Below are 72,089 nucleotides of genomic sequence, written 5' to 3'. Positions count from 1 at the left end.
ACTCCGTTTTGTTGTGGTAGCCCTCGAACCATCTTGTTCTGAGACATAGTTTTTAAGGTTCTAAAGATTATGTGTCCTAACCTTGCGTGCCACTTCCATGTATGATCTTCCAGTCTCATATTCAGACACAATGACCTTCCAATCATGAGACTTATCTTGTAGAGTCTATTCTGTGAGCGTGAGACTCTAACTAAAAGTCTTCCACTTGGGTCATGAACTGTTAGATAATCTTGTCGCATTCTAACATCACATCCAACTTCTGTAGCTTGTCCTAAACTTAGAATGTTGCTTTGTAAGTTTGGGATGAAGTAGATGTTTGTGACAAGCTTCTATTCTCCGGTCTTGCTCTAAAATAGAATTGATCCTTTCCCTTCAATTTCTACAGAAGATCCATCCCCAAACTTCACTTGTCCTTTGATTTTCTCATTGAGTTCAGAAAAGTAGTGTCTCTTACCAGTCATGTGATTGCTGGCTCCATTATCTAAATACCAGATTCCTTCTTCTCCATCCTTTGATTCGTAGTTCTTTGGTATTAGTTTCCCTTCGTTTAAGAATACAACTTCGTGCATGAAAAGAGTTGTATCTGCTTCCCTTGTTTCATTCTTGTTTGCTTCTTCCATCTTTTGTATTCTTTCAGGGCATACAGAGGAGAAGTGTCCTGGTTTATCACATCTGTAACAAATAATGTTTGATCTATCCTTCTTTTCTTTCCCTTGGTTTTGATCATTCTGACTTGTTGTTCTATCTTGTGAGTTAAACCTTCCTCCCCTTCCTCGGCCTCTGTTTACTCTACCACCTCTTCCACGACCTCTTCCTCTTGTCGCAGAGTTTTGTTGGTAAGAGTTTGTGTACAAGAGTTTTCCTGAGTTCGTCCATTGTTTTCTTCATCAAGGATTCTCTTCATATGCTTTCAATCTTCCAATTATATCTTCATAGCTAGTCTTCTTTAAATCTAAGACTTGTTCGAGAGAGCTATGATATGAATATACTTGGATCTTGGTAAACTATTGAGAAACTTCTTTACCAGTTTATCTTCATCAATGGATTGTCCAAGTGACGCAGCTTTTGAGGCTATCTCTGATAGCTTTCCTGCAAAGCTATCAATAGTATCAGTGTCTTTCATCTTCACTCTTTCAAATTCAGACATTAAGGTTTGCAGACGGGCTTCTTTAACTCGATCAGCTCCGAGATTACGTGCCTTTATTGCATCCCAAATTTTCTTTGAAGTTTCCTGTTCACCAACTTGTAGAACAAGACATTCTGGTATTGCTTGAAAGAGTAATCCAATGGCAACATTGTTTTTGTCTGGGTCCAATGTACCAGGATCAATTGTTTCCCAAACTTTGTAGATTTTCATCAGTACCTTCATTCTCATGGCCCATACTGTGTAGTTTGTGGCGTTGAGGATTGGAACTTGTATTGATGGTGGCGTGAACTGTTTTGCACCCACGATGGTGGTTTCGTTTTCCATGGCTCAGAAACAAGCTCTGATACCAATTAATGGCAACTGCAAGATGAAACTTAGCTTATATAAAGACAACTCTCTTTATTGATGTTTAGAAAATATCTCAAAACTAAACACAAGCTCTAATCTTGCTCATATGATCAACCACAACTTTGGTGATCATATATATATAGAACTATGAATTCCTTTTCCTAGTCCTATTACCTTATTACATGTCTTTCCTTTTCTTAGAACTAGATGACTTCTACTTCCCTTAGGATTACATCAATTTCCTAATCTTGTCCTAACCAACTTGTTAGTGACTTCTATGTTCAAGTTTAACCAACACTCTAGTCCTCAAGCATCTCACTGTCCTTAATGGGGATGTTAGGATTATATCCGATCATCTAAAAGATCTAGAAATCGTGAACCAGAGGGGTTATCCGGTCATTATTCGCCAAATGGATAGTCGTATCAACATGTTAACCCCAAATTTGGTGAGTGTCAAATGTAGAGATTATATGTCTCAAGTGTACTCAATTGGAAGCGATCTTTCTTTTCTAGAAAGCGTGGACATCGATATAATCAAAGAGGAGTTTCTGAAATGATACAAGTTTCAGAAGAAGAGATCGAAGACGTATATGGGTCGCGGTTGAGAAACTTCTTCACTGCATTTAAGCATGTCAGAGGTCTGAGGATTTCCTCCCCTGAATTCCTTAAGGTATGTTGTTTTTTCTTAAAACTTATAATGGAGTTCTCATGCCACTACTTCTATCTAGGTGATTTAGAGTTTGGACTTTAGAGTCTGAACTTGTTGTCAAAATCTATTCCTATTGCAGCTAACTCTAATGCTTTAGTGTCTGTCATGAAGATTTTAAAACCATGTCTGCTTTCACTGTGCTTGACCCATTTTGGGAATTGCTTAATTTAGGTGCTGGACAAGTATTCAAACTGTCTAGAGTTTGCAAGATTGCAACTTCTTGAGCTCAAAGTTTGGTTCTCTCACCGCTCCTTAATTGCACTGTCAAACATACTTGAGAACTGTCATGCTACTGAATTGAGTTTGAAGATTGAGGACAAGGAAGACTAGGAATTAGAAGCTGATAGTGCAGTTAATGAAGACTTGTTGGATCTGACACCTTGGAATTTGCCGCAGCTGAAGCCGGTAAAGATTAAAGATGCCAGAGGCACTCAGGGTGAATTGGAAGTTTTAAAACATCTCCTTGAGCAGAGTTCAGCTCTGAATGAGATACAAGTGCACTGGGAGAGGGAAGTTGATACTGATGCAGTGAGGCAGCAGTTCCAGGGGCTATCGGCATATCGTGACAGAGCTTCACCATTGCCATTGGCAATTCAGTTCTATTAGTGTGATTTACATCTGACAGAACATCAATACTTAATCACTCTTTTTGGTTGTGCTGTTTTTGTAATCTTTACACTTACTGTATCACCTGGTTTGGATGAGTACGGTATCAGTAGTAGATCGTTTTAAAACTGGTTATTTAGCTGGTTTTTATGTACAACCTTACTTTCAGTACTCAGTTTATTCCTTTTCTTCGATTATATCCAGCTTTCTTGTACTTCTTCGTTTTGTTCTAATATGTTATCAGTTTGATACTTAGATTTGCTTCCATTTATGTTTTCATAGAATTTGCATTTATGTGGTGATGAGCTTAAATGTGAAAATCTGTTAACAACTGAAACCCAGATTATGTACCATTTGGTGATGAACTGGATCCAACTTCGCGGAATTTTAATTCGTTGAGTATTATCTTTCTATTTTAAAAAACCTGAAGGACTACGGTGGTACTGGGGTTCGGACGCAAGACCTCGTTATATGCTGATAGGGTCAAGGTTGGTTAGCTGATGCGTCGGACCACCTTGATGATCTATATGCCAAGGATCTTAATGCAGCTGTGATGGGTTCACAACCAATTGTGATGCTCTAGTATTTTGCTACATCAATCTAGTCCTAGCGTTAGATGATAGGACTTTGAAGAGAGTAAAAAATATCTACTCCTAGCATCAATTGTACTTATTTATTTGTATATTTTTTTTGACCCAAAAGTTAGAAAATGTATACAGAAAAAAAGAGAGGGAGAAACCATATAAGTTATAACCACCTCCCTGCGGTCCTAGTTAGGAATTCGGCGATCAACAATAATTTGGGTTGGCAAGTAGAATCTCTCGAAAACATGTGGAAAATTTGTGTTTCTCTTTTTACAAAACCAGCCATTTTAATAGTTCAAGAAAACCAATTAATTTCTTTCCTTTTTCTTCCATTCTAAAAAAATCCAAAAATCTTTTCATCTTTCTTGCTCAGATTTAGTCCCCTTTTAACCAGGTCTGAGCAAGGATTATTATTTTTCTTTTAATTTAGTAGATTTTTTGATTGAATAAGATGTTGTTTTTTAATTTGTGGTGTCTTTTGACACATTTCATCATCGATTTGGTGATTTTATCTTTGTTTCTTGGGCGATTCTTTTTTCGCTTTGAGAGCGATTATTTCTCCACCTTGATGGTGATTTGTTCAAACTTTGTTGCTTGGTTCATGACATGTTATTCTAGATCTGAGAACATCGACGATTCAACACGACATCGCTTTGAGTTCATCTTCTGATTAAGGGCTAAGCACTCCTTTCTTTTTGGAACATCTTTTGTTATAGAAGACAAACATCCAAATGGTCGGAATTGATTCCGGATTATACCATCTTTTCTCTCTATTTTTCATACAAAAATTGGGTACCTTTGCGGTATTTTGCTCTTTCTCTTCGCGAATTACCTGTAATTGGTATCTTTATTTGTATTTGGGTTTTAATCTTATTGTATTTTCATGTAATCACCTTTTTGGATTGAATGAAATGTGGTCTGATTGTTTATAAAAAAAAAAACAATTAATCTCAAATAACAATCAGAAAATATAAACTTAAAGACGGTTAATTACCTTAAAAATGAATCATCACCGGATCTTCAAAGACCCCACTTCTGGACTAATGTAATTATTCAGGGACTTTAACCCATGCATATATAATAAGTTCTCGAATTATAAGCAAACTATCCAAACACGTACTTCTACGAGCATTTTAGACGCATTTTTACACCCGAATCATATTCACGGTATTTTTTAACATTCCCGAATATTTCGCAAAATATATGAATTCACAAATTATTTGCCGCATTGATACCACCCTATTCGTCGTATCCTTTTATACATACATATTTGTTTGTGATTATGTATACCAATTGAAGTATACAATAAAAAATTATAAATAATAGCACTCAGATGAACCTTAATACATGGTGATACTTAAAAATATATTTTATAGTAAAATCTATGCCGAATTTTATGAACCGAATTGAGATATGTTAAACGCATTAAACACGAATATATGCATTTTCGCATTTTTTCCGAACCACGCATAATTGCATATTTGACCGGGCTAATATTTCGTACAATCAATTGATGAGCGTGATTTATCAATCCGAATTTTTGCCTCTCGCCGAATTGCTAACTAGGACATATAGTGTGGGAGCTCAATATAAAGTTGCCCCACTATCTCTCTAACATTGGCATAATAATATAAAATTATGATTTTAAACATATATCCCAACACATTATGTGATCTCTATCCTTTTTTTTTCTATCGGCTTTTTGTTTGACTTTTTTTCGCTATGATGTCAGGTGTGGTTATCCTTCTACGTTGCAAGTACTTTAGAATAGGTAATGAATTATGAGAAGCGCACAAACAGGGGAGAAGCTAGGAATCCGTCAATGGAGGAGCAAAATATTTTTAGGGGTACCAAGTATGCTTAAATGGGTTTGCAATTCCAATTCTCTAAAAAGTATAGGCTTGAAAGTGAGCTGGACACCCTTGCTTCCAAGTTCCAGCTGCCTCTGCGACTGCGCACAAAAGTAGGATTGGAACTTCTTTCATCCATATGTATTTTGAGAAGTCCAACTCTTGACGGTAACCTTCGTAGCACTTTTTAATTCCAAATTTTTGTTCCTAGCATCAAAAAATTTGCGGTAGAATCGAATAGATGGGTTCTTAAGCTTCATGAGTAACTGGTTACCCTGGGGGCAGAGTCGGAGTTTAAAAATGAGGGGACTAAAAACAATTATTGAGCAGTTGTGGACTAAACATAAAAATCAGGTGAATTAAATCTAAATACTTGATAAAACTAAGGATATTTTTATGGTTTTACCGATTTTAGGGGGCTAGACCTAGGGTTAGTTAACCCTTAGCTCCACCCCTGGGTTACCCCAATCTTACTACATGGAAGCTAAGTAACAACGGATTAACAACAAAGATGATGTGGTGATGACACGGTGAGGAGAGATATACATTTTCCTCAACAAGTCATCAATAGAAAAAAAAAAGGAAAAACAAAAACCAAATATCTAAAATAACATCTAGTTCTTTTGGCTGGGAAAGTGTTTCAAATCAAAGTTCTGCTACTGCTTTGATCTCTTTTTTTTCCTCAACTTGTGATATCGATGAATCGCTTCAAATTTCATTTCTTCAAAATATTTAAGCATGCAATATCTTATATTAAGATTGAAAAAAATCCAAATTCTAGAAATTCTTAGGCTGGAAAAAGAACGAATGATCATTACCCCATTTGCAAGCCAAGAACAATAATAATGTAGAAAATATGATATCAAAGACTTAATGAAAACATAACAAGATACTCGAAAATACTTCTCTTAATTGATGTGTTTCAAACTCATGGCTTAACATCCTATTTATATGTTTACAAACTTGACTCTCAAGTAATAACCACTTTCCTAACATAATCAAACTCTAACAAGGACTCTTCTAGAAAATTCTCACGTAAACAAAGTCTAAAACCAGTAATACTTGCAACCTAAGTTTACTTCTGAATACCGTACCATCATATCAACTAAACTAGTTGATTCACGCACTGTGTCAACAACACTTGTTGACCCACTCAAACTCTGTTAACTCTCATAGTTGATCCTTAGTGTAATCTTCACATTATCTTGGTTTAACCTTCAACATCCTCCCTTAAACCAAGATACTCTTTACCAATCATTCCTAGGTTTCCACGCAAGTAAATGAAATTATTAGACTTCAAAGACTTGGTGAAAATATCAGCCACTTGTTCTTCACTTTTACAAAACTCCACAACTATTTCTTTGTTACTGACAAGCTCTCTGATGTAATAAAACTTAATATCAATGTGCTTACTTCTTCCATTAAGCACAAGATTTTTAGTTAGTGAAACTGTAGACTTATTATCACAAACTATTGTTGTAGGTGTATTCTGTTCTTGAAACAATGACTTCAGCATCATTCTCAACCACACAACTTTTGTAGCATAGTTGCTAGCAGCTATATATTCATCTTATGTTGTAGATAATGCAACAACTTGTTGCTTCTTAGATGACTAAGAGTAAAAACCAGTTCCCAACTGAAATCCATAACCTGATGTACTCTTTCTTCCTTCTGTATCTCCAGCCCAATCACTATCAGTAAAACCAACCAACTTTGGATTTTTTGAAATAGTATAAAAGATTCCTAAAGTAGTTATTTCTTTAACATATCTCAGAATACGTTTTGCAGCTTGCAAATGTGATTGTCTAGGTGATTCCATGAATGTACTAACCAATGTAACTGCATACATAATGTCAGGTCTTGTAGCCGTTAGATATCTGAGACATCCAACAAGACATTTAAATTCCGTTGAATTCACTAGCTCTCATGTTCCATCTTTTGTCAACTTCAACCCCTCTTCTACTGGTGTTAAAATTGGATTACAATTATCCATCTTGAAACACTTTAATATTCCTTCTGTTGATTAATAAAAATTCCTATTTCCGTTTGTTGTACTTCAATATCAAGAAAATATGACATTAAACTAAGATCTGTCATTTCAAACTCTTTCACCATATCCTCCCTGAATTCCTTAATCATCTCAGAACTATTTCCTGTAAAATTAAGATCATCCACATACAAACATACTATAATATGATTGCCAAGACTATCAGCTTTTGAATATAGAGTATGCTCATGTGGACATCTTGTAAACCCTTTCTTAATGAAATAAGAGTTTATTCGTGTATACCAAGCACGTGGTTCTTGTTTCAAACCATACAAAGCTTTGTTTAGCTTGTATACTTCATTCTCCTTCCCCTACATAATGTAGCACGCTGGTTGTTCAACATAAACTTCTTCTTCCAATACTCCATTCTAGAATGCTGATTTCACATCCATCTGAAATATCTTCCATTGCTTCTGTGCAACTAAGGCAATTATCATCATTATTGTATCAAGTCTTGCAACTGGTGAAAATACTTCTTCATAATCTACTCCTTGTTTTTGTCTATATCCTTTAGCAACTATCTTGCTTTCAGATTATCTACTTCACCATTCAACATGTATTTTGTTTTGTATACCTACTTAACACCAATATGTTTCTTTCCTGGTGGAAGTACAGTTAGAAGCTTCTTCAGAAGCTACAGGATCACAATCTCCAAATAATGCAAAATTCACCACATCATCATCAACATCTTCATTATCTTTTGATAAAACATAATCATTCAACCTAGCAGGTATAATAAATTTTCTTCTTGGTCTTGTAGTTTCTTGTTGTGTTGTTGATTCTGTTCTTGCTTCTTCATGTTGTTCTTCATCATTGTCTTGAGTTTGCACTTCTTCTTCAACTACAATTGGAACTGATCTGACAGTAGTAGGTGGATCAATATTCCTTGTTGATCCAGTATGTGAATCAACATTCCTTGTTGACCCAAAATTTGGATCAACATTGTTTGTTGACCCAATATTCCAGTTCCACTTTGAATCTTCATCAAAGATCACATCTCTGCTTGTAATATTTTTCCTGTCTCTGGATTAAAAAACTTATATCCTTTGGTTACTGAGCTATAACCAACAAGAATAAACTTTTCACTCTTGTCGTCCAACTTGTATCTAAGTTCTTTACGTACATGTGCATATGCAATATACCCAAAAATTCTCAGATGTCTTACACTTGGTTTTACACCTCTCCAAGCTTCTTCTGGTGTCATATTATTCAAAATATTTGTAGGACATCTGTTAAGTAAGTATACTGCCGTGTCTACTGCATAACCAAAAAATTCTTTGGTAAATCTTTTGTTCTTCTTATAGTTCTTGCCATATCCATTATTGTTCTATTCTTTCTCTCAGCAACACTATTCTGTTGTGGTGTATATCTAGCTGTTAACTGATGTTGAATACCATGTTCATCCATGAAATTTTCAACCACAGTATACTCTTTTACTCTATTAGTTCTTAATATCTTGATGCTCTTACCAATTTGTTTCTCAGCATAATCTTTGAAACTTCTAAAAGCTTGAAAAGAATCACTCTTTTGTCTAAGCAAATAAACCCATGTCTTTCTACTAAAATCATAAATGAAAGTTATAAAATAATTATTACCTCCATGTGAAGTTACTTCAATAGGTCCAGATAAGTCACTATGAACAATCTTCAGCTGTTGTTCTGCTCTTCTAGCTTTATTTACCGGGAATGGGTCTCTGTGTTGCTTATCAAAGATATAATTCTCACATCTTGATTCAGGAATCTCAATGAAAGGTAACCTAGACACCATCTCCTTTTTTGCTAAAGTTTGTAAACTGTTGAAGTTCACATGCCCCATTCTCTTGTGCCATAACCAAGAATCGTTATGAACATAACTATTATAAGACCTTTCCTTTTGATACTGAATGTTCAAAGGAAATAATATATTCTTAGTCATCTGTACTCTTCTAATAAGTCTTCTAAAACGATCACGAATTGTACAAACACCATTGAAGATGTTCATAGATAACCTCTTTCTAATAATTGACCCATGCTCAAAAGATTTTGATGTAAACCTGGTACATTAAACACATCCGTGATATATGTTTTAGCACCATTCTTCAAAACTATTCCAATTCTTCCTTTCCCATAACTGGAATTGTTAAGTTATTTTCAAACTTCACAGTTGACCGTACTGATTCATCTAGGTTGTCAAACAACTCTCTTCTTCCACTCATATGATTACTGCAACCTGTATCCAAATACCACTTATGTTGAGGTTGTTCTTCAGGTGTATGACAAGCCAACAACATATTTTCAGTCTTCTTTTCTTCTTCTTGACTTTCTGCAATATTAGCTTTGAAGTTTTGCTTGTAGTTATTAGCTGTTGTATTTCTAGGTTTTGTACACTCAACAAAAAAGTGTCCAAAATCTCCACAGTTGTAACATTGAATCTTTTATCTATCAACTTGTTTTCTACCTTGATATCCTCCAGCATTTGATCTTTCCTCCAGTGTTGTACATTCCTTGAAAACATCCAGCATTAGGTCTTCCTAGGTTGTTTCTCTAACTTACTTGACTCTGAAGTGCCTCTTCAAATTGTTTTACAACAACTGTCTTCTCTAGTAATCTTTTTTCATAGGCTTGTAATGAACCCAACAACTCATCAAGAGTCATAGTTGCAACTGTGTTGCATTCCTCTATAGCTGTAACCTTTGATTCAAACTTCTCAGGCAAACTTCTTAATATCTTCTCTACAATGGGTGAATCTTCTATAGTATCACCATTAACTTTCATCTCATTGACAAGATTCAGTGTTTTTTAGAAAAATTAGGATATTGTTTCAGTAGCCTCCATCTGCAGTTCATATTTTCTTTTCAAGGTTTGTAATCTAACCTTCTTGACCTTATCAGATCCTTTATAGTAACTTATCAATCCATCTCATGCTCTTTTAATTTCTTTAATGTAGATAACTCTATCCATGAGAGATTCATGAATACCTTGATGAAGAATATATGTAACTTTAGAATTCATCTTTCTGTTTTCAGTCAATAGAGTTTGCGCAACTCCTTCAAGTACTACTCCTTCTGCTGGTTCTACATAACTATCTTTCAAAATATCCCATACCTCTTGGTATATGAAAATATTCTCCATCTGAACCCTGAACCGGTACCTTAATTGGACTTAAACTCGTCATCTTTTTCAACTTAACAACTCATACCCATAGCCTTAGAATCTGATACCATTGCTCTGATACCAGATGTAGAAAACTGATATCAAAGACTTAATGAAAACAGAACAAGATACGCGAAAATACTTCTCTTAATTGATGTGTTTCTAACTCATGGCTTAACAGCCTATTTATATGTTTACAAAAATGACTCTAAAGTAATAACACTTTCCTAACATAATTAAACTCTAACAAAGAATCTTCTAGAAAATTCTCACGTAAACAAACTCTAAAACCAGTAATACTTGCAACCCAAGTTTACTTCTAAATATCGTACCATCGTATCAACCGAACTAGTTGATTCACGCACTGTGTCAACAACACTTATTGACCCACTCAAACTCTGTCAACTCTCGTAGTTGATCCTTAGTGTAATCTTCATATTATCTTGGTTTAACCTTCAACAAATAAGAAGAGAAATCTGTTCAGATGATATTAATCGAGGTGGGTGATCAATTTGCGAATCCTAGATAGGGAAATTAAAAAAAAAACTAGGGGATGGAAATGGTGGAGGAGATTAGAGAAGAACGGGGGTAAGTCATTATTTAGACAATGTGGTAATAGTTTTGGTGAGAGTTTATTGTCTGGTGATTATTTCTGACCAAATAGATATATCTAATTTAAGAGATTATTTGCAAAATGATGTATTGAGATTGAAAAACAAATTTCAACATGATAATTGTAGATTTTATCACTTTTGATTTAATCCTAAATCTCGACGTAAAATATGATGATGCCAAAATTGAAGTGATTTAAGGAGGATGTTAATCACCTTCACCATCTCTTCTGGTTGCACTAGAAGATAAAAGAAGAAGAAAAATTAAAAGAACTTAAAATCTTAAGGTTTTGTTTTTTTTTCTTCTTCATTGTTTACTACTAGAACACCGCTTCCAAGGGGGGACAGTCGACCGAAGAAAATGAAATATCGCTGCAGTGAGGCTATAAAAGAATGTATATTATCCCGACATTTTCTAAAAATAGGCCAAATTAAAAAAATATAAGTATCAGTTTTCCTGAAAAGGAGGGAGTACATCGTTTTATTATTTTATTAGTTGCAACGGAAAATTAGTTGATGCATAAACAAAAATATGGCTGCATAATCTGTTATCTGTTGTTCGTAGTGGTTTGCATAATGGCTATCCGTTCAATTCGAAACTTGTTCTTAAAAGAATAAACACCTCCAAATTTTTCATAAAAACTCTAAACTGGATGCTGTTGTTTATACTCATTGTGTAGACCTCTTGAAAATCTCTCCAACGAGATAAAATCTGTAAAATTCCAAGACACTGATTTTTATATATGTTATATTCTAATATGCTTGCTTATTATACTCTAAAAAGAATATGATACATCAGGAGTTATAATAATTGAACTAAAAAGGAGGTTAGGAATCGAAAGATACCACACATTTGCGTTAGTCTACATTTTAGAAAAGGTGATCATAAAACGGGACTTCCTCCCTTCGAGCCTTCCGGTCAGTCGGTCGGCCCAATTAAAATGGTGACATGGTAAAGAAAGTAAAAACTTCCCTCGGCCACATCAAATTAAAATGGTGACATGGTAAAGAAAATAAAAAATCCCTTTTTGTTTTGTTTTTTTCTTTTTTTCAAAATCACATTTTAATTCATTCAAACCAAAATAGTGATTACATGATTGCTTACAAGATTATCAAAAACACCAAAATGCAAGATAATCAAAATCAAAATACAAATATATGATGACACCAATTGCAAATACATCGCGAAGAGAAAGAGCCATGCACCACAAAGATGTCCAATTTTTGTACCAGTAGTATTGACGAATGATGGTGTGAACCGGAATCAACTCCGACCATTTTAAATAATTATCTTCTTCAATAAGAGATGCTCCAAATAAAATGGAGTAATTTGCCCAAAATCTTGTAGATCCAAACGAATCCGGATGTCCTAAATCCCTCTTGTTGAAGATGAATCCAAAGCGAATCCGAGCAGAATCATTGATATTCTTGATAAATCGAGAATAGCAAGCCAAGAAGCACCATGGAAATTTGAGAGAATCGCTATTAGAACGAATAGAAAATCGTCCTAAAGACGAAGAAAAATCGCCCCGATAGCGAAGAAATGTGTCATAGACACTAAAAACAAAATTCCCTTTTTGTTGTTATTCCGCTATGACAGGTCGGGTCATATATTTAAATTGCTGGTTACCATTCCTTTAATGTTTTATTTAAATTTTTCGTTGATAAACATGCATGAGCTTGCTTGTAAAAACAACTAACAAGTCTGCAATATTCTGGAAAACAATGATTCCCACAACTGGGCTGAGTTCGTTAATATAAAGGGCAAAAGAAAAATTAGAAAGAAAAAACTCTAATCCAAGAGGGATGATGTTGGAATTAATGTTGGCCACAACTTGAGCGTTACTGGACTGGCAATTATATCAACTGCATCTCTTTCACATGTGAATGAATTATGGCGCTCCCACAAGTTTTTTATGTTTCCGGTTTGAGTGTTGTATGCCAAAATATGGTTTCCAATACCGATCATCAGAACATTTTTGTCAAGCGGATCAAAACATAAAGCACCTGAAAAATGCCACGGTTTCATCACCTTTACAAAGAAATCACTTATAACTGTATATCTTTCTGCAACAATTGCCAGCTCTCCTTAAGCACCCAAGCACTTAAACTGAAACTCATTACTCTGTACCGAACTCTAGCATAACAGATGAAACCTTCAGATACGTTAAGACATTCACTGAGAAGTGAATATGAATAACGGCCAGCTACCTCTTCGGCAGGCAAGTTAATCAACCTACATTTGTTTTTGTTAAGATCGTAAGCCACTATTCTGTTTCTCTTTTCAATCCAAAGCAAATTTCCATAATGGCTTGCTATCTCGTTACATTGGCATAACCTCCAAGTGACAGTTTCAGGGCACGAAACTTCACAGATTGTCCATTCATTCCTATCGGAACAAAATATATCAAGGCTGAACTTTCTCGTGTTCACTCCAAAGTTAGGGATGCGCACAACTTTATAACATGTAGATGGAAAGCACTCAGATACCAGAGCAGACATAGTCAAACCAGACACGACAGATTGGGGTGGTGGTGGAAGTGCTACCCATTTTTCAGTGAGGGGATTATATACAACATATTTAATCTGATTAATCTGTAAGGTTGGTGTTAGCAGAACCAAACCATTACCTGAACCCACAACATGCAATTGCTCATCCCTTTCATGTAAGGGTGGTGCTAAAAACTTAAAAGATAACCCATTATGTGGTGAAATGATTTCCGAATTTGCCCCTAGAGATGTGATTGGATACGATGTTGTGATAGTAGTGATACCATCCACATGAGTTTTGACTTGACGAATTATTTCGTAAAATAGAGCCCATGGGACAGATTTTAACGAAGTGTGGTGTTTAATCCACTTGCTGATGAAATATGGGTTAGATAGAAGTGAAAACCATACTTTTGAAACGCACTTGAATTTGAAAATCGAAGTTAGAGGGAGATGAAGAAAGATTTCTAACCATATATCCTCTGCTATATTTGTAGTTTTGCAACCTTGATCAGTGGTGGAAAATTCATCAAATCTCCAAAGCAATGAACTAGGGAAAGAAGAAGAAGAACGAGCGCCCATCTGCATCTTCATCATCAAATCTCCAAAGCAAAGAAAAATCCGAAAAAAAACGAAGGTGCGGTTAGGTAGGGTTTACATGAAATACGAAAACCGCAACATAAAGATAGGCAGTCTCTTATGGGGTCTCCGAGGTTTAAAACTGCTAGGTTGACGCCTAACCAGGCCCAATCGAAACCAGGCCTGAACGCGTCCCGAATACATATAAACATTTTCGAAAAAAAAAAGAACAAACTCAAAATACCATATTTACAAAGAGAAACAACAGTCTCTTTGCTGCTGAAAGTCAAAAGTTTTTTGAACCTCTAAAAACAAATTATCCCGCAACAGGATGCTAGGTGTTCTTATGTCTATACATGTTGACATCCACCCGAGATTGCTAATTTTATCTTCCATGCATCTTATGTCTAGTAAACTAGCTAGCTAGTTTCTGTCAAACCTCACTTCAAAACTAGCGAAGAGGACAATCTTGCCTCGGCTAACAGAGGGCTTGGTTGTATGATGATTGTGGATTCAGCTTTTTTAGAAGCCCTTGACTGGCCCTTGGCATCCAGCTGCATACAGCGTTGTTGTACAAGACCTGTTCATATCTCCATCCACACGGCATTTAGTGCCTAGTGGCAGGAACGGAGCCAGAAATTTCATACTGGAAGGGCTAATAGACAAAACAAATTATTTAGGGGGCTTATTAAGAGATTTTATTTTTAATTAATAAGAATTTTGAAGGATCACTAATGAATTAAGCAAAAACAAGGGGGGCGGGAGCCATCCCTGAGCTCTACATAGCTCCCTCCCTGCCTAGTGGTTACTAGTTATGGAAGTAATGAGAGGAGTATTGCAACATGTAACAAAAATGTATATTATAGTCACATGCATGATTCTGCTAAATGTTGTTTTCTATCCTATTTAGCAGAAATTAGCTAGCTAGCTAGTTTCTGCTAAATGCATGATCAGGAAGCTTTCATGCTGAAATTTCTGAGGATAAGAGAGCATAATATTTTGGGATTAACATAAAGTATTACACTAGTAGTAGTAGATATATCAGATTAAGAAAAGATTACAATCATCTATGAATTGATTTCGTATACGAAATTAAAGACTGCTCAGATGATGTTCCTTCCAAGAAACGTCCTCAGCCGCACTCAACATATACAAGTTGCCAATTTGGTTTTGATTAGAAAACATAGGCCACTTGATTTATTAGTTGGCGTTTTATTCATATGTCAACTGTGTCTAGTGCACATATCAAATTGGGTTTATCACAGACGACTTAGTGCACCTAGTAGGAATACAAAATGTGATGATGTTGTTTCCATAAGATTGAACACAATAAAGTATATTTCGTCTCATTATTGCCGAAGTTTTATTCTCTATAAATCCAAGCTTAGAGACTCAACAAATACAAAGAAAACAAACTTCTATCAAAGAACAGAATTTATAAGCTTGTACTTAGTAGCAAATAGTATTACTAAAGATGGCGAAGAATTATCATCTCGTTGCACTGATAATGTGCATGTCTCTTTGTACTAGGTAGTTTGTCGGGTCATTTTAGTTTGTCGTCAGATTATGTGTACTTCAAGCCAAGTTATGGTATTTCCCTAACTAAGTGTTGTATGTTTTTGCAGACATGGCATCAGCATGGTGGGCTAATATATGTACCCTTGGTGATACATATATAGAGAGGAATTATCGCGATGTTTCGGATTGTACCCTTTGCACAAATTGGTGCTCAATTCAATGTTCGACTGCTGGAGGCTCAGTAGTCAAGAATCCGTGCGGACATGATAATACCTGGTTGCTTTGCCAGTGTTGCTGCAGCAAACCACCTCCATCCTCTCCCAATCACCATCCCTTCCAGCAGATCCTTCATCTGCACCTAATTTCACCGCCCGAACAATGGGGGATATATGCAAGGTTAAACAACCATATATACCAATTGAATATACACAAAGCTCACCTTGTGCTCTCAACCCTCAATGTGAGAACAAATGCAAGGAAAAAAGATTTGTTAGTGCAGGGTCACAGTGCATGGGAACTAGTGGAGATGGTTATGGACAAAGCTATACTTGGATGGAGCAGTGTTGTGGTGCCATCCCTCCACAAAATTGTATCGTGGACACCACTGTATACATCACGAAAACAGCAGGATATGGTTGTAATGTCACAGTATCAATGCCCGATATCTCATCGCCAACACCAGGTTGTAATGAAACGCTCATTAGAGGAAAGAAAACAGGAGTATGGTCGTATACTCCTGCTACTGCTAGTACGTAATCCTTTTTTATCTGCAATATGATAGCTGGTACGTTAAACACTAAAAGATGTGTTTGTTAAATTCTAGCATATGTATTTTCATTCCAAGAAATTGTAATCTATTTTCAGTCAACCTTAATATTTTGATCTTATCTGTTGATCTTTTATGTTTACCTGATCCATGAAATTGAAAGTGCAAACAAGTTCAGTTTGCTGTTGGTAGGTCGGTCAAGGACTAGATTAGGAAATCTAGTTGGTTAAGGAAACCAAGTACTTGTGTCCTAAGTATAGAAGCTTAAGAGGTTTGTCTTTTAGAGATAAGTTAGGAAACCATATACTTGTAGGAAAGTAATAATTGTTAAGGAATGTGTCCACTCATATTGATGTGTATAAATAGCCATAGAGAGAACTAGAGAAAACACACCAGAACTAGTAAGAGTTCTCTTCTTCTCTGCTTGAGCTTTGTATATTCCAACCTATACGGTGATATATAAAATTGCTATTCCTTCCCGAGGATTCAACCTCGTTAAATACTTGTTCTTCTTGTGTGTGTGATTGTGTTCTTGGCGATATTGAGCTACCTCGTAGTAGTGCAAACCTAAACGCTTCCACAGTCTTTGGTGCAACAATTGGTATCAGAGCAAGGAGACGCTCTTGGATACGGGTACTCGAATTGCAGTTGAAGTAAAAGTACTTTTATGAAGATTGCTTGAGGTAATACAAATCTCAAAGTTTCTGTTTTTATCTATATTTGGTTGTTTGTGAACAATGGTTGACGGGGACGAAGATCCGAAAAATCCTTTAGGAGAACATTCAGATTCCACAAATAAAGATAAAGAAACAAAAGAAGAAATACTTCATTCACATAAATCACAACTCAAGGTAGAAAAGTTTACAGGAACCAATAACTTTGGTTTATGGAGAACGGACGTAAGGATGCTATTGTTCATGTTGACCTAGAAGAAGTTCTAGAAGGTCAGCCAGTGGAGATGTCTGAAAAGCAGTGAAACAAGATGAATAAATTATGTCTTGCTTCGATACGAGGGTGTTTAACAACTACAATAAGAGTTAATTATCAGCACGAGACTTCAGCTAAGGATCACTGGGAAAAGGTAGAGAAGGAATACCTTGTGAAGAACGTGGACAATAGGATACATCTTAAAAGGAATTTGTATCGCTGTAACATGAAGAGAGGTGCAATCCTAACCGAGCACCTAGATTCATATAATAAACTTCTTGCTGAGTTGGTTAACTAAGATGAGATAATCGACGACGAGGAACAAGCTTTGTGCCTGATAAACTCTCTTCCTAAAAAGTATGAACCCGTGATTAAAGCATTAATGCACGACAAGGATAAGATAACATACGCTGAGGTCACTACAACATAGCGTAGTGAGGAGTTCAGGAAGATGGACCGTTAAGACCTTTCAAGTGAATCTAATAATGATGTGCTTCTTGCAAGAGGTCGTTCAACAGACAGGAGAAGGAAGGCTGGTGGTTATGGTAAAGGTAGAGGACGTTCTAAGAGTAGAACGCGACTGCGGAAAGATGAGTGTGCTTGGTGCCATGACTTTGGTCATTGGGCTAAGGATTGTAGCAAGGTAATACCGAGGTGAACATTGCTAAAGGTAATGAAGAATCAAATGATGCTTCTGATTTCTCGCTAACTGTGACACCATCAGCTTGTGCTATTACAGATGGTACATGGATATTAGATACTGGAGAAACATATCATATATGTACATATCGGGACTGGTTATCAAGTTTTGAAGAGCTTGATGGAGAAGTACGTATGGGAAACAATCATACCTGCAGGGTGATTGGGATTGGTAGTGTTCGTATCAATATGCATGATGGTTAGGCCTGTCAATGGATACCGATTTTTCGTTAGCCGATACCGGTAATCCGTTAGCCGTTACCGCTACCGTCCGACATAGCGGTAAACGGATATCCGATACCGATAAGTTAACGGATAATTCCTTCTTAACGTAACGGTAGTGGAACCGTGCATTTCCGTTAGGTTTAGTTCCGTTATCCGCTAACGTGCGTATTGCACGTGTAAAATTTTTCACTTGTGTTGTGTTTGTGTATCGTCGAAAATAGAGATGGAGTCATGGAGATGTCTTTTTCTTTTCAAAAAATATGATTTTTCTTTTGCTAGAAGCCTAGAACATCTGAATATTTGTATGTCTGTTTTTGTGTGTGTGTGGCATGGATTTAGAACCTGTTTTGTTGGATTTAATAGCTGATATGTGTTTTTAGCCTATTTTCTGTTTGTACCGGATGGTAACGGATAAATATCCGTTATCCGGTAAATCCAACGTAACGGCAACGTTTTTGATTTTCCTATTTCCGCCGGAACTTAACGGATAACGGATATCCGCTAATTTTTAATGGCAGCGGCAGCGGAAGAGACAATATCCGTTACGTTAACATCCATTGACATCCCTAATGATGGTATGGTTAGAGAGCTGAAGGAGGTAAGATTTGTACCTGCCATAAAGAAGAATCTGATTTCACTCAGAACTTTAGAAGCTAAGGGCTGTAAGATAGTTGTTGAAAATGGTGTTCTAAAGGTAATATCTGGATCTATGGTAATCATGAAGGGCACACGTCATCATAACTTGTATTACTTGATTGGGAGTACAACAACAGGGGATGTGTCTATTTCTGAACACATCGAGAGAGAAGCTACCGAGAAGACGAAGCTATGGCACATGAGACTTGCACATCCAGGTGAGAAGTCGTTGCATAGGTTGATTCAACAAGACTTGTTGAAAGGTGCTATTGCCTGCAAGTTAGCATTTTGTGAACATTGTGTTAAGGGAAATAAAACAAGAACAAGCTTTGGCACAACAATCCACAATACTAGTGGAGTTCTTGACTATGTTCACTCAGATGTTTGGGGTCCATCCAAGAATGCATCATTGGGAGGGAAACATTGGTTTGTTTCATTCATTGATGATTATTCTAGGCGTGTATGGGTGTACACCATGAGGCATAAGAATGAAGTCCTAAAAATCTTTGTGAAGTGGAAAAAGGCAACTGAGACTCAAACTAGCAGAAAGATCAAAGTAATGCGTTCGGACAATGGTGGAGAGTACAATAGTGATCCGTTCTTGCAATTATGTCAGGATGAGGGGATAAAAAGGCACTTCACAGTTAAGAAGACACCTCAACAGAATGGGGTAGCTGAACGCATGAATCGTACTTTACTGGAGAAGATACGATGTATGTTATCTAATGCTGGATTAGGTAAGGCGTTTTGGGCTGAGGAAGTTGCGTATGCGTGCTTCCTCATTAATAGGTTTCCATCAGCTGCATTAGAAGGTAAAACTCCTATGGAGAAGTGGTTTGGTAAACCAGCTTATGATTATGACTCAATTCATATCTTTGGTTGTCCTGCGTGGTATCATGTTAGTGAAAACAAGCTTGATAGCCGTGCCGTAAAAGGAATCTTTATGGGTATGAAGAGTGGAGTAAAAGGGTTCAAGATTTGGAATCCAGTTGAGAAGAAGATAGTCATGAGTAGAGCTGTCACATTTTATGAGATGTCTATGGTAAAGTCTTGGGGTTCTCGGCAGGTGGAGGATATAAGCACCAGTGCTAGTGAGCCTTTGCAGCAGGTGGAGATTGATGCAACTCCACAAATTCCAGTTAAGTTTGTATCTGTTCAGAATACTTATGAAGATATTGGATCTGCAATAGAGGTAACTACTGAAGTTCCAAATGATAGTGACACCATTGACGAAGAGGGACAAGAGTCAGTAGAAGATATATAAGCTACGGTCACGGAGACCATATCAACCAGCAAACCGAGAAGATCAACCAGGAAGCCTGGTGGGTTGAATGATTACATTGCTTATTCATTACCAGTTGTTGAAGATGGTACTCCTACTTACTATTTAGAAGCTGTACGTAGTGTAGAGTGTAAATAATGGGAAGGTGCAATGCAGGACGAGATGGAGTCTCTTTACAAGAATGGCACATGGATTCTTATGAATCTTCCGAACGGTAAGAAGGCCATAGGGTGTAAGTGGGTATATGCTAAGAAAGAAGGATCTTCGGTGAATCAAGTACGCTACAAGGTAAGGTTAGTTGCAAAAGGTTATGCCCAAAGAGAAGGGATTGACTACAATGAGGTGTTCTCTCCGATAGTAAAACACTTATCAATCCGTATTTTTTTGGCCTTGGTAGCACAATATGACTTAGACCTAGTTCAGATAGATGTTAAGACGAAGTTCTTACATGGGGATCTATAAGAGGAGATCTATATGACTCATCCGAGTGGGTTCAAGGTTGCTGGAAAAGAAGATTGTGTATGCAAGCTGAAAAAATCGTTGTATGGGGTGAAGAAGTCTCCAAGACAGTGGTACAAGCGATTTGATCAGTTTATGATTGGCCAGACATACACAAGAAGTCACTATGACCATTGTGTATACTTCAAGAAGCTACGTGATGGATATTTCATATATTTTCTCTTGTATGTCGATGATATGTTGATTGCATCGAATAACAAGAAAAAGATCGATAATTTGATGTGCAAGTTGTCATCTGAGTTTGAGATGAAAGATCTGGGAGAGTCTAAGAAGATTCTTGGTATGGAGATTCAACGTGAAAGAGAGAAGGGTAAGGTTTGTTTGTCTCAGAAGGAATATTTGAAGAAAGTGTTACAGAAGTTTGGTGTCTACGAAGGAACTAAATCTGTAAATACTCCCCTTGCTGCTCATGTTAAGTTGAATGCTCCTATGTATCCCACTACTGAAGAAGAGCGAAAGTGTATGGCCCAAGTCCCATATGCTGAGGCTGTTGGTAGCTTGATGTATACGATAGTATATACAAGGCTGTACATTTCACATGCAGTTAGTATGGTCAGCCATTATATGCATTGTCCTGGTAAGGGACATTGGCATGCTGTAAAATGGATTTTGGGGTATCTTTATGGTACAGTTGATGTTGGCTTGAAGTTTGTGAAGGATAGCAGTAACAATCAGTTGTGTGTTGGGTATGTGGATTCTGACTATGCCGGTGATTTGGAAAAGAGACGTTCAACTACAGGGTATGTATTTACTGTAGCAGGGGCACCAGTAAGTTGGAGATCAATCTTGCAGTCTAGTGTGGCGCTTTCAACTACGGAAGAGGAGTATATGGCAGTGACTGAGGCATTTAAGGAGGCTATATGGTTACAAGGTTTGCTAGATGACTTAGGAGTTGTGCAAGACCAACTTCCTGTGCATTGTGATAGTCTAAGTGCAATTTATTTGGCTAAAAATCAAGTGCATCATGATAGAACCAAACATATAGACGTACGATTTCATTTTGTGAGAGAAATTATTGAAGAAGAAGACATTCTACTTGTGAAGATCGATACCAAAAACAATCCAGTTGATATGTTGACTAAAGTAGTATCTGGGATCAAATTTCGACATTGTTCGAAATTGATCCACATCCTTCCGGTTTGGTGAAAGGCCCTTTTTGGGTAGAGGTTCTTAGGAACCTGGTGGAGGTCTTCTAGCAAGGCCATTTGAGAGAACTACGGTCGGGTTTGATTCCTATTGAGGATACGTAGGCATCCAGTGATGGTTCAATCGACGTTGGAAGATGGAGGTGATTTTATCTATTGATCGTCTCATGCATGAATGCATGATCCGAGGTGGAAAATTGTTGGTAGGTCGGTCAAGGACTAGATTAGGAAATCTAGTTGGTTAAGGAAACCAAGTACTTGTGTCCTAAGTATAAAAGCTTAAGAGGTTTGTCTCTTAGAGCTAAGTTAGGAAACCATATACTTGTAGGAAAGTAATCCTTGTTAAGGAATGTATCCACTCCTATTGATGTGTATAAATAGCCATAGAGAGAACTAGAGAAAACACACCAGAACTAGTAAGAGTTCTCTTCTTCTTTGCTTGAGTTTTGTATATTCCATCCTATACGGTGATATATAAGATTGTTATTCCTTCCCGAGGATTCAACCTCGTTAAATATTTGTTCTTCTTGTGTGTGTGATTGTGTTCTTGGCGATATTGAGCTACCTCGTAGTAGTGCAAACCTAAACTCTTCCGCAGGCTTTGACGCAACATTTGCTTGATTCTTAAAACTACAAATTGAAAGACCAAATGGAACTCCTGCTTACAAGGAATATACCTGCATCTAAAAATTATGGGTTTCTTCAAATGGAGATCACATTCGGAGAAAATAATAGTACGTTGCTTGACACGACACTGGATTCACATTCGGAGAAAACCATATATGTGACAATAAAATGTTGCTCGTCTTGACACCGGAATCAAATTGGAGCAACAAATTGCGTATACATTGTGAGAGAGTAATGTGGAACAAGGTAAAAGAAAGCAATACTAGATTGCTATAAGCAAAAAGAGAAGAGAATTCAAGCAAGAAGAGAAAGATAAGTTTTGTGTTTAATAATTTGATTGAGTAATAGATAGCTCTTACAAGACTTAATCTAGCCTTTATATAGGCTTGAAGAATAACTAAACTAGGAAACAGAAAACTAAAAGGAAATCTAAAAGAATCCTAAAAATAAGAATGACTGAAACTAGGAAACCATGGAAGCCAAACCTCTAAGCGGAATCTTATGGAATTGTAGTATGCCCTGCATCAGTCCCCCCTTCTAGAGTAAAGCTCGTCCTCGAGTTGTCCAAACAAACCAGAAGTTCATTGTCACCATGAAACGTAAAAATCTCTTGAACATTAAATGTGTTGGAGATATTCCAATCATTTGGTAGATCAATAACATAAGCATTATCATTTATCTTCTTTAAAACCTTGAAAGGACCATATTTCTTCATCTTGGTTTTGTTATAAGTACCCACTGGAAATCTCTCTTTTATTAGATGTATCATCACGAGCTCCCTTCCTTGAAGGTTTTAAACCTCTTGTGTTTATCAGCATCCTCTTTATATTTAGAATTGGACTACTCCAGTTTAGATTTAACTTCATTATGTAATTCAGTTGCTTTGTCTACAAAAGAGTCGGTTGCAGTGTTTGTACTCTGTGTGGTGGGTAAGGCTACCAAATCAAGAGTATGATTAGGTACTTTAGAGTACACAATCTCAAATAAAGTTTTCCCAGTAGAACGATTCACAGAAGTGTTGAAAGCGAATTCCATATGTGGCAATAACACATCCCACTGCTTACTATTATCCAGGCACTTAGCTCTAATCAAATTCCCAAGTGATCTATTAACAACCTCAGTCTGTCCATCAGTTTGTGGATTTGAAGTTGTGCTGAATTGTAAAACTGTGCCTAAGCGCATCCATAAAATTTTCCAGAAATAACTCAAAAATTTTGTATCTCTGTCAGAAGTGATAGACTTTGGAACCCCATGCAATCTTACTACTTCTTTAAAGAACAAAGAAGCAACATTAGAAGCGTCAGTTGATTTCTTACAAGCTACGAAGTGAGCCATTTTAGAGTAACGATCAACTACGACCATAACAGAATCATTACCTCTAGCAGTACGAGGTAAACCAAGTATAAAATCCATACTTATATCAACCAAAGGTGCATCAGGAACTAGTAAAGGAGTATACAACCCGGTATTTTGAATTGTACCCTTTGCTCTCTGACAGACCATGCATTTTTGTACGAACTTTTGTACATCACGTTTCAAAGATGGCCAGAAATATCTTTCTTCAATCAGGGCAATGGTTTTATCTCTCCCAAAATGAACACCAAGACCACTGCCATGTAATTCTCGCATAAGATGTAAACGTAAAGACCCTTGAGGAATACATAATCGATTTCCTTTAAAAATAAAACCTTCTTGTATAAGAAAATCATCAACCCCATGAGTTTGAGAACTGCATTGATCCCATAGTTTGCCAAAATCTTCATCTTCTGGATAAATGTCTTTGATATAGTCAAATGCATATCTCTCATTACGAATTGTTGTTAATAGATGACTTCTTCTACTTAAGGCATCATCAACTTGATTCAATTTGCCACTTTTATGTCTCACGGAGAAAGTGTATTTGTTGAGTGTGGAAAGCCATCGATCATGCATTCTGTTAACTTTAGCAGAAGTGTTCAAAAACTTCAAAGCATGGTTGTCAGTGTTGACAACAAATTCCCTATGTACAAGATAAGTATGCCACTGCTTAAGAGATTGAACAAGAGCCAATAACTCTAATTCATATGTAGACCATTTCTTTTGTGCATCTGAATTCTTCTCACTGTAATATGCAATTGGATGACCCTCCTGTGATAATACTGCACCAATACCAACAACAGATGCATCACAATCTATTTCAAAAGGCTTGTTGAAATTCGGAAGTGCAAGAATTGGTGCCGTACAACGCTTTTCTTTAAGAAGAATAAAGCTTTTATCCATTGCTTCCGTCCACTCAAACTTCTCCTTCTTGAGACAATCAGTCAAAGGTGCAGAAATAGAGCTAAAGTTCTTCACAAATCTTCGATAGAAAGAAGCCAAACCATGAAAACTACGAACATCACGAATAGAAGTAGGAACTGGCCAATCTTCAGTTGCTTGAACTTTAGAAGGATCGACATGAATACCATCAGTAGAAATCACATATCCCAAAAATGTTACTGAAGAAGCCATGAAGGTACACTTCTTCAAATTAACATATAAAGAGTTGTTAGCAAGAACTTGAAACACTTGTGAAAGATGTTGGAGGTGTTCTGGCTCACTGCGACTAAAAATTAGTATGTCATCAAAATAGAAAATAACAAATTTACTGAGAAAGGGTTGGAGAACCTGATTCATAAGTCGCATAAAAGTACTAGGTGCATTAGATAACCCAAATAGCATGACCAGCCATTCATATAAACCTTCACGTGTCTTGAATGCTGTTTTCCACTCATCTTCACCTCGAATGCGTATTTGGTGGTAACCACTGCGTAAATCCAACTTAGTAAAAATAATAGTGCCCGACAGTAAATCAATCATATCATCAATACGCGGGATCGGAAATCTATAAGGAATGGTGATGCGATTTAATGCTCTGCAATCGATACACATCCTCCATCCATTGTCTTTTTTACTAACCAAGAAGGAAGGACTGGCACAAGGACTGTTGCTAGGTCGTATCAAACCCTTTGTAAGCAAATCATTTACCTGTCCCTGTAATATCTCATGCTCAGCAGGACTCAAGCGATAGTGTGCTTGGTTTGGTAAAGAGGCTCCAGGAATAAAATCGATGCAGTGTTGAATATTCCGTAAAGGAGGTAATGCAGTTGGTAGTTCATCTGGAAATAAAACATTATATTGAAATAATAAGGGCTTCACCTTTGCAGGCAACTCAATCATAGGCTTAGAATCTTCATGGGAATGTAAGAATTTGTGGGTGCAAAGAACGAATAACAGTGGCTACGACAGTCTGCGCACAAGAGTTTGAAGTGGAATTGGATGGACTAAGAACCTTGGTTTTCCCATTATGAACAAAAGTGTAAGTATTCTCGAATCCATTGTGAACCGCGTGAAGATCGTATTGCCAAGGTCTGCCAAGAAGAAGATGGGTTGCCGTCATATTAATGACATCACATAGAACTGTGTCTTCATAACCCTCAAAAGAGAATGACACATAACACTGAAGAGTAATCTTCTGTGTGCTAGAGGCATTAACCCATCCTACAGTGTAAGGTTCTGGATGAGAAGTTACTGGTAGTTCAAGCTTCTTAACTACGTGATCAGCAATATAATTATCCACACTGCCACTATCAATTATCATCTTGCAGATTTTACCCCCAATATAACATCTGGATTTAAAGATACTGTGTCTCTGAGACTTGCATTGTTGAGTAAGAAATAATGGACGAATCATCCCAACAAACTCGTCATCACCAGGTGAGTCTTCATCTTCGAACTCATTAAGCGCACCAGTGACTTCATTAATGAACTGAGGTTCACCAATCAAAGCATTGAATTTCCGACAATCACTAGACGTGTGCCCCGATTGCTGGCATTTATTGCACTTATCTCCACGAAATTTTGCATAAGTATTAGTAGTTCGCTGTTGCGGTGGAAATTGTTGTTGCCTGTTATGAAACCGATTCCCTGTAGTAGAAGGAGTTGGTTGCAGAGAGTGAGACTGCTGACCTGGCTGAAGATCAACTGGATTGGCTAAGATAGGTGTAGCCATAGGTGGAGTATAAGGCACAATATGGCTAGGTTGTCGATGTGAATGGCTAACATCATCATAAGGAGGCCTGGGCATAGTCAAAACAGTATCTGGAGAGAAGTTTTGAGATGAATTGGTACCCCTGGAATTATTTTGATAACGCCCTTGTCTGGATGGATAAGTCCTAGAATAACGAAGAAGGCGATTTTCTATCTTAATAGCTTGCTGCACCGCTTCGACCATAGTAAAAACTGAATGAGTCATACCATTTTGTATTAATCTATTCAGCCCCTCAATGAATCTTGCAACTAACTGTTCTTCAGATTCTTTGAGTTGATTTCGTGCCACCAAATTATAAAAATCGGACACATATTCTTCAACAGTGCGTTCCCCCTGCTGAATGTTCTGCAATTTGATGAAAAGTTGCTGCATAAAGTCTCTAGGTAAGAACTTATCCCTGATCAAAGTTTTCATACGTGTCCAAGTACGTGTTTTCGGTTTGTTAGCGTTTCTATGATCATCACAGATCTTATCCCACCAGGCTGCAGCTCCTCCTTTGAGCTTGTAAGTCACAAGTTTGACCTTAGAATCTTCAGGGACTTCCATAAATTCAAAAAAATCTTCTACCTCAAAGAACCAATCAGTTAGTTCTTCAATACGAAAATTTCCAGAGAAGTTGGGAATATCAGCTTTTAGCTTATATTTGGGTAAAGAACTGTAAGGGTTGTGACCAGTTTTTAAACGCCGTTCTTCAATCCAATTCTTCTCTAGATCGTTCTCACGTTCATCTTCATCATCACTGTCGAGTGTAGGAGAAACTAGCTTCTTCTTTGAATGACCTATGAACCCTTCATACGGTTTCTTAATGTTTAAAGTACGCAATACATCTTTAGGTACTTCATCATTCTGTAAAAACTGAAGTGTATCGTTTTTAGTTTTGTCTTCTAAGTCTACAAGCTCAGGCATATCCAAATCTATATTTATGTGTTTTGCAACCTTGAAAAGCTGATTCTGCATTGCTTCAAGCTTGTTATCTCTTAACCCTAATTTTTCCTCCATGGACTTCTCAAGAGTTTCAGTAATGTTTTTTGCCAAAATCTCGGTATGAGATTTGATGAGAGATTCGATTGCTGCTAGAGTAACTGGTTGAAAAACCTAAAACTAAGCGGATGATACCAATTAATGTGGAACAAGGTAAAAGAAAGCAATACTAGATTGCTATAAGCAAGAAGAGAAGAGAATTCAAGCAAGAAGAGAAAGATAAGTTTTGTGTTTAATAATTTGATTGAGTAATAAATAGCTCTTACAAGACTTAATCTAGCCTTTATATAGGCTTGAAGAATAACTAAACTAGGAAACAGAAAACTAAAAGGAAATCTAAAAGAATCCTAAAAATAAGAAAGACTGAAACTAGGAAACCATGGAAACCAAACCTCTAAGCGGAATCTTATGGAATTGTAGTATGCGCTGCATCAGAGAGATCTTTACTTAAATACGTTTTAGTGATATAATTAAGAAAAAAAAAACCGAGACATCTTGATCATGTTTCGTTCCCTTCGGAAATCATATGGATTTACAAGGATCCTATCCGACTTATGCTCGATAGAAGGGAAGCACATCCTTATATCGTAACTAAAATTTTCATTGAGGTTCAGGTCAGAGAAAAACGAGTTTATACTAGGAGTGGTTTAACTCTGAACCACCTTCACGTTTCATCTCCGTCTCAAGTCGAACCACCATTTTTTCTTTCTGATCGTTAAAAAAGAATAGATTAGAAAGCACACAACCGACGTGGAGGCGGATACAGCTGATAACGAAGAGCCTAAAGAAAAAGCAACAGAAAAAAGCGAAAACCCAAGAAAAGAAATTGCTAAGTACACAAAGAGGATCGAGAGTAGAAGACATATCTTGAGGTACCTGAAAATCAGAACACAACTTGCAAACCAAAATGAAGACCACGGTTTACCTACTATCAATTAGTAGACTCATCAACATCCCCGATAATTAAACCATCATGTTTTTTCGCTAGATCGCTAAACATTTCTTGGCGACCCCTTTTTAAATGGGGAAAGTCTAAGCGACTAACCGAACTCCATAGGATTATCTGCCGAGACCTTGTTAAACTTTAGGTTTTGGGAATTTTTTCTTTTTAGTACTTAGAGTACCATTTGGGGAACATAAGTCGGACCGCCCTATGAATATCTATTATCATGGAGATGGCTTCAGATCGACTTTGATGAAGTAATTGCAAAAGATGTCTTCCGCTATTGTTGTGATGCCAAATCTCTTTTTATGTATGTCTATCAGCTCAAACAAACACACTGCTTCCAGCTTTCTGAAGTTTTTTAAACGTCGAGTATCATCGTTTTGCAAAGGGAATACAGCGAACCTAATTGAGATATTGTTATGCATATTACTACTGTATGTGTATATAATCTGGGCGAAGCGGTGCATTCATTTAAAGTTTGTGGTAAGACCGTAAGAGTTGTATTAGGGAAGAAAACGCTTATGGGGCCATCCGTCTAAAGGAGCTTTTTCTATTCAGTGCCGCACATGGGAGTTTAGCTATTCCAGATTCTAACGCTTATTTTCATCGACAAACTTGCGCAGTTTGTTTTGATGAGCTTTGGTGGGCTGTGATGATATAAACATCATAATCTGCGATCATGGATTTCACTCTAGATGGCTGGTACCTTGGTTCAACAAAGTTGGTACTTGCCCGGTATGCCGCCTTATTATGAAGATTTATGCAACGAGAAAACTTCCATTACGTACCGGTATCACTTCCCCGGAGATCGACACTCTCTGTGAAGAATATATCTTCGACTCAGACAAACGTATTTGATAGCTTGTATGATGATCTGATGCATTGATAAAATACTAGTAAATAGTAACTAGCTAGCTTCAAATTAACTGCAGTTCGTGTGCTCCTTTGTGTTGTAAAATCTTCGGCGAACTAGTGACTTCCAGAAGCGGATACTTGCAAAGAGAACAAAATAAAATCCTTTCTTTGTGAATCTTAGGAAGTAAATATTGTATTCCATCGGACGCAAGTGCTGGGAGACTACATATAATGCTGATAACTACATACGCTTTCGCAAACTTAATTTTGAGTACTTTAACCTACTCCATAGTCCAATCTAAGAACTTGAACCCACTTTCAACTTCTCACAAACTTTGATCGAATATCCACTAACAAACTACTGTTAATAGATTTACAAGTCTTGCAGGCTTCCAAGAGCATCAGTGCCTAATATAAAGGCCAAAACAAAAACAAGTAAGAATGTCAACAATATTTGGTGCTAGTTCCGCTGGAAGTTTGAATCCTCGTTCTCGTCAAAATATCGAAGAATATGAGTCACATGACATGTTTGTTCGTCCTAGACACTAGTAACCAGCTTTCTTTTGACAATAGTATTAGACTCTATTAAATGGTAATCATCCAAGAGCTGGCTGGTTCATTTGATATTGTTGTTTCGCAATGAGTTTACGATATCGTGCTTGGGCTTGGTTATTATACAAGGTGGTCAAGTACACCAACTAGATTGCGAAAGGTTTGAGCACCCAAATACACCAACTAGATTATGTTAATTGTTAAAACACATGTTGACATTTAAATTAAAAGTTTGAGGCCCTTTGCAGTTATGTTTCTCGTTCTTCAGTAAATAGTATGCTTAAAAATAAATAAAATAGTTTGATGTTTTTCTGCTCTTGTTTCAAGAAGTCACCTACAGTATTACTCGTTGGAACGAAAGTTATATTAAAGAAAATACAAGGGAAAGGGTAAGAATATCCTCCGTATTGAGTTTCCATTAATTAAATAAGAATTTTCTAAATTATAATACTTGTTCTTGATTCGCTATCACACTCATTCTTGATCAGTCTTTTTGAAAACATTAAATTGTGATCTAAGTTAAGTAATTTGAACTACTACTCTTCCCTTTCGAGAATCCTTAACTGTTAAGATGGCGTCACTGTTTGGTATGGGATTTACAAAAGTTTTCACAGTTAAATGTGTAACTTAAATCCTTACAACACTCTGGTTGAATTATTGTTCGGAAATGGAATTAGTGATTAACTTAAATCTCTTGACTAATAAAATGACAGATTCTATCTAGTGACGATGATCCCTACATTTATTATACAAGGTGGTCAAGTCAGTCCATATTGGCAGCATTGTGTTGACGTTAAGTGGTTGTCATGATGATTCTTTGATAGTGGTGGCTGCTTATGCATGAGGGTGATTGATGGATTGTATCAACAAAGAAAAATTGAAGAAATGTGACGAGTGAAAAAGCAGGGGCGGAGAATGGAAGGGCTAACAACGGTTCAGAGTGAGCTTTCCAATTACAAGGCTAAAACTACAACATTCTACAAAGTATAGACTTGTACCCAACATATCCGGAAAGGTCGAGAATACAGGTTGAAGAAAGTGTTTGCACAGGAGGTATGAATGCCTAGAACCACAGGTATCCTACAAATAATAGACATGAACTCGAAACAGATCCAGACAAATCTTGAGAAAGGAAATAAACATCTACCCTTATAAAATAAAAAAAAACAGAAACAAAGAAGAAAGAAAGGGACCAAATTAGCTGGCTGTAAACGAGCAACAGAAGAAATTTACAGTGGAACAGGAGTAGGAAGGTCAGGAGAGCTAACCAAAGCAAATGAGTTGATCTGAGTTAACTGAAAACAATTCTTTGAATTCAGATGCTTATAGCCAGAATACAAGCTCGGAACTGCGTTACACACATAATGAGGAAGGACACCCAAGTGTTCAATATTTTCCTACCATTTGTGAACTGGGAAATATAGACAGTGCAATAACAATTGAGGTTTCTACAAGGCCAGGGCGAGTGGCACAGAGATTTTATGAAATAAAGATTACAATAATTGTTAACCGTCCATTTTGTAAGAGAAACGAAGAAACCCGTCCATTTTGTAAGCCATTGGCAGTTGATAACCGGACAAGTCCTGCAAAATATGGATTACTCAGTAACTAACTCATAGATTACACTTAAATTCAATATAATCTAAGCATCACACTGGGAAAAACTTTTATTAGACCGATAAATAATGCTCACCACTATTAAAATTCCATATCATCGCGGTTGTTATTATCATCAAATTCATATTCATCCTCATCATCAGAGGTGTAAACGGCATCCGTGTTATTTTCCTCTTCATCTTCTTGGCTTCGACAAGCTACTGCTGCTGTAGCACGACTGATAGTTTCTGGGGGAACGTCGTTCCTATCCCAAGCAAAACTTTCACTGCGATCCTGATGTGGCTCTCCTCTAAGATCTTTTATCGAATAGATTGAATGCCATTCTTGATATGCGTCACTAGAAGTCGAGCTTTCTGTTTCAGTCTCCCCATCCGAATCTATTTCTGGAATATTGAAAGACCGACGAGGTTGCGTTTTTATAACCACTTCATTTTTTTTATTATATACATCATTGATATAGAAAATCTGTTGTGCTTGAGATGCTAAAATAAACGGTGCATTCACATAATATCTTCTATTCATATGAACACTAGTAAATCCAAACTCATCTGTTCCTGCAATCGGTCGCCAATCGCATTTGAAAAGAAGAACTCGAAGTTTACCCACATACCATGCCTCGATAATATTATTCACAACTCCATAAAAATCATTTTCATCTTCAGCTACACCTTCGTCTTCCCGAGGGACACACAGTCCACTATTCTGTGACTTTCGTCGACTATCCCACTCTCTTGTATGAAATCTAAACCCATTGATAATGTAGCCATTGTAACTCAAACATTCTTTAGAAGGATCTTGACTCAACGAATATAGTTCATCACTCACCTGACCATTTTTATGGAATTGGTATATCTATTCATACATGCATAGAGATGTTTATCAATGACGAAAAAAACGAAGTGAGAATCATTAAAATCGCAAAAGAAATTGTGTTACAATGAGGAAACTCTTTGATGTGTCTTCTATTAACCTCGGCGTCTCTTAAGCCACGGCTTTGCAGCTCACTTTTGTGTTACCTGCAGGTGCAGCGCTTAACATAGTTAACCACAACAGTGCTAAAATATTACGAGATCATGAACAAGTTAATGGATATAAGAACACAAATAAATAGCACGCTCACTCCTCATATGGCAGCACTTCTTTGGTATTCAGCAAAGCATAAAGTTGGATTTGTTTCATCTCTGACTCCGTAAGCTGTCCCCAAGTTTCAGCTCCAAGGGGCCTACCGGATTGTTTGAAAACTATTAATCGATCATCAGGTTGTGGCGCCTCATCATCCTCATTCCTTTCAAGTTTATTAAATTTTGTAACAACACTATTCAAGTAACGCGTACAAAAAGTGATACATTCATCTATAAGGTATGCTTCAGCCATCGATCCTTCGGGGTAAGCTTTATTCCGCACATAAGACTTCAACTTACGCAGATACCTAAATAATTACAGTAAGACTTCAAAGGATGCAAAAATAGTGATTGTATAAAAAAAATTACAAAAAGAAATATTCACCCAAGTCGTCAATGTAATTAGACAAATGTTGCACATAAAATAAATGAATACCCTTACCTGTCGATCGGATACATCCACCGATACTGAACTGGACCTGTATCCTTTGCTTGTTGTGTTAGATGAATGGGCAAATGCATCATCACAACAAAAAAATATGGGGGGAATATTCTTTCCAACTTGCACAGAGTAATTGTGATACTATCTTGTAGTTTATCCAGATCCTCTATCTTGAGAACCCGTGTACACAACACTTTAAAAAACATACATAACTCACTCAGTGCTTCCAATATATCCCCATCCAAGTGTCCACGTAAGGAAATAGGCAATAAATATTCCATTAATACATGATAGTCATGACTTTTCAGACCCATAATCTTTCGATCCTCAACGTTCACACACCGAGAAATATTTGATGAGTGTCCATCGGGAACCTTAATATCCTTCAAAGTTCTACAAAAAGATTCCTTTTCTTTAGGAGACATGACAAAAGAAGCTGTTGGCACCACTATTTTATCTCCCTCTTGTCTCAAATATAACTCCGGTCGTAATCCCCAGTCCATTGATGAGTGCTAAAAAGTGCATATTTCTATATATTTTTCTTGGCATTTAACTCATCTTTTGTGCATTAATTCTACATTTTATCCCATATTCTGTGTTTTCGTTGTTTTCAAGAATAAATACTTTTCTTAATTAATTTTGCATTTTTAGGTACTAAATAAATCCTGGTTAACTCACGGAGCGAAAAGAGCAAAGAAACGGCAAAGACTCTCGCTAGGAGGAAGCGAAGAATGATGTTTGCAAGAGCCGGATCAACTAGAAGTGGGCTTGAAGAGGAAGAATTGTTCTTAAAGAAGATATGGGCTTGGCATACCCAAGGCCCAAAACCCTTACCCAAATCCATTTCCATTATCCATACCCATTTCCATGAGAGCCGTCAGATTGGATCCATCTTGTCATCCAACGGTCGCCTCATCGCCGCACATCAAAGTCTGAATCTCCTGTCTAACACTACAGCACCTAACTCCATCTGGAGCCGTCAGCTTCGTTGTATCACTTAATCCATCGGTCGCTCAGAGCTTGTTTACATCGTGCCGTTCGATTCAATTAGTAAGTGATTATCCAACGGATCTCCTCGCTGCGCATCAACTTCAGATGATTCCGCTCAACACCTTAGCCATCGAACCCATTGACCTAAACCAAACACACCCTTCTTCCCAAACATCGAGTTCTTCTCCTCCACTCCGTCTGCAGAGAAAACTCTGCCATCTCCATCACCACCATCTCTTCCATCTCCACCTCGAACACCACCACTACCACCTTCCCCCGACAAACTCAGTATTCCATCACCACCCTTGTCTCTTCCTTTCTCGTGTGTAGCATCGAGTCCTGATGCTACAAACTCGACAGTGAGAGAAGCTAGGGTTCACAGAAGTCTAGGGCTAGGCCAACAGCGCAACAAGAGCAGGAAGAGCATCAGAGGGACATCAAGAAGCATGGGTCGAGCAGAATTCACACATGGGTGAGAGAATTTGATTTTCCCCAAATCAATTTAGGGTTTTCAAATTTTAGGGTTTCTCAAAATTAGGGATTTTTTGTAAGCTATAAATAGAAACTGATGTAGAATGTTTAAACTGTTCTTGGGTCATCCGAGAAGCCCCTAATTGGGTTAATTTGATTTTTCAATCCAATGCATATCTTCTTCTTATCCACTGTAAATGTCTGTTGTGTTAGTGTTCAATGTTTTGTTAATGTTTAAGGTTCAAGTATGTTCTGTCATGTGTAGTTAACTTTCTTGTGCTATTTCATTATGTTCTAAATCACTGGTGCTAAGGTTGAGATGAAACCAATGCCACTGCTAGTTAGTTGAAATCATAGATATTGTTCTTGTTGTGCTAGAACTGTTTAGGATAAATTATCCTTCAGGATTGCTTACTCATCTAAGTGATTGATCTGCGGTTAGTTTGTTTTGTGAGAGGACAACTAATACTAGGATTAGATAATTATCTTAGTGATACTAAACCATCCTCCTGAAACAACCCTTTGATGAGCAGCAGGCTTGAACCTTCACTGCCATCTAGATAGTCAGCAAGCCTAGAAGCTCACTGATATCTACACCAGGGACAAGAGTGATATTGAAATTGAGATTGCCTTAGCATAGGTTATTGGTGGATTCAAGACCTTAGTGTTTTACTTCTTTGTCACTGTTTTACTTAGAGAACTCACTGCTCTTTGCTCACTGTTATTCATTGCATTTGCTTCTTTGGCTCACTGCCACTGTCACTTACTGTCACTGCTTAGCTTAGAGAATTAGCTTAGGAAATCTTCAATCACACATCCAACTCCCTGTGGAATGACCCTGTTCTTGCACACAAGCTACAACTGACCCTGTGCACTTGCAGGTATAACATGTAGGCTGCTTCATTGTCTTATTTTCTCACATCTTTAAATGCCTACCAAGTTTTTGGCGCCGCTGCCGGGGACTTGGCGCTGTGTGTTGATTTGTTCTTTGCTTTTTTGTTGCATTCACTTTCATCTTCATATTTGCATCATAGTTCATTGCATTTGCATCTTTCCCTGCATTGCATACTCATTTGCATATTGTTCACTTACATTCCTGCATCATAGCTTGCATCTTTACTCACTTTCTGCTTTGAGCCAGCAGGTACCTGCCTATCCTGCTGCTTTTGTTGTGGAGCTGCTGCTGCTGCTGCTCCTGTGCTTGCTGTACTCCTGCTCTCCTGCTGAGCTGCTGTGCTTGTGATGCTGTGGTGCTCCTGCTTGTGCCAGGCCAAGACTGCTGCTGAGCTGCTGTGGCCCATGTTGCTGCCTGTTGCTGCTAACTGCTGCTGCCTTCTGCACCTGTTGCTGCTAACTGCTGCTGCCTTCTGCACCTGTTGCTCTGCTGTGGCCCTGTGAACCTGCAAAGCCTGCTGTTGTGCTGTTGCTGCTGCTGCTGATCTGCTCCTGCTGCTAGGCCTGAAGTGGTGCTGCTGCCATTCATAAGCCAAGCCCAACTGGGCTGTAAGCTGCAGAAGGTGAACCAAAGCCCAACTAGGCTTTTGCAACCAAACTGAGCAGCTGGGCTGTGCTTAAGCAAGTAAGCCTAAACCCATTAAGAGAACCCAACCTGTGGGCTTCCATTTTTAATTTGTGGTCTTGTAATAATTTTTTTCCATTTTTCTGTTGGGTTTGTAATTAATTTCTTGTGGGCTTGTTTGTTTAATTGCTTGTGGGCTTGTGGTGTTAGATTGATTTGGGCCTGTAGTTTTAAATTAGAAAAACTGAACTTTTAAAAGCCCAACTGAGCCTCAGACCAAACAAGCAACAGTTGGGCTATTTCAAAAGCTACATTGGGCTTCAGTTTGCATACACATTGTGGGCTTAGTTCACCTTCCCTTGGCAAAGCAATTTCTCCCACCAATGTGGGCTTGCTCCCAACACTAAAACCAAAATTCTTGCTCCCAATTAAAAACCAAATTTTTCTACCTCTTTAAAACCAAATTTGCTCCCATTAAAACCAAAAGCTCCCAAATGGGCTTTGTCTTCAAAGTCTAAAACCAAAATTTTCTAAAACCCATTAAAAACCAAATTTCTTTTCAAACCCGATAAAACCAAATGTTACCCATAAAAACCAAATTTTTCCCAAAAATCCAAACCCATTAAAAACCAAATTTTGGGCTTTGTAACATAGTTACTTAGCTTTTGAGCCAAATCATGTCTAGATCTTGGTCTACAGTTGGGGAATACAACAAATCCCTTAGAGAACTTGCGTATGGACATACTCCACGTTATGAACCTCCCATAGACCATGATGTCAATAGTTATAGGAATTATTATGGACATTTTCAAAGTCCCGAGCCTCAATACATGAACCCTAATGACTATTCACACATGCATCATTCATCACAACGTGAAAATGAATATTTTGCTAGTGCCTCACTCACACAATCATCACTGATCGATCAATTAGAAGCTCGAATCGCAGCTTTAGAAATGCAATCACATGAGGAATCTGTCACATCTAATTTTCTTAGGCAACCTGAAATCTATGCATGTCCCGCATGTGGTAGTTTAGACCACCCTGTTGAGAACTGTCATATTTTGCATAATTTTAGGCAATCTAGAGAAAATCCAAGGTATGAAATGCCCATAAATTGTGAGAATGGTAGTCATTGGGACCATAACCAATCCTTTGAGGGTTGCGATCAATATTTTGTAAACCCTAATGACCATGCACACATGTACCATTCACCACAATTTGAACATGAAGAATTTTGTACTCCCATGAATTTAGACTCCACCACAGAAGCTTTAAGACTCAGTAAGCAAAACTTTGATAGATCTACATCACGAATTCATGCATATTTAGATCAGATTTTGCTTCACCTACAAAAGGAGGAAATTCATGAGGAAATGTATGTTGTCCCTAATGAAGTGTCTAGTCCCATTCATGTAAATGATGTTGAATATGAACCTAATTTAGAGGAACATGAATCGACTAATGACACCACCACTGTTAATGAGGACCAATATGCATGCTACCATGATGATGATTATGATGATATGTTAGAAGAACATGAAAATATTGTGGAACCTGTTGGTTCAATAACATATGGCTTCTCGCCCTCGACCTTCATGAATGTTGTTTTTTCTAATACTCATTGTTATTCATATGATTTTGATATTGACATGGGATACGTACAATTATTCTGCGAAGATGAGCATGACATAGGAATAGTTGAATCTTCTGTAGACACTAATGCTAATATGCATGAAAATATATTTGATGTGTCTGATTCTCTACCTAGGTCACATTGTGATATTTCTCCTGATTTGCCGATGCATGAGAATAAATTTATTGATGATGTTGATGACTCTGATTGTGATCTTGCCAATTTGTTTGATGATTGTGAGCATGTTGTGACACTTGTAGAAGAATTAGGAGATGTTGATGTGATTAGTAATGATGTGCCTATCGTCCTACATAAGTCACAATCTGATGGCCTTCCACCCAACCTAGATTTGGTTTGTACCCATATTGTCAAACCGACTTTTCTGAGAGTCCCTAATCTAGGTTTGGAACTGTGTGCTTCCCAAGTCCTTTTGGACTATTTTGCATCTAAGTATAATATCTTTGAGGAGCCACAGTTGCAATTAGCATGTTTGCCCGTCCCTAGCAAAGTTCATTTCGAGCTAGACCTTGTGCATGATGAACCCCCAAAACTGCGAGATTTTGTTTCCAAAATTTTATCCGTTGAAAAATCCAGGTTTGGGGGTAGCTCATTTTGTTTCACAGTTTCACTTGCGTTTCTTTCCTGTTATATTTGTGTGAAGCTGTTGAAACCTCTACACTTTGTCTTTTGGGTTGATCCTCAACTCTTTAGATTGTTAGTGTATGGTGAATTTTTGTATATAATCCAGTAGATAAAATTTCTTAAAAACCTTTTTGTTCCTTTTGTATATATTTTGTTAATCCAATATGATCTCGGCTGAGATATGTTGGATTCTTGCCTTGAATAACGGAGTTCTAATATTGCTTTCGCCAAAATCGGGTATTCTCTTTCCTTTTTCTCTACTCAACATGATCCTCTTCATATGTTGTATTATAATTTTGTTCATATTTTGAAACATTGAGGACAATGTTTAGTTTAGGTTTGGGGGTGAAAAGTAGATACTTTGATAATATGCCATAATTGAAAACAAGAACTCCTTCTTTTTGAAAAAAATGAAAATAAAAAATTAAAAATTGAAAAAAACATAAAAATGGAGCTCATTTACCTTGAAATGTTGACTCTTGTGCAAATATGTAATTATTAGGAGTCTTAGTCTAGATATTTAGGCACCCTGATTCTAGCACAATTCACATAGTGATAAGAAATTTGCACGCGCACGATCTACCAATACATGTATAGCCTCGATCTTCAAGGTGTTTGATAGGAAGTCACGATTTCCAATCACTTTAGAATACTGAACGAAACTTGACTAGATTGTTCTTTGGTTGGTTGGGATAGAAGGTGGAGGTTACATTAAGAAAGACAACCATCGAATTTAACTGGGTGCATCAAAAAGGGCTACCTCTTGCAAAGTGTCATGTAATCTTTTGTTTCCTTTTGTATATGTATCAAAAGTGTTTCCTTATCAAAAAAAAAAAAATCAAAAAATCAATCAAGTATTTATCAATTCCATCCTCTCTTGTTCCAAAAATAAAAGAGAGTAGTCAATGTAAATAAGAGTCATCTTTTGTGTTTTATTGTAATAAGCAAGGAAGGGTGTATGCCATTGATGTACAACGCGAGTAATTGTGAAATACCTCCAACTCATTCACAATTCTCGTAAAGTCCGGACAGCTAGCTAGATTTCGACCTTGGTTCTTAGCCTGAGAAACTATCTCTTGGTGATTAGTAGTCATAACATCCGATCTTTCTTTACACATGTGTAGATACACTTTACACTCTTATCACATGTCTTTATTTGTTATCAGTGCTAGGATTGTGCCTTGGATAGCTATATTGACATCTCCATTTTGCTGTGAGCTTAAACTGTCTTGCACATGTCACATTTGATGGAATCTGAGCTTATATTTTGACCTAGAACTTTGTAGGTACGTTCTAAGCAAACCTTCACGAGACTTCACTCGTCCACTAGGGACACTTAGTGGTTTAAAAGGCTTAGTGCATACGCTAAATGCATTCGAGAGACCAGCGACAGTGGTATAGATAAGATTTCCTTAGTTTTGTTTTACTTGAGGACAAGTAAAATTCAGGTTTGGGGGTATTTGATGAGTGCTAAAAAGTGCATATTTCTATATATTTTTCTTGGCATTTAACTCATCTTTTGTGCATTAATTCTACATTTTATCCCATATTCTGTGTTTTCGTTGTTTTCAAGAATAAATACTTTTCTTAATTAATTTTGCATTTTTAGGTACTAAATAAATCCTGGTTAACTCACGGAGCGAAAAGAGCAAAGAAACGGCAAAGACTCTCGCTAGGAGGAAGCGAAGAATGATGTTTGCAAGAGCCTGATCAACTAGAAGTGGGCTTGAAGAGGAAGAATTGTTCTTAAAGAAGATATGGGCTTGGCATACCCAAGGCCCAAAACCCTTACCCAAATCCATTTCCATTATCCATACCCATTTCCATGAGAGCCGTCAGATTGGATCCATCTTGTCATCCAAAGGTCGCCTCATCGCCGTACATCAAAGTCTGAAGCTCATGTCTAACATTACAGCACCTAACTCCATCTGGAGCCGTCAGCTTCGTTGTATCACTTAATCCAACGGTCGCTCAGAGCTTGTTTACATCGTGCCGTTCAATTCAATTAGTAAGTGATTATCCAACGGATCTCCTCGCTGCGCATCAACTTCAGATGATTCCGCTTAACACCTTAGCCATCGAACCCATCGACCTAAACCAAACGCACCCTTCTTCCCAAACATCGAGTTCTTCTCCTCCACTCCGTCTGCAGAGAAAACTCTGCCATCTCCATCACCACCATCTCTTCCATCTCCACCTCGAACACCACCACTACCACCTTCCCCCGACAAACTCAGTATTCCATCACCACCCTTGTCTCTTCCTTTCTCGTGTGTAGCATCGAGTCCTGATGCTACAAACTCGACAGTGAGAGAAGCTAGGGTTCACAGAAGTCTAGGGCTAGGCCAACAGCGCAACAAGAGCAGGAAGAGCATCAGAGGGACATCAAGAAGCATGGGTCGAGCAGAATTCACACATGGGTGAGAGAATTTGATTTTCCCCAAATCAATTTAGGGTTTTCAAATTTTAGGGTTTCTCAAAATTAGGGATTTTTTGTAAGCTATAAATAGAAACTGATGTAGAATGTTTAAACTGTTCTTGGGTCATCCGAGAAACCCCCTAATTGGGTTAATTTGATTTTTCAATCCAATGCATATCTTCTTCTTATCCACTGTTAAGGTCTGTTGTGTTAGTGTTCAATGTTTTGTTAATGTTTAAGGTTCAAGTATGTTCTGTCATGTGTAGTTAACTTTCTTGTGCTATTTCATTATGTTCTAAATCACTGGTGCTAAGGTTGAGATGAAACCAATGCCACTGCTAGTTAGTTGAAATCATAGATATTGTTCTTGTTGTGCTAGAACTGTTTAGGATAAATTATCCTTCAGGATTGCTTACTCATCTAAGTGATTGATCTGCGGTTAGTTTGTTTTGTGAGAGGAAAGCTAATACTAGGATTAGATAATTATCTTAGTGATACTAAACCATCCTCCTGAAACAACCCTTTGATGAGCAGCAGGCTTGAACCTTCACTGCCATCTAGATAGTCAGCAAGCCTAGAAGCTCACTGGTATCTACACCAGGGACAAGAGTGATATTGAAATTGAGATTGCCTTAGCATAGGTTATTGGTGGATTCAAGACCTTAGTGTTTTACTTCTTTGTCACTGTTTTACTTAGAGAACTCACTGCTCTTTGCTCACTGTTATTCATTGCCTTTGCTTCTTTGGCTCACTGCCACTGTCACTTACTGTCATTGCTTAGCTTAGAGAATTAGCTTAGGAAATCTTCAATCACATACCCAAGTCCCTGTGGAATGACCCTGTTCTTGCACACAAGCTACAACTGACCCTGTGCACTTGCAGGTATAACATGTAGGCTGCTTCATTGTCTTATTTTCTCACATATTTAAATGCCTACCATCCATAAGATCCAACCGGGCCTTAAGATTGTCTTTCGTTTTCCCTTATACATTCATCATTGTGCCCAATACAGTTTCACAAATATTCTTCTCAACGTGCATCACATCGACATTATAAAAATATATAATTGATCTTAAGTACGACAACCCATGAAATATGCTCTCTTTTTTCCAGTTGTGTTCAAAAGTAACCGGTGTTATTTCTGTCAGACCAGTCTGTTTGGCGTTCTTACCAAACTGAACTTGTCGAAAATGAGCCAGCTGTTGAGCAATTTCATCCCCATTCATCAGATGTGGTGGTTCTCGAAGTTCTTTCTCTCCATCAAAGGCTGACTTCTGGTGGCGCCAATGATGACCAGCGGGCAAGTATCGGCGATGATGCATGTAACAATACTTGTCCCCATTGCTCAGCCGTTCTGAACATCGGTCAGGCACACAGCACGGACAAGCAAATTCCCCTTTGGTTCTCCACCCGGAAAGCATAGCTAGTGCAGGAAAATCACTGATGGTGCCAAGTAATGCTGCACGACATTTAAAATTCTCTTTCTTTGAAATATCGTAAGTTTCAACACCTTCATCCCACAATTCCTTCAATTCCTCTATGAGTGGTTGCAAATACACATCGATGTCGTTTCCTGTGGATTTGGGTCCAGTAATTATCATAGACAAGATAAAATTTTCCTCTTTCATACACAACCACGGTGGTAAGTTATAATTGATGAGAACAACTGGCCATGTACTATGTGGATGCAACATATTCCCAAACGGATTCATCCCATCAGTTGCTAATGCAAGTCTTACATTGTGAGGATCAGCTGCAAACGCTGGGTGCTTCTTATCAAAGGTCTTCCATGTCTCTGCATCAACTGGATGCCTCAAAACTCCATCTTTGGGACGTCTTTTGGCATGATATCGCATATAAGAAGCGGTCTTTGAAGACATAAATAACCTCTGAAGTCTTGGCTTCAATGGGAAGTACCGCAATTGCTTTACTGGAATGTTTTTACCTCTTGGTGTCCTTTTGATTGATTCATTATCCACATTCAATTCAGTAGTTTTCCATCTTGAAGCATGACATACCGGGCACGAAGTTTTATCTGCATTCTCTTTCCAGAACAAAACACAATCATTCTCGCAAGCATCGATCAAAATGTAGCCAAGCCCCAAGCCCTTGATTGTTGTTCTAGCTTCATAAAAATTCTTTGGTAGTTTGGCATCCGGAAAGGCTTTGGTCAAGAGACTCAACAACGCATCAAACCCCTTGATGTTCAATCCACCGAGGGACTTGACATGAAAAAAGTGCACAATGAAGGATAATCTTGAAAACTTTTCACAGCCAGGATATAGTGACACCTGCCCATCGTTCAGCAACTTGTAAAAATTGGAGGCGTCATAGTTCATTTCATGCAGCAAATCATACATTTCTTCATCATCGTCCTGCACCACATTTCCAGTATTGGTTGTTTCCATCACCTGGTCATCCCCTTCTCCATGGTATACCCAATCAACATATCCCGGCATAAAGCCATTCCACAGAATATGTCCGTGCACTACAGACACAAGATCTCTCTTATTATTATTGCAATCCTTACAAGGAAAAAAAATATTTCTGGTCGGGTTCTAAATCCCAACTCGCATAGTCTATGAAATTTCGAACTCCTGCTTTGAATGCATCGTCGTCTCTTGGCAGTCCTATCCAGCTCTTGTCAATAGTAGTGAATTCTTGGAAATCCATCCTATGAACATAAAGAGTAAATATATCAATTCGATTTTGATGAGAAATTTAGATGCAAATATTTAAGATACCTAAAAATATAGTCTGAATTAGATCACTAAACTAAACATGCTCCAGTAAATTCAACATCAATGGTAACCAATAGCTTTATTATATCAAGAAAAAATCCAGGGAACATCATGACATAACGAACACGAATGAGAATTAGTTATTATTTAATATCAAAGCAAGTCGCAGTGCAAGCCTGTATAGAATGAATATAATTTATATGGCAGTACATTTCAAGTAGAATCGTGCAAACATGGGTTGTAAGATTTTCAGCTGATGAAGTACTTGTTTAGATAGTTACTAAACGAAAATGCATGAATCAAGGTCTATAAAGAAGACCAAGATCAATTCACACGGCATTTATAGACTGTATTTTAAGTTTCAAAATTCTAATTGACTAGGTAATTTTCACAAACAGTTATAGGCTACTCTAAACAATCAATTAGAACTTCTAGGTAATCAATTCAAGGCTTGATTTATGATGGTAATTATAACTTATTTGGCTGCCTAGATTTACAAATCTTCATGAAATCATTTACCACACTAAAATATATACACATCTTGATATTAAGAGTTAAACACAAAGAAATTAGACAATTTCAAGCTAAATATGTTGGTGTGCAAAATCATCATAGCAGGAAAAGAGGTTCACGGACAAAGTTAAGTTGTTAAATTCTCGGTTGATAAACATACACATAACTAAACTAAATTGAGCCCATAACTAAAATAAAAGAGGTCAACAGAAAACATACCTTGGTAAGATGAAGGTTTGAATCAAAAATCGATAAGTTTCCTATCAATAGAAAAAATATCAATTAGGGTTTCGAAACGATTTAGGGTTTTGTTTACAATGAATGTCAAACGACTTTAGGGATCCCTTTATAGATGAAGAGATACGCGGGAACAATCCCGCCAAAAATTAATCCATTTGATTTTATCCCGCGCAAAAAAAATTCTGATGGTGAACAAATTTCATTAGAGAGTGGAAAAATACTCCGATAACAAGGTTTCTGGGATCTAATCCAAGGTTCGGTTTATTAAGAAAAAAAAGAAACAAACTGGTTTAGCTAGAAAATAAAACATGGTCCACCACGAGATATATCAAAGAAAAAAAAATGTAAATATTTGGTGTTTGTGTGTTCGGCAAAAATGTACATGTGCCATATTTCTTTAGATGAAATGTTGTTTGTCACATTGGCCCATAGGTACGAGTATTACTCAGACTCAACCATTAACTTTGGTCAATATTTCGGTTCAGTAACATAATCTATTCGTTTGACCCGATTCACTCAATTCGGTCGGTGTACTCGATTCTCCTGATCCTGTCCTGTCTATTTATGCCCCATTTGACGCAAATCTTCTCAATTAGAAAGGATGAAGTTCTGGTTTCTTCATTTTTGCTCGAACTCGTTCCGACTCGGTCAAATTTTCAACATAATTGCCGAGTCTTGATTATGTAAATATATTTTGGCGCAGAGCGTCTCAATTCAAAAGGATGGAGTTCCGGTTTTTTCATTTTTGCTCGAACTCGTTCCGACTCGGTCAAATTTTCGACATAATTGCCGAGTCTTGATTATGTAAATATATTTTGACGCAAAACGTCTCAATTCAAAAGGATGGAGTTCCGGTTTCTTCATTTTCACTCGAACTCGTTCCGATTCGGTCAAATTTTCAACAGAATTGTCGAGTCTTGATTATGTAACTATATTTTGACGCAAATCGTCTGAATTCGAAAGGATGAAGTTCCGGTTTCTTCATATTTGCTCGAACTCCTTCCGACTCGGTCAAATTTTCAACAGAATTGTCGAGTCTTGATTATGTAACTGTATTTTGATGCAAATCGTCTCAATTCAAAAGGATGGAGTTCCGGTTTTTTCATTTTTGCTCGAACTAGTTCCGACTCGGTCAAATTTTCAACAGAATTGTCGAGTCTTGATTATGTAACTATATTTTGACGCAAATCGTCTGAATTCGAAAGGATGGAGTTTCGGTTTCTTCATTTTTGCTCGAACTCGTTCCGACTCGGTCAAATTTTCAACAGAATTGTCGAGTCTTGATTATGTAACTATATTTTGATGCAAATCGTCTCAATTAAAAAGGATGGAGTTCCGGTTTTTTCATTTTTGCTCGAACTCGTTCCGATTCGGTCAAATTTTCGACAGAATTGCCGAGTCTTGATTATGTAAGCGTCTCAATTAAAAAGGATGGAGTTCCGGTTTCTTCATTTTCGCTCGAACTCGTTCTGACTCGGTCAAATTTTCAACAGAATTGTCGAGTCTTGATTATGTAACTATATTTTGACGCAAATCGTCTGAATTCGATTTTGTAGTACCCGGACTCGTGAACGTTAATGCTATCTTTGTCGTCACCTGACTAAGAAATTACACATCCTACATTGATGGTTAAGTATATCATCTCGTACTTTTCCTGAAAGAATGAAACTGAGATGTCACATGAACCCTCAGGAAATGATCGGATTTTAAAAGAATACTTAGAAAATATACTTGAACAAAATTATATAACAAAATAAATACTTGCTTAATATTAATATAACATCCATGTATATTTTAGAGCTCTTTATATCGATAATTCTAATAAAACAAAATCAAAATAACCCAGTAATGTTTTTTCATTTCCGGCAACGACAAACGAATAAATAAAACCCGACAACCTTCAACGCTCATGCAGGAGCAGCCTAAACTCTGATTATAAATAAAAAAACTTCTCGAGAACAATGATATTGAGGGGTAACAAAACAATGCTCGGATTCTACAGTACCACCCATTATTAATTGCTAGATATACTTGTATCATTCTAGTTTTCCTCTTTCCTCCATAAATGCATAAATTCTATTGAGTGCAACATCCAATGTTTTCTCACTCATATTAGCAAAACAACCCCTAAACCAACCAGGTTCAGAACAATGACAAGAAGATCCAGGAGAAATATTAAGTTTCACTTCATGCACAAATGATTCCCATAATTCAATTTCTCCTTCTATTGTAGGATTATCCCCCAAAAATGGGCTTAAATTCATCCAAACAAATAATCCAGCATTTCCTTTCAAACAATCTATCCGAGCTTTCTTTAACCCTTGGGTTATCATTTCATATCTCTTTCTCAATCTTTCTCTATTAGTTTGTATATATATCTTTGTAAACTCAGTATCTAATAACATTGAAGCAAATAAGTGTTGTGTATGTGATGATATTAGACTAAAACTTGACATTCTTCGTGCAGTTGTCACAACATGATCATTGTACGAATAAATCGTTCCAATTCTAAAACCGGGTAAGCCAAGATCTTTGGATAAACTATAAACTATATGAACTCTTTCAGCATCCTTATAGTTTCGAGCTTCAAGAACTTCTGAAATGCTTATGAATTCGGATGAAGAAAAAACTGTACCTGAATAGATTTCATCCACGACGAGATGAATGTTCTTTTGTGCAGCAAAGTTGAGAATTTGTTCAAGAACGGATCGCTGCATTGATGTTCCTAATGGATTTGAAGGGTTTGTCAATAGCAATCCTCTAACCTTAATGTTCATAGAAGTTGCTTTGTTAAAAGCTTCTTCCAAAGCATTAGGAGTTACTTGGAAATCGTTTGAACTATCACAATGAACGGGCACAATTTCCACACCGGTTCTCCACCTTAGATCTCTATCGAATCTGCAAACAAAACACCATCCAAATATCCAAATATTAGTTTAAATCGTAGAAATGACAAATCATTCTAAATTCCATGTTGCGCGCTTTTGATTCAATAATCTATAAAGGAATATGCATATTCTTACCCTGGATAGTATGGAGTTGGAATAAGTAAAGCATCACCAGGATCCGCCAATACGAATGTGATTAATTCATTAGCTGCGGTTGCACCTGCTGTTAGAACAACCCGTTCAGGATCAAATTTCACTCTCCCTTCTCGAATGCTTTCCATGAAACTTGCCATTGCTTTTCGAAAAGTTAAGAGCCCATGGTAATCTTGAAAAAAAGCATTTTCCCTAAACTTAGAGATCCCATTTTTCGGTGCGGTAGCAGGTGAGTCAGAATGTTTTACCAAGTAATCTTCTAGTAAATCAAATGAAACCTGTTTACAAAAAATTCAAGACAAATAAGTATCATGTTTTTGTGAAAAACTCAAAAAAAAAAAAAAAGGGCGTTATTTTATGATGGATATCTTTGTAAAACTACTCACTTGATTTTCTGCTAAACCCATCTGGATGACACCATTAGGGTTTGTCAATTCGTCATATGGGTTCTCATCGTAAGCTTTCCAACCACCAAAGTAGCGCGAATTCTCCGCATGACTATCAGAAACTGCAACTTTTGATAAACCAACACTAGCAAATTGTTCAGCTACTTTAGATAAACCATTACTAGACAATTCTGCAACTTCTATAGCCACCATATTGGGACAAAAAAAAATTGGAGTGAGATTGTTCTTGTTTTAAAGTAATTTGATCTTTGAGGTGTGGTGAGGAAGAAACCATGTCAAAGACCCTATATATATAAGCATATGGATGCTGTAAATCTTATCATTTTGGAATGAAAAAGTAGGTAGAAATCAAAGCATTAAATACTGATATCATTTTTGGAACAAGATTAAACGTCGACCACCGGAAGTTAGGGTTCCGGACGAATGAGATGCGTCGGAGTAGAATGCAGAATTGAATACAAAGAATTAGGAGTTGAAATGGAAAGTGGAGGGAAGGAGAGTCATGTGCATTGTACTAAATGGGTGCATTTAAAGTGGCAACGGAAATATTTGAAATCGATGACAAGAGAATTAAGTATTTTGCTGTGTATATTCAGAAATCAAAAATGGAAAGTAATTAATTAAATGACTAAAAAGATTACATTTTTCAAATTCATATTTTGAACTTGATAAAAGATTTCCTTCTATTTGAGTACTTATTGTGAGAGCACTTATGACGCAAAATCTGTAATTCAATTCAAGAAAAGTTGGGCAATTAATGGTGTAAATATGACAAGGAGCATGTTGTAAGCGGTCCATTTTATATGCATCTCAATAATAAAAATCTGACAGTCTTTTCTTTTTTTGGATCCGTAAAATTTTACAGTTAAAACGACGTGCTCATTATACATTATTGTGCGTGACCACAGTAATTAGAGAACATATAAAGATTTGAGGGTCTTTTCTGGTGAAGGTAAAATTCATTAAAAAGAAGTGTTGAGATAGCACTAAAATCTATAGATACAAATCCACGTAGGAAAAGCCGAAAAAGAGCGAACAAAAGTTCAAATATGGGCCAAAGAAGCCAGATTTTGACAGTAAACTGTCTAAAAAAGTTCGAGCACTTGCCCGTAAGTCCAATAATTCAAGTACGAGTGTAGCCAGATTTTGACAGTAAACTGTCTAAAAGAAATTCGAGAACTTGCCCGTAAGTCCAATAATTCAAGTATGAGAGTAGCCAGATTTTGACAGTAAACTATGGTTCCTATAAACTCATTCAAATCAAGATTCTATTACCTTGCTCCATGCTTTATGTATGGTGCCTCATTTGTAGGCACATTACCTCATGATAGCTACCTAGCCTTTACCTGTATGGCTAGTTAGCTATTTTAAAGAAGACCTTCAGAAGTACTTGTATGAAACAAAATAATACTTGTCAGCAGTTGTCCACTTGTACTTAAATTGTCCCTGACAAGATCCGAGCAGAAAAAAAAAGATCAGTAGACTTCCAAACTGTCATCAGGTGCCTTCACCTCATAAATTAGGTTACATAACACTTCATTAGTAGATATGCAGTACGCATATATTACTTTTCTTTTTCTTTTTCGGGTGGCACATGACTTGTAAGATAGATTTATGAGTGAATGCTATTATGCATGAAGGGATCGTTATCATCTGATCAGTCGATCTATTATTAACACTTATTAATGGAACTAGCCGAAAAACGAACAACAAAGAAACGGTTAACGGATTTCGTAAAGAATTAAAAAAATTGTGCTTGGCGGCGCCTCTCTTTCAGTTGTATTTGAGATGTTGAGATCTTAAATTTCATTTAAAACTGCTGAGTTTTCTTCTACTCTCCCCATTTTATACTAGAGAAATGTACCCACCAAAACGTAAATTTAAAGGACCAAGCAGTCCCAGAGTTACATAGTGAAGCCCTATTTGAAACCTAAAGAATATATATGATGGTACTGGGTTAATGTTTCGAATGCATGACCTTGTTAAGTGCTAACAGGGTCATGCAGGCTGGAAAGCGCCAGGTATATCCAGTAGAATATTTTTCAGACATGACTAATCTAAGCTATTGATGACATGGGATTCTTTTTCGTATCAGTGGTTGAGATTTATCATGCAATTTTTATCCTTTCTCTTTAGCTATGAAGCATTTCTTTAAGCTTGAACGGTCTTAGTATTAAAATAGTTCTACCCACCCTACTGTCAACGACATGTTGCTAGAGAAGCTTGTATTTACCTCGAGTTGACTGGATGGGCCTTTCAACTCTAGATGATGACAATAAAAATAATGAACAAAAGTTTTTTTCTTTGGAAGAGCTCGAGATATATCTAACTAACCGATGGAAATGATGCTACAAGCCTACAAGTACCGCACCTGGAAGTACAACTCAAGATTGTCGAAGTACGATCTTCTTCTTCTTTTTTGACTCAAAGAAACAACTCATCACCAAGAAGGTAACAAACTGGAAACAAAGAAACCTAAACAGGTCGATTATCGCAGAGCTACTAAAGAAGCAAACACCAAAGCAAAAACCAAAAACCAAAACAGAAGAACCTATAATACCCTCCTAATCATGCAAAACCGAATTCAGAGAGATACCTTCAAAATTATTTGTCCCTGTGCACATGAAAATCTTGACACTGTCTTAGATATCTTCTAGTGTCTTATACTTAACATTAAACACTCTCGCATTTCTCTCGGTCCATACAGCCCACCATTGTCGTATAAACCCTCATAATATATATAGCGGCATATACTGGGCAACTACCAACTTTGTTGAACCAAGGAATCAAACATCTAGAGTGCAATGCATGTTTGCAGTGTAACCTGAGAATTTCACAGCCCTTAAAAACTCATCCAAACATATTGTGCTAGTTTGTCCGCGATAATTTAAATGATCGTACTTATTTGTAAATACCGTACTCCCATGATCGACACTGAATAAAAGAAGCTCCTTTTGGAAGAAGGGTGGCCGGCCCCCTAAGGGTTTTCTTCCCTTGAAACTCAACTCTTAGCACAAACTTTCAATGAATGCTCCGCTTCACAATCATCGTGCAGATCAAACACAGATACAATAGTAATACATGCAAGAACGACTATAATTTGCGGTTTAGTCTCAGTAAGGTTTGCTGCAATATATTTGCATTACAATGATACTCACGTTTAAAATATTCACAAACCTGGCAGCAGAGTGGTTGTTTCGCTAATGTGCATTGATAAAAGAGAGTTGGCATCACAATGGTGGAAGACATCCTTGGCAAGCAGATCGTCAAAGTCGATCAAACAATCTCCAATTCTCCATGATGATAGAAATTTGTTAAGCGGTTCGGCTTGAGACAGAGATGAAGTGGTTCAGAAGAAAAAAACTAAACAGTAAACAAAATTAACTAGAAAGAAACTTGTTACCACCACAGATTCAATTTTTGAAGTAAGACAAACTAAAAAAAAAAAGTAGGAAGGAAAATAGAGTGCAAGCTAACAATTAACATACGTTAAGCCTGGACCTGTGTAGTTCCATCCCTAGCAACCTTCCGATATGAGATCTTTGACCTCTTTCCCAGTATCCTTGTTTTCCTTGCTGTTCTTCCCGTTCTTCCCCATCAGACATGCATGCCAATGCAACAATCAGTTCTCGAGAAAATTCTGGACTTCGCAACACAGAAAAACACACAACTTGTTGTGGTGAAATCTATTTAGTTTCGGTTAATTCTTTATCCGGAAAAAAAACGTACATAAGCATTTTGGAAATTGTTAAAGATCGAGCAAGAGAGAGAGCATAAATGCGCGGAAGCAATAGAAGACTACATTGATAATAACTCGGTGTATCTTTCTCATTAATTCTTCAAGCTATTTATACAATCACAAGACTTGGTACTCAAGACACAAGATTTGGTTCTCAAGACATCCAATTCCTAATATAACTCAAAATAAACTAAATATATCTCCTAATTATAGTCTCATATTATATTTCCTAATACCCTCCACAAGATGGAGCATGGAAATCATGAATGCCCATCTTGGACAAAAGAAATTTAAACTAATCTTTATGCTCTAAATAACTTCCAATCATAGTTTAAGGACATTTCGGTCCTTTTCTTAGTTTAAGGACATTTCGGTCCCATCTTCGTAAGTTTAAGGACACTACAGTCCCATTCGTAGTTTAGGGACATTTCGGTCCTCTTCGGAAGTTTAAGGACATTACGGTCCCATCTTCTTAGTTTAGGGACATTTCGGTCCTCTTCGGAAGTTTAAGGACATTACGATCCCATCTTCGTTGTTTAGGGACATTTCAGTCCTCTTAGTTTCAGTAGAATACTTCTTGTACTCTTTAGACAACTCGTAGAATTTTCACCTATTTTTTTTGTTCTCTTTCTCATCACAACTTTCCGTTGTTGTGATGTTATCTACAACTCATAGGATTTTAACCTACTATTGTTGTTCTCTTTCTCATCGCATCTTGGTGATTACTTCTCATCACAACTTTCCGTTGTTGTGATGTTACAACTCATAGGATTTTAACCTACTATTGTTTTTCTCTTTCCCGTCACCTCTTGGTGATTACTTCTCATCACAAATTTTCGTTGTTGTGATGTTACAACTTATAGGATTTTAAACTACTATTGTTGTTCTTTCTCTCATCACCTCTTGGTGATTGCTTCTCTTTCTTCACAAACCTTGTTGTTGTCTCTTCTCCTTCTTCATCCCAGTCACTCTTTTATTACGAAAACTGTCACTTTTCTTTGTTTTTCAAGATTCTCTCACAATATTTTCATCACCTGCCACAAGCTCTAACTGTTCTTCTCTTTACTTTTCTGTTACAAATTTGTCACGCTATTCAGATGCCACACTTCTGAATTTGTGATAGATTTTCCACGCTGTGACATAATTGTTGTCACACTTCTGTTTGTAGGCATTTAAACAAACACCTTCGCTTCACTCCCCTTTTTAATCGAATTAGGAAACACACACAGATTCATAAACCATCTCCGGTAATCAAACTAGACCAAGCTCTGCTCCTTCTTTCTCGGTCTCTAACTCTGTTCACAGCTCAACTTCTCGTCATTTCCAACCCATACAGCTTCCTCCATTCTTCTCTGCTAACAACTAACTTTTCCTTCAACAGCCACACGAACAAACCCACACGAACGGAGGAGATGCAACACACTTCTTCGCCACCGGAACCCATATGTCAGTTCTCGCTCCATTCATCAATGATCTTCCTCTTCTACTTACGATACTAGCAGCAACCCATTACAACACTCTTCATCTTCTAAAATCAGTCCTATAACCATCACTGGGATAACATCACCCAAACTCCAACTCGATCACAACCAACCAATTACTTTCTCATCTCGAATTCACTTGATAATATTTCATCTTTCAACTTAAATCAATAGTGATAACACGAGTTCTCAGCCAAAACCTTACCTGAACTCCTCCTTTTGATAGCCACAGAATTACCACTTTGCAGCAACAATTTCTTCTTTCTGTTATGTCATCATCTCCTTGCTCTTCTCTGTTCATATTTGAAGCATCGAACCATACCAACAACCACAGCATTAGTCACCACTTCAATCACTACCACTCGAGTTCCACCAGGAACCCTAAGTACCACCACAGATCACGATGATCAGTCCCTTCTTCTTACCTCAGTTGCCAGCTCGAGTACCTTTGTATCATCTTCTCGAGCTATCATCCCAGCAACAACATATAGCTCCTTCGCGGATAAATTCCTTCTTTTTCTCCGGCTTTCTCGAGTCCATCTCACTTCTCTGTTTTCTGACATCTCGATACCATTGGCAGCAACGCTTTCTCCCTTTTCTACTGCCAACCATCTCTGTCTCCGATGTAGTGCAAGATATGGCAAAATCCTACTTGGAAGAAAAAGAGCGACGAAAGAATATCCGTTAGCCATGCAGGAATGTTTTCCTGTTTGTTATTTTTGTTAGGAAATAAGAGATATCTTGCAGAATTGGCATGATATCATATTTGGTTAGGATGTCCTCTTTATTTGCATTAATCTTAAAAGATATTTGCATTAATATTAATTATGTCATAAGGCCTATATATGGCCTCGTCTGTAAGGAAAAAAGGAAGACTTTGAATAATCATACTCTTCCATTGAGAAGTTTTATCTATGTGTGATTTCTTTCGTTTCCAGTACTAACATCCTACACCATTTGGTATTCAGAATCTGGGTATCGATCCTTCCAACATGGTTCGTGGTAGAGGTCAGGGTGGTCCTCGTGAAGCTCTGGTTGATGAGGTGATGGAGAGAACTAGGTACGATGAACTATCACGCACGGTTGAGCAGCTCACCGGTCAAGTAGCAACATTGTCACAACGACGTGAGCGCCGTCTTCCTCCTACAGATGAATCCAATTCGGATGGAACGGATGATGATAATGATACTGAAAACCCCTTTGCTGGGCGTGAGCGCGACTCTAGGAGTTGGGAATCGTCATTCCGCATAGAGATTCCTGAGTTTCATGGTAGCGGTTTATCACCGGAAGATTGTATCGACTGTTTCTCTACTGTGGAGGAAGTTCTGGAATTTAAGAGGGTTCCTGATGATCGAGTGGTTCCGCTTGTGGCTACGCGTTTTCGAGGAAGGGCTGCTGTTTGGTGGCGTCAGTTGAAAGCTTCACGAATTCAGAAAGGTAAAACTCCTATTTCTTCCTGGGTTAGGCTTGAAAAGTGCATGCGTTCGGCCCTTTTACCATTTAACTATACGAGGGAACTCTATATTCGTTTACAAAATCTTCGTCAGGGTTCTCGATCAATTGATGAATATACGAAAGAGTTCTATGATTTGGTCACACGCTCAGGTATTACAGACACTGAAGAACAACTTGTCTATCGATACTTAGGGGGTTTGCGTGAGACTTTTCAAGATACCCTTAATCTGTTTGACTATTATTATGTGTTTGAGGTTTATCAGCGTGCTTTGCGATTGGAGAAACAACTATCTCGTAAGTCGATTCGAGCAGCAATTGGCCGTCCTCCGGCTTTTTCTTCTCATACTGCTTCCGCACAACAGGTTGTTAGTACGCCTACGAAGTCTGGTCCTAAGTTCTATCATTGTGGAGATCCGAATCACTTTGCAAACGAGTGTCGCAAGGATGGAATACCTGGTAAGGCTTTGCTTGCAGGAAGTGGATATTGCTGTTGATGTCTTTGATGATGCGGAGGAGACAACAGCTGAGTTCGATGAGGTGTTCCTACCGGGTGACCAAGGTGAATGTTTGATGCTCTACCGTCGATCATTTCTTACTCCTAAAGCTAACGCTGACGAGTCATGGCTAAGAAAGAACATCTTCCAGACAACGTGTAACATTGAAGACAAGGTGTGCCGTTTGATCGTTGATTCTGGCAGCTGTGAAAACGTGGTATCTGACGAGGCTGTTCGGAAACTCAAGCTTCCCACGGAAAAACATCCTAGCCCATATTCTCTTCACTGGCTTAGTAAGGGATCCGAGGTAACTATTTCCAGACATTGTCTTGTGAAGTTTTCCATTGGTTCTGTCTATGAAGATGCCGTGTGGTGTGATGTCGTGGTGATGGATGCCTGTCATCTGCTGTTGGGTCGACCATGGAAAAACGATAGGGCAGTGACTCATGATGGTAAACTGAATACATACTCATTCATGTTTAAGAATACTCGTGTTACGCTGGTTCCTTCCAATGTGACAGTGCACGCACCTATTTCTCCCGTGGCTTCCAATTTTATTTCTTGACGTCCGTTTGAGAACGAGATGCTCACTGAGGGGATGGTGTTCATATTGTGTGGTCTCTCTCGTGAGGCTACAGCTGTTGTGGAGGTTCCGGCATGTGTCAAGGGGATGTTATCGTATTTTGAGGATATCTTCCCAGTTAATCTTCCAGAGGGTTTGCCTCCTTCTCGAGCTATTCAGCACCGGATATACTTGGTGCCTGGTTCAGTGCTTCCTAATCGAGCTCATTATCGCATGAGTCCAAAAGAAAATATGGAACTACAACGTCAAGTGGGGGAGTTATTAGCCAAAGGCCTTATCAGGGAGAGTCTCAGCCCTTGCGCAGTTCCGGCGTTGCTCATTCCTAAGAAGGATGGTACATGGCGCATGTGCGTGGATAGTCGTGTTATTAATAAGATAACGGTAAAGTATCGTTTTACTATTCCTCCGTTAGACGATATACTTGACCACCTTCATGGTGCTACGGTTTTTAGCAAATTGGATTTGCGTAGTGGCTACCATCAGATTCGTATACGGCCAGGAGATGAATGGAAGACCGCTTTTAAAACGAGGGAAGGACTTTATGAATGGTTGGTGATGCCGTTTGGTCTCTCCAATGCTCCTAGTACATTTATGCGCGTAATGAACGAAGTATTAAAATCATTTTTGGGTAAGTTTGTTGTCGTTTATTTCGATGACATCTTGGTTTATAGTACTAACTTGGATTGTCACTTGTGTCATCTTCGTGAGGTCTTAGTAGTTTTACGCCAGCAACATTTCTTTGCTGCTACAAAGAAGTGTGTTTTTTGTACGGATCGTATTCTGTTTCTTGGATACGTCATATCCAAGGATGGCATCTCGGTGGATGAGTCTAAGGTCGATGTTGTACGTACTTGGCCTTGCCCCCAATAAATCCACGAGGCTCGGAGTTTTCACGGGTTTGTATCTTTTTATAGGAGATTTATTCCCCATTTTAGCACGATAGCAGCGGCAATCACGGACTGCATGAAGAATGGTAAATTTGCTTGGACATAAGAGGCGACAGCAAGCTTCATCTTGCTTAAAGAGAAGCTTTGTTCGGCTCCTATATTAGCCTTACCCAATTTTTCTTTGTCGTTCGAAGTTCACACAGACGCCTCTAAGGTTGGTATTGGTGCCGTCTTGAGCCAAACAGGTAATCAAGACAAGATGAGTGCACGCCAGGTTAAATGGGCAAGTTATCTGCAGGATTTTACATTCGTCCTCAAACACAAAGCTGGTACTCAAAACCGTGTGGCTGATGGTATTAGTCGTCGACGAAACCTTTTAACATCACTGCGGACTGAAGTATTGGGGTTTGACTCGTTTGCAACATTATACCAATCAGACCCATATTTTTCTGTCGTATTGGAAGCTGTACGTGCAGGCAACAGTGCACAATTCTCCTTGCTGGACGGATTTCTCTTCAAAGGCACTCGGCTGTGCATCCCAGCCTGTAGCTGGCGATTGAAGATCATCCAGGAGATGCATAACGAAGGTCACTTTGGTCGTGACAAAACATTCCAGCTGATCTCTTCATCCTATTTTTGGCCGCGTCTGTTTAAGGAGGTGCAACGATTTGTCTCCCGTTGTCACGTCTGTCAGGTCTCTAAAAGGTCAGCTACGAATGCGGGTCTGTATATGCCGTTACCAATTCTTTCGAAGCCATGCACTGATATTAGTATGAACTTTGTTTTCGGTTTGACGTGCATACAACAGGGGATGGATTCTGTTTTTTTTTATAGTTGACAGATTTTCTAAGATGTCACATTTTGTAGCTTGCAAGAAGACTACGGACGCGGTTAATGTGGCGCTATTATTTTTCACAAATGTGTACCGTCTGCATGGTCTTCCGGAATCCATCGTATCAGACCGTGATTCCAAATTCCTTAGTCATTTTTGGAAATGTCTTTGGAAATTGTTACGTACGGAGCTGAAATTTAGCAGCGCTTATCACCCACAAACGGATGGGCAGACAGAGGTAGTGAACCGTTCTCTTGGGAATTTACTTCGTAGTTTGGTTGGGTCTCACACTAAGCAATGGGATCAACATCTGTTTCAAGCTGAATTCGCTTTCAATAGAACAATTCATATGAGCACAGGGTTTAGTCCTTTTCAGGTGGTCTGTGGGTTTAACCCTCGTTCTTCACTCGACCTAGCACCGGTTCCCGACCTACAACGTGTGCATACCACTGCAGATGCTTTAGTGAAGAATCTTCAACAAATACATGACATTGCTGCTCAAAATTTGGTAGTTTCTTCTGCCAAATATAAAACGTCCGCTGATAAGCATCGTCGTCATGTTGAATATGAGGTAGGTGATTTCGTTTGGGCTGTGCTTATTAAGGAACGTTTTTCGGCGGGTACATACAACAAGTTGGGTCCTCGCAAGATTGGTCTATTTGAAATTATTGAAAAACTCAACCCCAATGCCTACCGTCTGAAGCTCCCAAGTCATATTCATACGGCTGATGTGTTCAATGTTCGTCATCTAATTCCCTACCACGGCGACTTGTCCGATGATGATCTTCCTAACCTGCCTAATTCGAGGGCGAATTTCCTCTTTCCCGGGGAGAATGATGTAGTGCAAGATATGGCAGAATCCTACTTGGAAGAAAGAGAGCGACGAAAGAATATTCGTTAGCCATGCAGGAATATTTTCCTTTTTGTTATTTTTGTTAGGAAATAAGAGATATCTTGCAGAATTGGCATGATATCATATTTGTTTAGGATTTCCTCTTTATTTTCATTAATCTTAAAAGATATTTGCATTAGTATTAATTGTCATAAGGCCTATATATGGCCTCGTCTGTAAGGAAAAAAGGCAGACTTTGAATAATCATACTCTTCCATTGAGAAGTTTTATCTATGTGTGATTTCTTTCGTTTCCAGTACTAACATCCTATACCAGTCTCCGACCACGAGCTTCTTCCATCTTCATCTTTTAACAATAGCAACATATCATCATCGTCACTGCCAAGCTCGAGTACCTTCCATCAGCAGCCAAGTTTTTTCTCTCGTCCTTCTCCCTTCCCGGGATTTCCTTATCTCGGGTGTCATCACAAATCGTTCGAAACCCTAATATATATATATATATTTTAAACTCTTGACCTTACTCAAAGCCCTTTTCCTCAGGGACTCACACGAACCCAACACGAACACTGCTCGACATCCAACGGATCATAAAACAGTAACCTTGATTTCATGACAGCATTTTCCTTCCTCTGAAAACAGCAACAACGCCTGCAACAGGTCTTGGAGCATCAACATACGTCTTCTTTCTAGCAAAACCAAATGCAACTTTATCAAAACTTTGCGCAACCCATCTTTCTTAGATTCAACACATGAACAAAACTTCACAGGCAACAAGTCACGGAGCAGTAAAATACTTTACGCCTTCTTCACAATTCAATCACTAACCAGGGAAGCAGAATCGATTTGCTCACCCTCCTTACCCTTTCAGATGAACATCATCGACAATTTTTCTTTTTTTTTCTTCTTCTTCTTGTTCTTTTTCTTTGATTTCTCTACCAAAACTTATGAAAATATTTCAGCCTCTTCTCTCTCCCTCTCACCGTGTTAAGGATCGAGCAAGAGAGAGGAGAGCATAAACGCGCGGAAGCAATAGAAGACTACATTGATAATAATTCGGTGTATCGTTCTCATTAATTCTTCAAGCTATTTATAAAATCACAAGACTTCGTTCTCAAGACATCCAATTCCTAATATAACTCAAAATAAACTAAAATATATCTCCTAATTATAGTCTCATATTATAATCCTACTAGAAATTCACAAAATTCCGCAAGAGTTCACATTGTTTATAGTATATCGAAAGATCTTGGCATACCCAGTTTTAGAGTCTGAACAATTTATTCTTCGTAAAACACAGTGTTACGACAACTGCAAGTTTTAGTTTAATACCATCATAAACACAACATTTATTTGCCATCTAGAGCCTCCTGGTTGATAGCGTCCCGATCATGGTGTAGTTGACAGCTTCTACGTACCCAAACTTACGGTGTGCAAGCAATATGTGCTGGAATTTGTCTGCCGTTCTATATTCTTCAGTCTATGGCGACATAGTGGGCAAGTACCAACTTTGTTGAACCAAGGTATCAGACATCTAGAGTGAAATGCATGTCCGCAGCATATCTTGATAATGTCACTGTCCTTCGTTAACTCATCCAAACAAGTTGCGCAAGTTTCTCCATAAAACTCAACGAAATCTCTGAATGCGAAACTCCCATAAACAGAACTGAACAGAAAAACTGTTTTGGGGAGACGGGTGGCCAAATAAAGGTTTTTTTTCCTTGTAATACAACTTTCACCGCAACCTTTTATGAATGCTCCCCTTCAGAATCATCGTCCAAATCAAATACACGTACAGTAGTAATACATGTAACAATAGTCGCTGATTTCGGCTTAGTCTCAACAAGTTTTCCTGCAATTCTCTTGCAAAATGATGATACTCGGCGTTTAAAGAAATTCACAAACCTGAGAGCAGAGTGGAAGTTTTCGCTGATGCGCATAGAAAAAAGAGAGTTGGCATCACAACAATGGAGGAAGACATCCTGGGCAAGTAGATTTTCAAAGTCGATCGGGAAACAATCTCCATGATGATAGATATTTGTTAGGTGGTCTGGCTTCAAGCGGGGATGACACGTGAAGGTGGTTCAGAATTATACCACTCCTGGTGCGATAAACCTGCTTTTCTCGAACTTGGACCTCAATGAAAACTTTAGTCATGGTAGAAGGATCTGCTACCCTTCTATCGCGCACATCCATGCAAGGGTAGAGGCCCGATAATGGCATCTTAATTAGAAGAAAGATTAACAAATGTCTGTAATTTTTATAAGCGTTAAACTCGTGGTTCCGAGTTTGAAACTCGTTAGCGCCACCAAATTTTCTACGAAGCAAGATAAGCTTAAAAACTAGACAAAAAGTAGGAGAAAGAAGAGGGAACAAAGCAAGAATAAAAACTAACTAGCGAGGTGATGAATGATGAGATAAGGAATGTGACCAACTTATTTATATATACTATATTTAATTCGTCTCTCAAATAGGAAACCACTTATAATTTGGACAGAAAAAAAAACAACGTATCTGCGTGCAATCTTGAGAAGTGGTATGTATGAGCAAAATATACTTTCCTAAAGTTTCCCTTGTAACGACCACTCCATCTCCATCGTGAACAACCTAAGCCCTTCAACCCACCTCCCAAACCCCCCAAAAATACTGATCTAAAGTTTCACCCTTCACATTCCACTACTATCTATAGGTATCAAGGCTGTGAATGCACAGTTACTAGACTACGTGCTTACCGAATATAGGTACACATATATATAGCAATTTATTAGTAAATCGGGGACTTGAGATTTCAGGCGTGGTGAGGCGGCCACCTTAAAAGAAGCGTGCAGTGTTTGTAAATTATTTAAACTTTGATTTTGCTTATTGTTTATTCTTTAAGTTTCCAACCTTCTTATAGGATTCTTTTTTAGATTTTGCTTCGCTCTCAAGATGATGAGAAAGATGAAGGTGTGCGCCCCTTCTTCTTTCTCTAGTTCATTGCCTTGGAGATCGAGTGAATTACCATCAGCCGATTAATTGCCTTGGAGATTAGGTGAATTTCCATCAACTTATCAAGGTTGCAGAACTACCGATATAGGAGAAGACATCTTGTTAGAAATCTTTCTTTATCTCCCTCTAACTTCGATCTTCAAATTCAAGTGTGTTTCAAAGGTATGGTTTGCACTGCTATCTAACCCACATTTCATTAACAAGTGGATCAAACACCACACTTGCGCCAAGTCTCTCCCATGGGCTCTAGTTTACATTTGTCTCTGGAACACGTCTCTTGCAGTACATTCACAATTTATATCGACTCATAATGGGTTATCCTTTAAGTTTTTAACACCACAGTTACTCGAAAAGGATAAAAAATTTGGATGTTATGGGTTCAAGTAATGGTTTGGTGCTGCTAGCATCAACCTCAACTAGATATTTTGTATGTAATCCCCTCAGAGAAAAACGGGTTTCACTTCCAGTGGATACAAAATACCGCACACCAATCAAGTATGCGAAATGATGATCATCAAGACCGAGCGAAGACAACTGCATACAACCTATCCATAATGACGCACCAGATGAAGTCAGCTTAATCACGAGTGAAGTGTGAAGAGCTATGCGGTGTTAAGAGTACGTGCGAGAAGAGTCAATGTAAGCATGCGTTAATGACGCACGCCAGATCCGAAAATAAGGGCTTTATTAGCTGTCATCCACTATGTAAACTCCTATATAAGGAGCCGAGCGACCTTGTATTAGCGAGAGATCTTTTTGAGAGCTTAGACAAGAAATTTAGGAGAAAGAAAGATTATTTGGAGAGCAAGTTAGGGATTTCTTATTACTTTGTATCCAATTTGAAGATCTTAATGAATGTTCTTGTGATCATTATGATGATTACTTAGATTGTTCTATAGATTATTTTAAGGGTGCGGTTGTAGGATTTCCTGCAAATACATTTTGGCGCTAGAAAACAGCTCGGAATGATATACCCTGTTGGTGAATCTACTTGAAAAACAAGCTTCAAATTTTTCATAGTTTTTCGTCATTAGAAGTTTAGATCTAAAAATTTCAATAAAAAGTTACAATCTCAGAAAAATTATCTTCATCGTTTGAGTTTTCAGTTCTTCAAAGAACAATTCTTCCTATATTGTTGCAAGAAAGTAAAGATGCCAAGACAAGAATCTACAACAGAAAAAGTGGCAACAATCAGGAGGAGCAGAAGAGTCGCTGGAAGAAGAAGAACTGAATTGTTGAATAATCAAGGATGAGAGAAAAAAACAATCAAGGAAACCAAGTCCAAACTCAGCCTCAGCGTGAACCAGAGCAGAATACACTATCGATTACGATAGAGTAAGTGTTCATACCGCACATACAGATTCAACAGAAGAAGATGAACAAAGAACTGGAGACGCAAGATTAATAAAAGGAAATGAAGAGAACATGACAATCAAGGAACTTCGACAAAGGTTGGTTGCATAAAGAAGGCGAGAAGATGAAGAACGTGCGAATTTGATGTGTCAGAATAATGAGTTGAGAGAAGAGAATATAAGATTACAAGAGCAGAGATCAAGAAGCACCACACGTGCAATCTCAAGGTCAAGTAAAAGCAGGAGCTCGTCAAGACGTAGCCAATCCAGTCGAAGAGATATCAGGCGAGAAAAACCTCTAGACAACATTGTTGGAAACTTTCAGATAGATGATAACTTACAGGATCAACGCGATGAACGACGCATAGAGCAACAACCAGCAGATGACCGATACGTACAGCAGCGCGAACAATATCGCATGCAAGAAGGTCAAAGAGGCAATAGACGTGAAAACACAGGAGAACGCCATCGCACACATCATGATCACGATAGTGAAGAGGATGAAGAACAAGGAATAATTATATTGCAAGGTAGAGAAATGTTGAGAAATCAATACAAACGTGAAGAGTAAGCTGAAAGAAACAATACCGCACTGGAGCGTGCAAGGGATGAAAGAGAAAGACGCAAGAGATGGAGAGAAGAGGCTGAAGCAAGAAAGATACAAGAGGATGTGCGTCAAAATAACCATGAAAACAGAATAAGGCAAGCAAGATTAAAGAGACCCATGCGGCAAGACATAAACCAAACCATGAGTGAGAAATCCTTAGAGAGTTGGCAGAGGTGAGAGAAATGATGAAGACGCGAAGAGATGGTGGTAGGCGACAGTTGGATGAAGCAATAGAAGAATCGGGGAAAACACCATTCGCAAGACGGATACAACTCGCAAGAGTACCACCTAAATGTAACCTACCTGTATTCACTAACATATTTGATGGAAGCACATGCGCAATACATCATATTAGGGCATATAGTCGATCCTTATTACAGTGGGAGGAAAACGACGCGGTGGTATGTAAGTATTTCCCGACGAGTCTAACAGGAGAATCTTTGCAATGGTTTGAAGGACTGCCAGTGGGAACCATTAGATCATTTCATCATTTACAAAACATCTTCCTAGGACAGTACATCAGCAATAACATGTTACGCCCAGGGATTGAAAAGGTGTTCAGCTTACACAGAAGGATCAATGAGAGCTTACGCAGTTTAACAATGCATTGGAGGAGCATGTGCAGTGAAATGGTTGGACGAGTAGATGAGCGAAACCTTATACTAGATTTTATCAATGCACTTTTTCCTACAGATTTATTGTATATACAGATCTTCAGGACAAAAGATACAATAACCATGGCGGAGTTGTGCAATTTCCAAGAAGAATACATAGCTGTTGAAGAAAACAAAGAGAAATGGAGTCTTACCCAGTTGTGATAACAAACGCAAATGATGGGAATTCAAGCTTACTTCCAAGGACAACAAATGTTGTTGCAATTACATCCCAAGGGAGTCAAGGAAATAAAGTAATGGAAGAAGGGCAAAAGCTAGTAGCCATGGGTAGTAAAGATAAAGAAGAATTTGAAAGAAAATACAAACAAAAGCAGTTCAACAATCGTGGAGGAAATAATAAGATTCAAAGTCTTGATAACCAACCAGAAGGTTATGGAGGGCAAAAACAATATTACAACCAAGGACCAGGAAGTAACAAAGTGGTTTGGGAGAAGATAAAGATGCTGCATCTAAACACCGCGATAGACAAAATATGGGAAGCTATAATTTTAATGGAAGACATTCCTGAGTCACCAAATATGGGAAATGAACCACCACCAGGGAGGAGAAGTAGAAAATTCTGTGCATATCACCGTTTCCACGGTCACACAACAAGCAACTGTAGAAATGTGAAGAAAATCATACTAAGAATGATTGATCAGGGAAAACTCAGCCATTTCCTAGTGCAGCAACCACAGAATCTACCACCACCACCACCAGAAGGGAATGCCCAAGGTATGGAGACAGGAAGGAATACATATTTGATCGAAGTAGGAGCGAAGGAAAAGAATTTATATTGTAATTCGATAATACACTCGTTCAAAAGCATAAAACATTTTCACGAAAATATCCTAAGTCGAGTTTATGCAAGAGATAATGATGGAAGAGATATACTCAACCTTGCGAAGATATCGCCATTGAAAGATTGGTAGAAGCAACTTATTTTATTTAACGCAGAGGAAGTACCAGGAGGAGGAGAACCGCACGAGAGCCCATTAGTGGTAAAGTTACAAATCAATCCAAAAGCAAAAGAGGACGAAGACGAAGAGGATAACGCGAATACATTGGCTATAAATAGAATACTGATAGATCCTGACAGTTCAGTTGATATTCTGTTTTATCCACATACAAGATTATGGGTGGTAGAGATGAGGAATTAATTCCATCAACTTTCAAAATTTATGGTTTCAACGGAACATCCAACAGCCAAAGGGATAGATAACAATGCGAATTCCTCTGAAGAGCATATCAACAGAAATCGTGTTTTGCGTCGTTGACGTAGAATCACCCTATAATGCTTTGATAGGAAGACCATCGTTACATGGTATTCTAAGAGTGGCCTCAACTTTCCACCAATGTATCAAGTTCCCTCTACCTCAAGGTGTTGGAGTAATAAGAGGAGATCCGAATGAAGGTAAAACTTGCCAGGAAATTGATGTTGACAAATGTGAGGAACGCAAAAGCAAGAGAAGAAATTGGAAGAAGCAGATACAAGAAATCCAGAGAGGCGAAAGGTTAATGGTTGATGTTGTGTCTAAAAGTGGAGAACTTATTAAGAATAATGCTGAAGCGGTACTTTCCGCACATGAATGCAACAAGCGAACTAGAAAGACTGAATTTCAGGAGGGTGAATTGGTACTGAAGCAGAAGCCGCATTATCATAAAAATGGTAAAGGAAACATGGAAAACATGTGGGAAGGGCCATATAAGATTAAGAAGGTTGTTAGTAACGGAATGTATGAAGTGTAGACGAAAAAGAAGGAAAGACATCTGATGAACTCTGGAACCAGGTGTACCTGAAGAAATATGATTCGTGCGGTGGTCATAGCACATCAGAAGCTGTAGAACATATGCGAATCAATGTATTGGAAAACGCACAGAAGGCGAAAGAAGCAAGCAAGTTATCTCAGAAATGAAATCGTTTAAAAAGTAGTTATAATGTAGGCGAATAAGCAAAAAGAGAAGATTTCATCATTGTATTAATCAAGAGTATGAATGCAAATGAAAAATATTTCTTCTTTATGATAATGTTATTACAGAAAAAGGAAAAAATAAGACCTTAATAGAAGGCAACAGAAGTAAAGGCTCCAACTAGGGAGGCTAGGCATCCAGTTGTGGCGTACACCGTAGTTCGCATACATCAAGAGGAAATGATAAGACCTAACGCACGTCATAATTGAGTAAAACCTAGTTATCATGACTCAATTGAAAGCTACACCGACCCTGGAAATAACTGATTAGGGTGCAGTCTCGTAACCACAAGCCATATCGGTGGAGGGATAAGAGGCCACGAAAATAACTGATTTTTGCATCACTGGATGGGAGGATCCCACCCTAACCTGGTAGGAGTAAGATTCCTTGAAGGGGAAATTAGGGGGAATATAAGGATGACACCCTCCATTAGGGAGTTGAATTGTGTCAAAATACGCAAATATCATGAGGCTTTTTACTCACAGGAGAATTAAGGATCGTCGTATTAACGCATCAATAAAACGTGCAGAGGAAATAATACAAGAATATGATAAGGCGAGATCAATGGGTCGTTACACTAAAATCTAAAGACCGCCTACGATCTCGTCGCACAGAAACAAAGTCATATAACAAGCAAAATAAGACCTTTAATTAGGAAGGCTAAATAAGATCTCATGAGAAAAATAAAATAGAAACTAATATTGTTTTGCAGGAAATAATAAGAGAGCAAATAGCTTGCGAGTATAATCGCACATGGAAAAGACAAAGGGTATTTATCACAAGGAGAAATAAGTAGATGTATAGAAGCAAAATAACAAAGAAAAACATATCTGAGGCAGAAAATGAAGACATATTCGTAAGGTAAGATAAGGTAAGGAAAAGAAATTTGGATATTATATTATCATGATTCAGTTATATAATCGGCGTGTGTGAATAAATACATAATAGATCACTGCATAAGGAAATACCCCACAAGTTAGTTACACACATACATGATAATTTTACATCTATCAATTATCATTTATATATGTTAATTCATAGATGATATCTGCATAACTCAATCATCTTGTGGCGACTAATAGAGTCAAGACTGGGAATGAAAGCATGTAAAAGAGTGTTATTCGCGCCCATATGATAAACTCACGCACATGCTATATTGTCAATAAATATTGTTATATATGTTATTATCATTAGATTGATTTCAACTGTTGGAAAGAACAGTACTTTTCCTTTTATGCAGATATAATCCAAGGAGAATTTACATTAAAGGAACCTCAAATATTTAAAAAGTTTACATTGAAGAAGAAATTTCTAAGATTATGAAGTATTTGATATACAAAAAGGAAAAAAAGAATTTACAAGAGCGAAAAATAACTAATTTCCACCCATATCACCTGCATTATCCTCATCAGCTTCAGAACCACCACCTTCTTCATCAATTTCCTCATACTCCTCATATTCTACTTCTCTATCAGAGATATTAGAGTCTTCTTCGTTAAGAGAAACTTCAGCAAGATTATAGTTTGATAGAGGAATGCCATTATCGGTACAGATTTTCTTAATTGCCGCATGACGAATGCGAATAGCATCCTTGCTATTATTGGAAACGGTGACAGTAAGCTTTTTCTTGAGTCTGCGGTATTTAGAGTCACGAGCGGATAAGTTCGCCTCTAGACTCTCAATTTTCTCAAGATACTTCTTCTCATCCTATGCAAAAGAAAATCAGAAGGTTAGCGCCACATAAGGATGATTATAAAGAAATAACAAGTAGAAAAGAATAATGAACAACCTTCTTTTTTAGAAATAATATCCTTAACCAATGTAGCATGATAAGATTCAAGGATAACATTCACAGCTAAATCATTTCTAGCATTATCTAAGACCCTAGCAGCCCAATCAAATTCAGCATCACTTTCTAAAAGAAGTCGGGAACGAATCAAGTTCTCTTGCTTAATAAGTGTGTTCTTTTCGCTTAAAGCTAGATCTTTCTCAATTTGAACTTGGAGGAGAGTTTCTTGAAACTTATTTAAAGCTTTAGCACCCTTGAGAGGAACCTCATCCTTTTCACTAATAAGTGCGTTCTTTTTCGCCTCCAAAATTTGGATTGTCTCCTTTCTTTATGAAGACGAAGTTGAAAACTATCACGGATAACATGGATCTATGATCACTTTTAAGAGCCATATACTTCGATTTTAACTCTTCCAGACTAAGATCCTCTATCCATCATTGGGGAAACGGTTCAAAGAAGAATTAAGGTGTTTGAGGAGAATCTCCTCATCATCAGGGAGGATAGATGCTTCATCGGTTAAATTGTAAAGCTCTACGAACATATAGAATCAAAGAAGGAGAAAATAACGCAATACACAAAAGGGGAAAGCAGCAAAGAAATGTGTACCAATCAGTTGATTATTTCTTTCATGGAGCTTGACAACACGGTCGGAGTTGGAAGAATTCTCAGCTTTAAGTTTAGCATTCTTCGCGTCAAGCTTGCGAAGTCTTCTTTGATCGTCTGAAGAAACAACATAAGACATGCGGGCCATCTGCGAAGATATAAGGCGAATATTAAACATCATCAAAGAAGTCAAAGCATCATCAAAGAGAGTGCGAAGATGTAGAGATTACCAAAGAGCCAAATGAAAATTGAAAGCTTGGACTTAACACTGAGGCAGCTCCGCGAAGGGATTCATGATCTAAAGAAGGGGCATCGCATTCCAAAGGTGCGAGTCAGTTCTTCATTACCAACTGCTGACATGGAATCAGAGAAGATACTAGATAGTTTCCCCATATAATATGTTATTGAGGGGTCTTCAGTGAGAAGAATATCATCATCGCTAGAGTGAGAACTTGAAGAAGAGGGATAAAATGCCTTCTGCTTCTTAGACAGACTCTCGGAAGAGGATTTAGAAGCGGTTTTCTTATATCTAATTTTACCCTTACCCTTGCCTTTAGCGCCCACAGCTTCCACCTGCGCGAATAATGAGAGATAAAAAACAGAGGCAATAATATTGTTAAAATTAAACAAAGAATATTTCTTACTTCATTATTGTGAGGCAAATTTTTAGCCTTCTTTGACTGTTTGGAAATCTGATACCAAAGAAAGTGGTAAGAGAAAGGTAAAAGAATTAAAAGAAAATAAAAGGGGGGAGTTGAAGATAACATACCACATCAGCTTCTTCAGGCCATCTGAATACCCATGGGTCAAAAGCATGTAATCCCACAGGAAGGGAAGAGTTGAGCCATCTCCACTTCTGCCAGTAATGTAGGGGCCCACTAAAAGGATGGGATAATCCAACCATCGAGTATCATTTGACTTACGAGCTGTGAGATTTGTAGAGTCATGGAAGTCAACATCCCGCATGATTCTTTTATTCTCCGAGATACCATCCTTTCTTGACAAGCGAATACCCCACTTAGATGACTTATTCTTCATGATAACAATATCATATTTCTTGAAAAAATTCTCAATGGTGTAATATGAAGGATTGATTTCCTTATGGGTATGCTCTGGCTTTCGTACTTCTACTGGGTAAAGAGATTCTAGTCCTCCCGCGCGACGAGCATATTTCGTGTTTATTCTAATGCAATCACCGTTTAGTTGATAAATGCCCCGCGAGAACCTCGCATCAGATAGAATTTCATAAAACAGAGAAATCTTAGGATTATAAAGAGGAATAGGAAGACCAGCGAGAAGCTATCCTACTGAAATGATAATCTTCTGGTCATTCTATTCTTCGAGAGAAAACCATTCAGGTTCGAGCATAGATGAAGGTTTTGATCCAAGAGGGACGGATAGTGAGAAGCCTCTTTCACCAAATTCTTTTTTCAATCTTTTAAATTCTGTTTCGTTCTTCCAACCAGCTGGAGGCATCTTTAGAATGGGAATGAGAGATAATGAAAAAATAATCAAAGATAATCAAATAAATCAAGATCAGGGTGATCAAGATAAATCGAAGAAATAAAAGAGTGGTGAGAACGATGAAACAAGAAAAGATGATAATCAACTCAAAAATTCAATCAAACCAGTAGAGCATAAGAAGAGGAAAATAAGAATTGAAGAGAAAAAGAAGAGAGTAAAAAGAGGGAAGAAGAAGATGATTAAGAGTAAATAAGAGATTTACTCCCAGTTCCGAATGTATTTACTTCATTAATGCGATGATTGAAAGTGAACGGATAGGAAGAGGCGGTTATGAGAGACGTGTCAGATAACGAATGGTTGAGAGGACACGCGTAAGTGCCTAAATCACATAAACATGTTGGAGGAGCCGAGCGACCTTGTATTAGGGAGAGATTTTCTTGAGATCTTAGACAAGAAATTTAGGAAAGAGAAAGATTATTTGGAGAGCAAGTTAGGGTTTTCTTATTAATTTGTATCCAATTTGAAGATCCTAATGAATGTTCTTTTAATTCTTATGATGATTACTTAGATTGTTCTATAGATTATTTTAAGGATGTGGTTGTAGGATTTCCTGCAACTAAACTTCCACCACCACCCCTAGGTGTCGAGTCATGTGTAATTATGACTTGTCTTGTGTGTGAGTGTTTTCCGTCCACAAGTTACAAAGTTGTGCGTTAACACGGATTCAAAGAGGAAAAAACAAAACTCAGCGTTGATATATTTTCTTCTGATAAAAATGAATGCATGATCCGTGAAGTTTCATGCCTTGAAGATGTCACTTGGAAGTTACTTCAGCATAGTGAATCAGTTGATCATAATGGTGATTTGATTTGGTTTGAAAAGGAAAACAGAATTTTGGCTTACAATCTTAACAAAAACAAATGTAAGTTAATTGACTTGCCTCCCGAAGAGGCAGACGGTGGTTATTTACTTCACAGACAATGTTTATACGTGTCTGAAGGTTTGATATGTTGCTCTAGAGTTCGGCAGAAAATAGTGAGATTCAGATTGAGTGTCTGGATGCTTAAGGAGAATTGGCAGTTGTTGCAGCAAGATATATATACAATTAGATGATATCTTTGGAATAATGAATAGTACGTGGTATATTTTAGATACGTTATTTTTTAATCCATTAGACAAGAATGTTATTATGTTTAGTGCCGGGACCTACATCTGGGAATACAATCTTCAAACAAGAAAATTAGAAAAGCTTGGTGAACGTCAAATTTATATGACTGGCCAACCCATAGTGTTAAAGCTTTGGCCAGCAATACTTACAGAAAACCGCATCACTTGATCTTGGTAAGTGAGTTGTTCCCTGCAAATTTACTTTGTGCTCCCTTTTCCTCCATATGTTTTTTTGTGTCCTTCATATTAATGTGTTTAGCCCAACTACGGGTATTGGTGTCTTGCAAACATTGCTGACTATTAATCTTGTTGCTTAGGTATGATGTTTGAGTTATCTTGTTGGTTATTTATCTGTGAGAAGACTATTGCACGTTCTCGGATATGTTGATCCCGGTCATGCTTCGAGGCTTCGAGCCTATTTCCCATGAATATTTATGCTATTTTTGTTGTCACCTGGCTCAATATTGACGCGTAATTGCTCTTCATTGCGAAGCTTATCTAATAAAAAGAAAGATGCATTAACGTGAATGCGAGGACTAACAAGCATAACTAATATGGTGAAAATATATAAATCATGTACGTATTGACAAAGTTTGTCATGACAACATTATTGAGAGAAAAAGGTTATCTTCTTTGATTACTTGATTGATTTACAAAAGTATTACAACTCAATTTATACACAACATATCTAACTATAAACGGAAATAGGATCAATAGAAAATACAACTTAATGAATACAAAATATAAACTTAAAGGAAATAAGATAATATAAAAGATATGCGATATGAGCCATATCTTTTAATACCCCCCTCAACCTCAAGATGGTACAGAACACATCTTGAGGTTGCTAGCCAAAAAGCGCAATGACTTGGTGAAAATATCTGCAAGGTGTAATGGTTTTCTTCTTAAAGTGATACCGTACGAAATGACAATCAATCTCAATGTGGTTTGTGCGTTCATGGAACACATCATTGTGGAAATATGAATAACATCTTTATTATCACAATATAAAGGAGTTGAATCTGTCAGATGAATGCCCATATCACCAAGTAACCACCACAGCCAAACTATTTCAGAAGTAGTGTGCGTCATAGATTTATATTCATCCTCAACACTAGATCGAGAGACAACTGACTATTTCTTGTTACGCCAAGAGATTAAAGAGTTGCTCTAGGAACATATAATAACCAGATGTGGATCTTCTGTCTGTTACATCTCCTTTCCAATCTGAGTCTGTATAAGTATGAAGACGAAGTTCTGACTTAGAATAAAATTGCAAGCCTTGATATAATGTACCTTTGTGTATCTTAAGATTCTGAGAACTAGCAGCAAAATGTTTAGTACGAGGTGCTGACATGAATTGACTTACAATGTGAACTGCATAGCTAATATCCGGCCTTGTGATGGTCAGATAATTGAGACTACCCACTAGTTTTCTCTATAAAGTTGGCCCCCAAAGAGTTTTTCCATCAATATGATTAAGCTTAACATTCAGTTCTAAAGGTTTTTCGGAAAATTTGCTATCAC

General features: G+C 37.7%; 6 protein-coding genes across 6 annotated transcripts; 2 read left to right on the top strand and 4 right to left on the bottom strand.

Annotated features, from left to right (window-relative positions):
* Nucleotides 1-6,856: 6,856 nt before the first annotated feature.
* LOC113351245 lies at nucleotides 6,857-10,044 on the bottom strand. The gene is made up of 5 exons (XM_026595264.1): nucleotides 9,823-10,044; nucleotides 9,427-9,656; nucleotides 8,887-9,323; nucleotides 7,322-7,397; nucleotides 6,857-7,121 (listed from the first exon to the last, which is right to left on the bottom strand). The coding sequence occupies exons 1-5, from the start codon at nucleotides 10,042-10,044 to the stop codon at nucleotides 6,857-6,859; spliced, it is 1,230 nt and encodes a 409-aa protein (XP_026451049.1).
* Nucleotides 10,045-13,082: 3,038 nt separating this feature from the next.
* On the bottom strand, nucleotides 13,083-14,105 carry LOC113351244 (F-box protein At3g26010-like). Its single transcript, XM_026595263.1, has one exon. The coding sequence runs from the start codon at nucleotides 14,103-14,105 to the stop codon at nucleotides 13,083-13,085; it is 1,023 nt and encodes a 340-aa protein (XP_026451048.1).
* Nucleotides 14,106-41,689: 27,584 nt separating this feature from the next.
* On the bottom strand, nucleotides 41,690-43,165 carry LOC113351243. Its single transcript, XM_026595262.1, has one exon. It carries the CDS (start codon nucleotides 43,163-43,165, stop codon nucleotides 41,690-41,692), a length of 1,476 nt encoding a protein of 491 aa, XP_026451047.1.
* Nucleotides 43,166-46,068: 2,903 nt separating this feature from the next.
* On the bottom strand, nucleotides 46,069-47,752 carry LOC113353425 (1-aminocyclopropane-1-carboxylate synthase 7-like). Its single transcript, XM_026597027.1, has 3 exons — nucleotides 47,628-47,752; nucleotides 47,224-47,519; nucleotides 46,069-47,098 (listed from the first exon to the last, which is right to left on the bottom strand). The coding sequence occupies exons 1-3, from the start codon at nucleotides 47,646-47,648 to the stop codon at nucleotides 46,237-46,239; spliced, it is 1,179 nt and encodes a 392-aa protein (XP_026452812.1). The 5' UTR covers nucleotides 47,649-47,752; the 3' UTR covers nucleotides 46,069-46,236.
* A 6,108-nt stretch (nucleotides 47,753-53,860) lies between these two features.
* Nucleotides 53,861-55,382, top strand: LOC113351241. Its single transcript, XM_026595261.1, has 2 exons — nucleotides 53,861-54,685; nucleotides 54,798-55,382. Exons 1-2 carry the CDS (start codon nucleotides 53,861-53,863, stop codon nucleotides 55,380-55,382), a joined length of 1,410 nt encoding a protein of 469 aa, XP_026451046.1.
* A 7,715-nt stretch (nucleotides 55,383-63,097) lies between these two features.
* LOC113351240 lies at nucleotides 63,098-63,733 on the top strand. Its single transcript, XM_026595260.1, has one exon. It carries the CDS (start codon nucleotides 63,098-63,100, stop codon nucleotides 63,731-63,733), a length of 636 nt encoding a protein of 211 aa, XP_026451045.1.
* Nucleotides 63,734-72,089: the final 8,356 nt, after the last annotated feature.

This window comes from Papaver somniferum, chromosome 2, assembly GCF_003573695.1.
Source record: "Papaver somniferum cultivar HN1 chromosome 2, ASM357369v1, whole genome shotgun sequence".
In the NCBI taxonomy this organism is placed as follows: domain Eukaryota; kingdom Viridiplantae; phylum Streptophyta; class Magnoliopsida; order Ranunculales; family Papaveraceae; genus Papaver; species Papaver somniferum.
Note: the sequence above shows the minus strand (reverse complement) of the source record. Positions and strands in the feature narration are given on the sequence as shown.

Excerpts from the sequence above, each read along its gene's own strand:
- LOC113353425 (XM_026597027.1), bottom strand. The coding sequence starts at position 47,648 with ATGGGTTTAGCAGAAAATCAA. Across the intron at positions 47,520-47,627 it reads TGGGTTTAGCAGAAAATCAA|GTTTCATTTGATTTACTAGA; the intron begins GTGAGTAGTTTT and ends TTTTGTAAACAG. Across the intron at positions 47,099-47,223 it reads CCAACTCCATACTATCCAGG|ATTCGATAGAGATCTAAGGT; the intron begins GTAAGAATATGC and ends TTTTGTTTGCAG.
- LOC113351240 (XM_026595260.1), top strand. The coding sequence starts at position 63,098 with ATGATGAAGACGCGAAGAGATGGTGGTAGGCGACAGTTGGATGAAGCA.
- LOC113351241 (XM_026595261.1), top strand. The coding sequence starts at position 53,861 with ATGGTTCGTGGTAGAGGTCAGGGTGGTCCTCGTGAAGCTCTGGTTGAT. Across the intron at positions 54,686-54,797 it reads ATACTGCTTCCGCACAACAG|GAAGTGGATATTGCTGTTGA; the intron begins GTTGTTAGTACG and ends CTTTGCTTGCAG.
- LOC113351244 (XM_026595263.1), bottom strand. The coding sequence starts at position 14,105 with ATGGGCGCTCGTTCTTCTTCTTCTTTCCCTAGTTCATTGCTTTGGAGA.
- LOC113351245 (XM_026595264.1), bottom strand. The coding sequence starts at position 10,044 with ATGAAAGTTAATGGTGATACTATAGAAGATTCACCCATTGTAGAGAAG. Across the intron at positions 9,657-9,822 it reads AAGAGGCACTTCAGAGTCAA|TGTACAAAACCTAGAAATAC; the intron begins GTAAGTTAGAGA and ends TTTTTTGTTGAG. Across the intron at positions 7,398-8,886 it reads TGAAGTAACTTCACATGGAG|GAAATAGTTCTGAGATGATT; the intron begins GTAATAATTATT and ends TTAATTTTACAG.
- LOC113351243 (XM_026595262.1), bottom strand. The coding sequence starts at position 43,165 with ATGCCGGGATATGTTGATTGGGTATACCATGGAGAAGGGGATGACCAG.